General features: G+C 36.5%; 1 long non-coding RNA gene across 2 annotated transcripts; it reads right to left on the reverse strand.

Annotated features, from left to right (window-relative positions):
* Window positions 1-9,589: 9,589 nt before the first annotated feature.
* LOC147911816 (uncharacterized) lies at window positions 9,590-19,974 on the reverse strand. 2 transcript variants are annotated; one of them, XR_015550633.1, is made up of 3 exons: window positions 19,858-19,974; window positions 12,424-16,636; window positions 9,590-10,140 (listed from the first exon to the last, which is right to left on the reverse strand). It is a non-coding gene; the product is annotated as an uncharacterized LOC147911816 (long non-coding RNA). The 2 variants fall into 2 exon arrangements; XR_015550634.1 differs by lacking the exon at window positions 19,858-19,974 and having other exon boundaries at window positions 12,424-12,505; window positions 15,509-16,798.
* Window positions 19,975-72,089: the final 52,115 nt, after the last annotated feature.

Consider the following 72,089-nt stretch of genomic DNA (forward strand, 5'->3'; position numbering starts at 1 on the left):
TACAATATAGTGATCTGACATTTGTATACATTACAAAATGATCACCATGATAAGTCTGGTAACCATCTGTCGCTACACAAAGTTATTACAGTATTATTGACTATATTCTCTATGCTGTACATTACATCCCCATGACTCATTTATTTTATACCTGGAAGTTTGTTCCTCTTAATCCCCTTCACCTATTTTGCCCATCCCCCTGCCCTCCTCCCCTCTGGCAACCACCAGTTTATTCTTTGTATCTTTATGAGTCTGTTTCTGTTTTGTTTTGTTTGTTAATTTGTTTTGTTTTTTAGATTCCACATATAAATGAAATCATAGAGTATTTGCTTTTCTCCATCTGACTTATTTCACTTACCATAATACCCTCTAGGTCCATCCATGTTATTGCAAATGGCAAGATTTCATTCTTTTTAATGGCTGAGTAATATTTCATTGTCGTCTTTATATATTATCTACTAACGGATACTTAGGTTGCTTCCATATCTTGGCTATTGTAAAAAATGCTGCAATGAACATAAGAGTGTATATGTCTTATCAAATTTGTGTTTTCATTTTCTTCAGAGTTACCCAGAAGAGGAATTTCTAGATTCCATGGTAGTTCTATTTTTAATTTTTTGAGGAATCTCCATACTGTTTTCCATAGCACTGCACCAATTTATTGCTTTTGCACAGCAAAAGAAATCATCAACAAAACGAAAAGGCAACCTACTGAATGGGAGAAGATATTTGCAAATGATATATCCGATAAGGGGTTAATATCCAAAATATATAAAGAACTCATACAACTCAATATTAAAAAAAAAAAAATCCTATTTAAAAATGGGCAGAGGACCTGAATAGACATTTTCCCAAAGACATGCAGATGGCCAACAGATACATCAAAAGATGCTCAACATCACTAATCTTCAGAGAAATGCAAATCAAAACTACAATGAAATATCACCTCACATCTGTCAGAATGGCTATTAAAAAGACAACAAATAACAAGTGTTAGTGAGGATGTGGAGAAAAGGGAATCCTCAATTTATATTTTTAAATCAACATCCGTTCTCAATTTTATTTCCCTAACTTTATGTTCAGTGTATTTCTTTAGTATTATTTATTACTTAGTATTCTGTTTATTGCTTTAGTATGTGTACATATACATATATATATACAGAGAGAGAGAGAGAGACAGAGACAGAGAGAGAGACAAAGAGAAATAGAGAAAAAGAGTTTTAATTTTCTGATTACCTAAATATTTTACATGTGTCTTCTTTCTTCCTTAATATCTGATTTTTTCATAATTTTTCTTTTTCTATTTTTTCTTTCATCAGTTATTTCTTTGAGGATACTGAACACAATTATTTTAATATTTATTTATTTTTAATTTTTTGTTTATTGCAGTAAGATTGGTTTATAACAGTGTATAAATTTCAGGTGTACATCATTATACTTCTATTTCTGCATAGATTACATCATGTTCACCACCCAAATACTAATTACAACCCATCACCACACACATGTGCAGAATTATCCCTTTCACTCTCCTCCCTCCCCGCTTCCCCTCTGGTAACCACCAATCCAATCTCTGTCTCTATGTGTTTGTTTATTGTTGTTATTATCTACTACTTAATGAAGGAAATCATACAGTATTTGACCTTCTCGCCCTGACTTATTTCACTTTGCATAATACCCTCAATGTCCATCCATGTTGTCACAAATGGCTGGATTTCATCGTTTCTTATGGCTGAGTAGTATTCCATTGTGTATATATACCACATCTTCTTTATCCATTCGTCCCTTGATGGGCACTTAGGTTGCTTCCAAGTCTTAGCTATTGTAAATAATGCGGCAATGAACACAGGGGTGCATGTATCTTTACGCATTGGTGTTTTCAAGTTCTTTAGATAAATACCCAGCATTGGAATAGCTGGATCATACGGTAGTTCTATCCTTGATTTTTTGAGGAATCTCCATGCTGTTTTCCATAGTGGCTGCACCAGTTTGCACTCCCACCAGCAGTGTATGAGAGTTCCCTTCTCTCCACATCCTCTCCAACACATGTTGTTTCCTGTCTTGTTAATTATAGCCATTCTGACGGGCGTGGGGTGATATCACATTGTAGTTTTGGTTTGCATTTCCCCGATAGTTAATGATTTTGAACATCTTTTCATGTGTCTGTTGGCCATCTGTATATTTTCTTTGGAGAAATGTCTGTTCAGGTCTTTTGCCCATTTTTTAATTGGGTTGGTAGTTTTCTTGTTGTTGAGATGCATGAGTTCTTTATATATTTTGGAGATTAAGCCCTTATCAGATGTATGGTTTGCAAATATCTTCTCCTAATTGTTAGGTTGTCTTTTCGTTTTGTTGATGGTTTCATTTGCTGTGCAGAAGCTTTTTAGTTTGATGTAGTCCCATTTGTTTATTTTTTCTATTGTTTCTCTTGCCCGGTCAGACATGGTGCTTGAAAATATGTTGCTAAGACCGATGTCAAAGAGCGTACTGCCTATGTTTTCTTCTAGAAGTTTCATAGTTTCAGGTCTTACATTCAAGTCTTTAATCCATTTGGAGTTAATTTTTGTGTATGGTGTAAGGTAAGGGTCTACTTTCATTTTTTTGCATGTGGCTATCCAGTTTTCCCAACACCATTTGTTGAAGAGACTGTTTTTTCTCCATTGTATGTTCTTGGCTCCTTTGTCAAAGATTAGCTGTCCATAGATGTGTGGGTTTATTTCTGGGCTTTCGATTCTATTTCATTGATCTGTGTGTGTGTTTTTGTGCCAGTACCATGTTGTTTTGGTTACTATAGCTTTGTAGTATATTTTGAAATCAGGGCGTGTGATACCTCCAGCTTTTGAACACACTTATTTTAAAGTCTTCAGATTATTCTCCTATTGTAGTGTGACGTGGAATGAAATCATCCTCTGATTTTTTATTTTTTATCTGCCTTTCTTAATTTAGATATTTTTCATCCTTTTAAGCCTAGATTTTCATACTAATTTTAATTAACAACTCTCTTTCCTTTTCTTACCATCTCTCCTAACCCTCTTCTTGTCTAGAGGCCTTGGAGTTGCCTCCACCTGGTACTCCTAACCCAAGACTATACATGGAGAACTGCTGATCCAGGGACCAATCCAGCAGGTGTTTTGGCTAATCTACTGATCATGAATTTATGCCTGTGTCCACCTGTTCCTCTAGGAACCAAACTTCATATAAGCATTATAACTCCTGGCAGTGTCCGGAAATAACTTAGTTCAACATCCATTCATGAGTAGGGATAACCTTCCTAACCTTTGGTCTTAGGCAGTGAGCCTGGCTCTGGACTCACACCTTGAGTGGAGGACTTGTAGCCTACTTTAACCCGTAGGAGATGATCGCTCAGCTACCTCTGCCTTCATCTGGGCCAGGAGACTAGCAATTAAGCACAATTAGCCCTGTTCTTCACTCTGTATATTTCTGGTTCATAAAGATGTTTATCTTATTTTTTGTACTGTTTTATTTTTATTATTATATTTTCATTTCCATTGGTATGTTTTGGAGCAGACAGAAAACTTATTCATCGAAGTGCCAGAGTATCTTCTCAAGACATTTATTATTTAATATCATTTAAAAATTTACATTTCTGATACAGCAAAGATTAGTTTATTAGATTTAGCCTGTCACTAATCCCTGTCATAGCTGTAGGAAAATACATGAACCAGAAAGATCCACTTAGCATCTTGGTGTGTTTCTTCTGTGAGGGGTCATAAGGAATTGGGGGAAGTATGTAGGATGTGGGAAAAAGACAATCAAATGGGATTAATTAAGGTCATAAAAGAACTTCAAAATTAGGGTAATGAGAGCCAAGGATCTATCTGCTTAACCCTATGCAAGGAACCAAAAATTCTTAAGTGTTTTAGATGACATTAGCAGGCCCTAATCTAAAGCTTCTGCGCTCTGATGATGAACTCTGAAACTGATTCTTTTGATATTCCCGTTCAATATTTCCTGCTGATGTGTTACCTTGGCTAAGACAGCTGTGCTTTCTGTGCTTCATTTTATATTTATGGAATACCAGATTATCACTCATTATGAGATTCATAGCAATACTTTGAGTAGTACCTAATAAAAGTCATTATAAATTCAATCATCTATGAATGTTGATTTAGATCACCAGTGGCAACACTGTAACTTAGTACCAGAAATTCACGTGCAAGTGCTTGCCACTGCAAAGCAGAAAGCCTTCCATTTTGTGTATATATAATAGCAAAATCAAATTTATTCTAATGAAGATAATTTAAGAAGTCTATTCTTATAGATGAATAGATAACTGATAGAGTCATTTGGAAGCTAAATTTCAACTCAAACTACTCAATTCACCTATGTTCAACATTGAAACCTGAAAATACTACATTAATAACATATAATAATTTCTCATAACTAACCATTTTAAGCTGAGTCATACAAAATTACTAGGAGAGACAGAAAAACTTAAGTGACTCTGAAAACTAAAAAAATCTTCAGCCATCCATTCAGCAAAAAGTTATCGATCACATCTTAAATGGAAGACATTGAAAACTAGCTCCTATGTTGTATAAAATTAATAAGATATCCTTTTACTCAATAAAATGATTATATACTAGTATAGGTGAGACATTGTGACAGGCACTGTTAATTTTCTCCAAATATAGATTACATCCATTGTATTTAGAAATAAAACTCGAATTCTTAGCTGGGCATCTCATCCCCAAGAATCAAAACTGCATTTCTGAGTCTCCTTTGAGGCAAGGGTGCCCACATTAATGAGTTTTGGCCAATGACACAAACTAAGTGTCTTAGGAGCCATCGAGAGAGTGAATGTAAATAGAAGCAACATGCTCTCTCTTTATTTCTTTTTCATTCTTGTTTTCTGGAATGCAGATATGATGGCTAGAGCTGAAGCAACTATCCTAAACAATACTATGGAAGACACAGACTAAAGATTGTTGGAGAATGATATTGAATGAGGCCATTTTTCTGATGCTGTGGAGTCACGTAATAGACCTGGACTATCTTTCTCTAAACTGCTTTTATGTGGTGAGAAATAGGATCTCATATTGTTTAAGCCACTTTAATTTTGAGTTTTCTGTCCTGTGCATGCAATCTCAATCCTAAATGAAACAGATATGTAAACAACTATACAGTGAAATGCCATCAATTCAGTAACAGAGGAATAAACTTCCATAGGTGCTCACAAAGGAAAGATGGTAGGTATTATGGACTACTTCCCTTCCCAGGCATCAAAAATTTTTTACATGTTCTAACAATTTTGAGCTTTCAATCAAAAATAATAAATCACACAAGGAAACAAGGCACCATGAGTAAAACCAACATCAGAAATAGATCGAGAAAGAACCTAAATATTAATGTCAGAAACATAATATAAAATAACTGTGTGTAAAATAATTCAAGAAATGAAACAAAGAATTAAAACATACGAGTAAAGCACAAGTGATAATAAAGACCAACAGATGTGGAAAATATTCATAGAAAACTTCTTAGAAATGAAGGTATGAGAGAGGAAATTTAAAACTATGTACAAGAATCCCAGCTTCCATTAATGGCATAGAACTTTAGTTATACTAACCCTCCAAAAGACAAAAATTATAAAATATAGACAAAAAGACCAAAAACAATTTTATACCACTATTTGAATACAGTGGGAAGCAACAAAAAGCAGGCAGAAACTGAAGAGAAACCAACTACTGAAAGACAGGAACTACATTTAGTGATATTTGGATCTTTGCACCATTTTGCCTAAGGGCACTTCCTGAACCATGTGGCATACTGTAGCAGAAAACCTCACTCTTACTGTCTTGAGATGTTAGAGGAAAGGTTTAGTGATGGCAAAATAGCTAGAAAATTAAGATGACACATCCTGGAAAGAAGGGAGATACAGAGGAGTGAGTCCCCAAATCAGTGTGTGGACCCTGCCCAAAACTTAGATAACCACCAAAGGACATATGTGCAGAGAAGGCTCCAAGAGTCCTGGCCAAAACAAGTCTTGAAGACAAATAAACTGAATGGCAATTTTATCTGGTAGCCACCACAGGAGAGACAGACTTAGAGATTTGAGTACAGCCAAGACAATTGTTTGTAAAACAAAAAACATCTCTCTTCCAAGGAACATAGCTGAGTCCACAGTTTTACAATGCATAACCTACCGTGTCCACCATAAAATTAAAAAAAAATTATAAGACATACAACAAAGGAAAAAAATGTGAATTATAGTAAGAAAAAAGTCAATAAAACCAACCATAAGATGATAAAGATGTTGAAATTAGTAGAAAAGGATATTAAAAAGAGTTAACATATGTTCTAGCACTTTAAGGAAATTACAATCATGATATATGAACAGATGGGGAATATCAGCATAAAGTAAAATTGTAAAAATGAACTAAATGGGAATTTTAGAACTGAGTAACTGAAATAAAAAATTTACTGGATGAGCTTAATAGCAGATTAGAGATAGTAAAATAAGGAATCAATAAACTTCAAGATATATCAATAGAAATTACCTAACCTGAAGAATAGAGAGAAAAATATGAACAGAGCCTCAGTGACTTATGGGACAATATTAAGCAACCTAATATATGTGTTTTGTAGTCCCAGAAAGAAAGGAGAAAGAGACAGAGACAGAAAATATTTGAAGAAAATATTGCCAAAACTTTTCCAAAAAAGAAAATTTGCATATCGTTACAGAAAACTTACATGTCAACTTAGAGATTTTAAAAGCTCAATGCATATAGACACAAAGAAAAGATCATACTCAAAATATTTAAATAGAAAGGTAATAGAAGATCTTAAAGGTATCCAGAAGAAAAAATAATAAAAAGAACAGTTGAATTCCCAGCAGATACAGTGGAGGTTAATGAAAATATAATGACATCTATGACATCTTTCAAATGCTGGAAAAACAAGTTATGAAAGAGAATCCTATATCCAGTGATAATATCTTTCAGAAATGAAGGAGAAATGAAGATATTTTCATGTAAACGAAAATTGATTTTGTCACAAGGAGTCATAAGCTACAAAAAACACCAAAGGACATTCTATATGATAATGGAAAACGACACCAGAAGGAAATGTGAATCTACAGGAAAAAAAGTAAGGCACACTCAAAATTATAAACATGAAAATAAATATAGATGCCAGCATGAAAGACATGGAGAAACCTTAAATGCATATTACTAAGTGAAAGAAGCTAGTCTAAAAAGGCTACATACTATATGCTTACAAATATATGCCATTCTGGAAAAGGCAAAACTATGGAGAGAGTAAAACATCAGTGATTGCCAAGGTTAGGGGGTGGGGATGAATAGGTAGAGAACAGGGGATTTTTAGGGCAGTGAAACTATTCTATATAATACTATAATTGTGGATACACGTCATTATACATTTGTCAAATACTATAGAATGTACAAAACCAACAGTGAACCTTAATGTAAATTATGGACTTTGGGTGATTAATGATGTGTCAATACAGGTTCATTAATTGTAACAAATGTATTATTTTGATGCAGGATGTTAACGATAGGAGAGGCTATGCATGTGTAGAGGTAGAGGATATATGGAAACTCTCTGTACTTTCTGCTCAATTCTGCTAAGAATATAAAACTGGTCTAAAAATAATGTCTGTTAAAAGAAATTTGAACCTAAGAGAAATTAGAACATATGTCCACACAAAAACTTGTACGTGAATGTTTATAGCAGCATTATTCATAATAGCCAAAAAGTGGAAGCAATCCAAATGGCTATCAATGAGCAAATGGATAAACAAAATGTAGAATCCATACAATGGAATATTAGTCAGCCATAAAAAGAATTGAAGTACTGATATATGCTACATATGAATGAACCTGAAAAACACTATTTTAGGTGAAAGATGTCAGTCACAAAAGACCACATAATATATTATTTTGTTGATATGAAAGTCCAGAATAGAGAGACCTATAGAGACAGAAAGCGGATCGGGAGTGTTTAAGGCTTTGAGCATGGGATGAGGAAAAAGGGGATTGTTAGTTAAAGAGTTTAGGGTTTCTTTTTGAGGTGATAAAAATCTTCTAAAATTGACTCTGTGGTGGTGGTTGCACATAATCTGTGAAAATACTAAAAATCATTGAATTTTACACTTAAATGGAGGAATTGCATGATATGTGAATTATATCTCAATAAGGCTATTAAAAATAAAATGAGGTACATTTACACGCATATTAGAATGGCTAAAATATATTAAAAAAGAAAAATTTCTGACACTATAAAGCGCTGGTAAGGATGTAAAGCAATTGGAATTTTCATCCATTTTTGTGGAAAACGCAAAATATTACAGCCACTTTGGGAGCTTGGCAATCTCCTATAAAGTCAAACATTTACTTATCATGTGAGTCAGAAATCCCATTCGTAAGTATTTATCCAAGAGAAATGAAAGTACAAGCCCACATAAACCTGTACAGAAATGTTTATAGTTGCTTTATTTACAATGCAAACATTGGGACATTATCCAAATGTCCATCAACTTGTTAATGGATAAACAAATTGTGTACATCCATACAATCAATAACCAATCAGAAAGTTTCCATGCAACAGCAAGAATCTCAAATGCAATATGCTAAGTGAAAGATGCCAAACTAGAAAGCTATATACTTTATGGTTCTATTTATATGACATTCTGGAAAAGTCAAAAACTATAGGGTAAGAATATAGATCGATGGTTGTCAGACGTTGGGAGTGGGGGAAGGTGATTGACTCCAAAACACAAGAAAGAACTTTTTGGTGTGCCGGCCAAGTTTTATATTTTTATGTTGGCTGTGATTATATGGATGTCTGTATTTTTAAAAATCATGGAACTGTGCCACTAAAATGATGAATTTTAATGTATGTAAATTTTACCTTAATAAACCTAACTTTAAAAAATTAAAATAAAATAAAAATAATTTTAAAAGTTTTATTGTACCAAGACCAGATTTAGTCAAGGCATGAAGGGAAAGTTCAACAGGAAGGTTCAATATAAGGTAATCTATTAACATAATTCATCAAATATGATTTTGATAGAAGCTTGAAATGCAATTTGTAAAATTGAAAATTTAATCGCCATTCATAAAAGCATTTAAAGGAGAAATTGGAGATAATTTCTCAAAATCATTAACAAATTTCAAAGTAGAAAGAAAGTAAATCTTTAGTATTAAACTCAACAGAGCCAATGTGGAAGAAACGACAAAACTTGGAGTCACATAAAATGAGACAATTAATGGAAGACAGAATTTTCCTGAAGGAGATGGCATTATAATGCACCTATGGAACTTTTTCCAAAATTAACATGTTAATGTTAAGAAAACAGACACTTTTTTTTGGCTTTTCAAAATAATTCTAAATGTTTCAGTGGAGAAATACATACGTAAGACTTGCCAAAGACTTAAAAAAATACTGAGTGGAGACTTGCACTATACGATATTAAAGTATGTAAAAAATAATAATTTAAACAGTCTGCTGATGGCATGAGACTCGAAAAAGAAAAATCTATGAAACAAATAAAAATTTATAAACTTACCAAAGTTAGTTCATTCAATAGTATCTTTTTAAGTCAGTGGAGAAAAAATATTTAAGTATTTGTAAAAATACAATTATGCATTTTGTTTCATATCAATTCATAAGTATTCATTTCAGATACATATAAAAGTATAAGTGAAAGAGACAAACCACAAAATATAACATTGTATAAGTTTCAGGTGTACATCATTATACTTCTATTTCTGCATAGATTACATCATGTTCACCACCCAAATACTAATTACGACCCATCACCACACACATGTGCCGAATTATCCCTTTCGCCCTCCTCCCTCCCCTCTTCCTCTCTGGTAACCACCAATCCAATCTCTGTCTCTATGTGTTTGTTTATTGTTGTTATTATCTACTACTAAATGAAGGAAATCATACGGTATTTGACCTTCTCCCTCTTACTTATTTCACTTTGCATAATACCCTCAATGTCCATCCATGTTGTCACAAATGGCTGGATTTCATCGTTTCTTATGGCTGAGTAGTATTCCATTGTGTATATATACCACATCTTCTTTATCCATTTGTCCCTTGATGGGCACTTAGGTTGCTTCCAAATCTTGGCTATTGTGAATAACGCTGCAATGAACACAGGGGTGCATGTATCTTTATGCATTGGTGTTTTCAAGTTATTTGGATAAATACCCAGCAGTGGAATAAAACCAATGTTACTCCAATAAACAAAAAATTAAAAAAATAATAATAATAAAAAAAAGAAAAAAAGAAAAAAAAAGCTATGCTAACATTAAAGATTTTATACTAAAAACCATAAACTCAAATTTAAAGGAAAATAATAAGCTTGGAGAGGTATTTATCCCGTATATGGTACACTAAAAGTTACTATCTTTAATACTAAATATATATTAAACATATTAAAAATTGGAATATTCCTCATCTCATACTACACCTAAGCCCCCTCAAAATAAATTATGGACATAAAAGGCAATTTTAGGCAAGAAGAAAAGGTTGAAAGGAAAGAAAGGAAAAATAGAAAAACAAATAGCCAATAAATATAAAATAAATTTTCAACCAAAGAAATGCAAAATGAATGTTTAATATCATCGCAATTATTGTTGTTGTTCATTATTTAAATTGAGAAAGTTAAAATAAAACATAATGTATTTGCTCTGATATAGGCATGTTCCTACATTGCTGGCAAGAATGCAAATTTTTTCAAACTTATAAAAGAGAATTTGGCAACATGGATTATTAAGCCTTAAAAATGAATATTTCCTTTATTCTAGTTATTCCATTACTAAGAATTTATGCAAGGTAAGTATTATAAATGTGTACATATTCACTGCAACATTATGTGTGACATGAAATATATTATAAGAATTAAAAATTACTGTCCTCAGTAATATTTGATAATATTGGAAATTTTCAAGTTGTATTAATGAGAAAATCAAGTTACAAAGAGTATGTGGAGTTGACGCTAAACTCATTTTGAAAATGTCAGCTATCAAGCTATTCTCTTTCAACACACAATAACAGAATATACCCCCTAATGTTAACTGTGGTTATCTCTATGTAGCAGGATTAAAGGTGTTTGAGCATTGCAGAAAGAGTAAGTAGAATGTACGTGGAAGTCAATGAGATATAAACAAAAGGATTGCAAAGCATTTGGGAGAGCTTCAGCTAAAGGTAGTGAGTGGTAGACTTTGCCACACAGTTTTGTTAATTCCCTAACAGCTCCTAGCATCCTAAGAAGAGAAGGTGAGAACTCAGTGACCCAAGTTTGTGGATTGGCATGACTGTAATCGTGAAAGGTCAAAAGTCTGGCCCATTCCAGGAACCACACAAGGATATCAATTAAAACATTAAATTTGTTTTTACAGGCTGGGTAGGGAAGTCAATGAGATCAGAAACTGTTCTAATAGATGTGGAAAATACCGTGAGATCAAGAGATAAAAGATCACAATGAGGGTATACATCAGAGTGAGGCTGGGGGATGAAATAAGTAATATAATAATAATATAATATTATGGGTGAAAGAGTTTTTAAAAAATTTTTTGCTTTACAATTTTAAAATTTCATTTTGAAATAATTTCAGACTTCACAAATGTTGCAAAAATAATAAAAATAATTCTTGTGTACCTTTTATCCAGATTTTGCAAATGTTAATATCTTACACAATCAAAGTACAATTGTCAAAGTCACAAAAATAGCACTGATACAATTTTATTATCTAAACTGAAGATATTATGCAAATACCACCAATTTTCCTGCTAATGTCTCCTTTCTTGGCCAGGATCCATTCCAGGATCATGTGTTGCATTAATTGCCAGGTTAACTAGTCTTTTTATTTTATTTTTTATTTATTTAATTTTTAAAAAAATTTTTATTGTGGTAACATTGGTTTATAACATAGTATACATTTCAGGCGTACATCATTATACTTCTCTTTCTGCATAGATTACATCATGTTCTCAAGTTCACCACCCAAAGACTAATTACAATCCATTACCACACACATGTGCCTAATTAGCCCTTTCCCCCTCCTCTCTCCTCCTTCCCCTCTGGTAACCACCAATCCAATCTCTGACTCTGTATTTGTTTGTAAGAGTGGATGAATTTGAACGATAACAATGTACAAGTGCCAGTGGGTGACTGAAGTGGAAAGGTGGTGAAATCATATTGGAGAGGATCACAAAAGTTCAGAATACCATTCATTCAATAAGTTCTTTTTTAGCTCTTAAATATGTGCCAGGCATATAATTATGTGCTGGATGTTGGCAATGGTAGGGGAAATATGTCATAGCCTCTGCCCTCAAAAAGCTCTGAATCTCACTCAGATACAAGTACATTTTATGATTCTGACCAAAGAAAAAACCCAAAGAAATTAACAGGTTTATAATTTACCTTGAAATTCCTCCAATTATTATCAACCATGCCAAAAACTGTCTTGCCAAGTTGTATGTTTTACACTTCCCTTGCCGCATTGCTGGAATTTAACAAAGGTTAGTTGATGATGAGTAGCATCACTCCCTAAAGATCGAGATCACACATTCACTACCACTCCCAAGTATAAAGAAAGTAGAAACATGAATCAACTTCCTTCTTCATATGTGATTTCATATAGAGAACATTTAATGTTATATATCACCATGGGCTGTCATGATAATAGTTAAACTACTTTTGCGCTTCCAAATAAATGTCTGCATTCCATATTAAATAATAGCTAATGGAAGGTTGAAATGTTTCATCCCTGAAAGAAAGTGAATTACTGATAGTATTCTATGGCTTCCCACTGCCTATAGGATAAAAAAGTTTGCTTAGTTTAACACTCAAGCCTTTTTACAATCTGATTTTGACCTTCAAGTCATTCTCCAATTTCTATCCTTCATGAAAACCTTCATCCATTTCAATCAAACACTGATGCACAACATATCCTGTATGCTGTCTCTTCCATTTGTACTATTCATTCCAAATTCAAAAGCTTCTTCCCTCCTTATTACTAAAAGTGTACCCATCCTTTGTTTCACTCATGTAATAATTGCTCAATACATGTTTCTTGACTAATTCTCTGGACTATCTGCTAGATTTTAAAGTGGAGGAAACAAAACCTTGAGAACATCACTCAAAGAACACTGTCCTTAAACTATCAACAATAAGAAGGTGGTTATCAAACAATGCAAATGAGGAAGACCCTGGGGATCTTTCCAAGTATTCATATTTATAAGGTATGCTGATTATTTCTGCATAACAAGCACTTTCTTATAGAAGCTATGAGAATAAATAGGATATAAATGTCTCTTAAAATACATATTGCACAGTGTTCCCAAGAGTTCATTATCCTGAGTATTTCATATTATAAAATTAGAATACAAATAGCAGTTCTGGGATGTAAAACATTGATAACAAATCTTAAAAAGTACAAGCATTATTATACAGGCACGCTCATAGAAACACCAAAAATAATGATTGCTGCATATAAAGATTAGTCCTAAAATTAGAGAGGAGTGACTAGGCTCCATTATACAGAAAGACTGAATAAAGCATTATTAAGTGAAAAAATAGTTACTCAAGCAAGTGACATAGTTTTCTTTAAAAACAAATAATCAAGTTATGATTCCAGTCCACTTTCAAATATCAGCCAATGTATATTTTCAAGCCACTTTGAATGGTTTAGGGTGGAGCCTTACACTACAGTATTGCTAGTCTACTTACCAACTCAGGGTAAGTAATGAGGCTCTCACTGTCAGTGCACCATCATCGCAGAAGGTGGTGGCATGCTCTTATGAAATACTTAAATACTGGTTCCACCCTAAGTCAACCATAAGACACAGGAATATGCTATCTGATCCTCTCTACTCCTACTCTCAATTTCCCAAGACTCTGGCTACACTATATGCTGCAAAAAATCATTTCTATTTCAAGTCTTTCTCCCTCCACAAACTTCCTTTCTGGAGTTCTCAACTGTTAGAGTTCAGGCAGACAGACTGGTACAAATAAAACCCATAAGATAATTTTTCTCCTTAATATTTTCTATCATTTCTTCTTGGAACTCACTGCAACAGAGGCCATCTTGTGCCTTTTCTGTGAATGGCAAATATGGGAATGAATTCTCTGTGAAGAAAATTAGTAGTGGAGACTTGGTGTTTAAAAACAATGAGCTGCTATTGAATTATGAACCAGTGTCTTTAAAATCTGCATGCGGGGCCAGCCCAGTGGCATAGTGGTTAAGTTTGGCATGCTCTGCTTCGTCGGCCCAGAGTGTGCAAGTTCAGATCCCAGGCGCAGACCTACACCACTCATCAAGCCATGCTGTGACAGTGACCCATATACAAAATAAGGGAAGATTGGCACAGATGTTAGCTCAGGGCCAATTTTCCTCACTGAAGAATAAAATCTGCATGCAATTTCAGTGTTCCAACTTATTCAAAGACTTACCTGAAGGACAGAGAAGCAAAAGGGACAGACGAGTTGAGAGCATTCAATCGTTGTGCTATAAATATTTCTATTAATTGTGCCTCTGAATTATTTGGCATTCTAATTTTCCAAAGCAACATTTCAAGAATTTACTATATTCTGAACTTTCCATCATGTTAAAAGGGAAAAGTAGTAACATGGATAATAAAACAAGTGTTTGACAGTAAAATGTAAATTTTTTTGCCTCAATTAGGACATAACCGGATCTGCCTCTTTCTGGAAGTTTATGCCTCAACTCAACATCATACCAATTTATATAAAGCTTCTGTAGGCAAATGATTAGCAAAACTAAGAGGCAGAGAAGGCTACTCAGTGGTTGCCTCCTCTTCCTCTCCCTTCTCATTTAGTGTGCATTTTCTCTGTCAAACTACAACTCTTGCTCTCAATCTCCAATATTGATCCCAATCCCAATTCTGACTTTTGTTTCCTACCAACCGCAGCTAAGATGCTTGCTCTAATTGCCATATCCAAGGGCCTCTTGATTACCCTCAGAGAATCTGAAAACCAACATATTTTAAAATCCAATAGTAGAATAATAGTCTAAAGGAGGAAAGATTTTGGAAGAAGAAATTCTACCCAGAAATCTCTTGTATCTATTCTGGCTGTATCAAGCATTGCGTAAAGAAAAAGCCATGATTACAATACAAGACACATAAGTACCCAATAAATACTTATTGATTTGTACTGCGTTACAATTACAATGCCAAGCACCAGAATGTATATGTCACCTAGCTTTTTGTAACCATAAATATCCTAAGCACTTAATGGTCTGTCTGAGTAAAATATTTGCAGTTTGTTTTTCCTCCACCAGGAGCAGATAGCAATGTGTACTGCATTGCAGGATAATATCTCTAGACCGAAGTCCAGCCTGTGGTCAGTGGAAATGTCAACCTTGGACTTAATGAATCCCAAGCACAGCATTAACTCACTGGAATAGAAAAGGAGAGAATACGATTTTAAGGCTTCATTTGAATTGCATAAAGGGGAAGAAAGTCACCACTTCTATGCTACTTACCATGCAATATCCAACAGGGTATTGAAACTCCAGTTTTCACCACTGACCAATCCTGACCTGGGAATTGCATTACCTTCATGAAGAAAGGCACTAAAGCAAGATTTGATGGGTTTTTCCTGGTTGTTTATGATTCTACTTAATATCACCATGAAAAGAAACCCTAATGATGACTCCTCATACCATTTATCTCTTCACTGTCTTCACAGCCAGAAAAAAAATTATTTTCTTTGGCAGAAGGAGACTTATAGGTGATGAAGGACTCCTAATACTGAGAGCTAGGTCAATTCACCCAATAGTCAATTGATACTACACCTGATACTCTTTTAGCTTTTCCAATATAGAAAGAATGTCTCTTACATCCATGAATGAGTATGCAAAACAAGGCCAATATGGTCAGCCAAGTACATAGTAGTTCTCACAGTGAGAGGAAGCCCAGTAGTGAAACATGAGATTTCTTCCTGAGTTGGATACTGATAAGAAAATCATCATAAACTAGCAGAACAATAGTATTTATTCTTACTAGGGATGATGGGAAGAATCACACATTTAGAAGTTTATTATACAAATTTAATATCTTACCACAAGTGATAGGAATCACCTTTTATTCAGTATTTCTAGTCATCACACACACTGTACCTCAATAAATGTGTTATCTTCTCATCTCTAGTTTTTCCCTAAGGTTATAGAAAAAAAAGTACCTTGAGAGATAACCTGCAGGAGTCACGTTTGGCACAAGTAAGATTTTAGTATTCATCTAATTAACATATTATCTCAATTCATTATAGTAACAACAAGAGATTATGTTATGTCTTGATATCTTATTTTGCCTTTGTTGAAGCACTTGTTTACTGTAGCCCTGGTCATCATCTCAATATTTATCTAGGCTTCACCTACACTTGTGGTGAGCTGGAACTGGGAGTTGGAAACCTAAAAACAAGTATGGGAGACTGTGGCAGGTTGGTGCCCCCTCTCCTTGAGGAGACTAGAATGAGGTGCTTTAGGTCAACCATGTGCTGCGTGGAAGTGGTTTGAGCTACCCTGAAGGGTTCATTTGCTTGTGCATAGGAAAGGGAGTGTAACTTCACCATACTGCAGAGACTGCTGGTTACTCATCAGCTCTTTCAGTTTCTGGAAAAGAAATGGAACTGAGTTAGAATCCTTCAGCCACTGTATGGAAATGCCAGAGTGCACATTTGCATTTCTTTTTAGCTAAGATTTCTCAAATAAGCCATTTGCTGTCTGAGGAAGGTAAAATAAAGAGAGACCTACTCATTTTCTCCTACCCTCCCTTTTCTCATTTCCTCTCTATTCAAGTAGGGAATATGTTTTGACTTGCAGAGAAATAAGGAGGGTGTTTAAATTGTGTCCTCAGGCTACATGCAAAGAGAAAGAATATAATCTAAGCAGGTGTAGTGCTAGGGGAAGAGGTGAGGAGGAAAGCTATTCAACCCCAGAACAGTATTCTATGTGGGGAAAGAAAAAGGGCAACAGAAATAGCTTCAGCATACCAGCCAGTTCCCAAGTCAAAGGCAGACAACACTGAGAAATGAGGACACATGGTATAAAGAACTGTTCTCCGTCACTCTGAACTTTGTCAGCACTTGAATATCTCGTCAGGAGAGTCGGAGTACTCACGTTGCATCAAATATATACTCTTGCACAGGAGTGCTAGACTCGTTGCAGAGAGAGGTAGATGAGTGGGAAGAATTGCAGCTGAGCGAAGATTGTGAAAGTGGCCTTTGTACCCTTCCATTTAGCTGTCAAGTTTGGAAAAGGCCTGGGAGGAAACTGGGAAATCTCCCACTGTGCTTCTCAGAAGAGGAAGCAAGCTAGTTCTGGGAATATTCCTAATGAGGAAAAAAACTCTAGAGCATCTTAACTGAACTCCTGACATATACATGTGCCTATAAATCCTGCTTATAGTTATGGCCATCCTACAATATTGCAAATACACTTTTCCAGCCTATCGAGCCCCTGCCCCTCATCCTCCACCAATATAAAAATCTCTAATGCTATAAAATCATGTAAACAGTGTAAAAGTTGTTTAGCATTGTTGATATAGCCTCACAGAAAGGATCCCATAATCTTGTTTTGTGGTCTATGAATGTTTAAAACCCAAAAAGTCTGAGGTCTATGGAAGGAGACGAAACGCCGTCTAAAGATACTATTTCTCTAGTAGTGCCAGGGTGTATCTAAATAAGACCTCACTCAAATAAGCTTATTTTACCTAGGGTGGCACAGGCTTTAAACAAATCCATGTTTTCTCAAAAGCTTTTTCATTAGAGTAGATAATGGGACACAGATCTTGAAAGGCTTTGTTACCAAACACTGTAATAGGGGACTGATTTTCTGACTTATACATATCAGGCAATGGCAACTGGACACCAACCTAGTAAATCTCTTGAATGCATAATGTTAAGGATTCTGCAATGTTTCAGTTTATTACACAGTTCTAGCTCAGCTGGAAAGACACAGTAGTCTTTAGGAACTGGCATTAGAGGGAAGAGATAGTACAATTTGTGTGTGGGGTGCGTGGGAAAGACAATAATTTGGAGGAGGGAAACATATGCTGATAATGACTTTATAATTATTTCTGTAAATGACAACTAAATAGATTATGAATCATTATAAAAGTAGTATTAGCATTTACCATGAATCAGTCTACCTTAGGAAAAATGGTGGATTCCCTTTTCTGCATACTTTTTCTACCTCAGCGACACCCTCGCACCTCTGGAACCACACAGTGTCTACAGCTTAACTATTCAATTTAGAATTTATCTTTAGGTAATGGAAAGTGCAGTGGACTGTGAAGCAGGAAATTCTGGTCCAGCCTCTGCCACCAACTAACTGGGAAATTTGAGCAAGAACTCCCCACTGCTCTGTCCTCTGTTTCTTACTATAGAAAATGAGAAGTCTAGATTAGATGAATCACGAATATGCCTTCTACTATCCAAATTCTATGATTTCCAAATATTGTTCTCACACTGCTTCATGCATACCAAATAATCTCAGGGTTAAAAGAGACCTTAATAGTCTAGTCCACATACCCACTCAATATTTGAAACACTACAAAATAACACTGATGTCTAATGACCATTCAGCCTTCATAGAAAGACTTCAGTGTTCAGAAACTCACTGTCTTTTGTGGTGCCTCATTCCATCTGTTTATATAGTTGTGAGTTGCTTAATGATGTGGATATGTTCTGAGAAATGCGTGGTTAGGCAATTTCCTCATTGTGCGCACATCACAGATTGTACTTACACAAATCTAGATATGCCATCTACGTTATATGGTAGTAATCTTATGGGACCACTGTCATATATGCGGTCCATCGTTGGCCGAAATGTCATTATGAGACACATGACTGTACTTCAGACTATAGCAAAGTTCTTAAAATACATGAAAATTAAGTATTTCTGTTCAATGAAAGAGATCATGGGTAGTGTTAATGAACAGATAACTGATTGGAAAAAGATATTCAAGTGCCTAAAACTTAAAATGGATAATATCCAATATAGAATAAACTACTGAAATTCAAGGAAACTATAGAAATTACAATAGAAAACTGAGCAAATTATTCAAATAGGAGGTTTACTAGTGAGGAAATCCAAATATTAACAAATAATTGAAGAGATGATCTAACTGATTAATAATTAGAGAAGTGGATCTTAAAACAGTGAGCTCTCAGTGGACATCCATTACACTGACCAAAGTTTAGAGTAGTGAATAAGCTGCCACATGTTGGCAGGGATTTGAGGCTAGATCATGCCTCTGGACGACTCAAGGGACAAATGAAGTCCTTGCCCATTTTTGAATAGCCAAAAAAATAAGAATGGTTTTTACATTATTGATGGATGATAAACAAAAAAAAAGAACTAGAAGAATATGTAATGAAGACTTTATGTGGCCTACAAAGTCTAAAATGCTTACTATCTGGCCCTTTACAGAAAAAGTTTGCTGACCCCTGGGCTCCAGGATCTGTCATGCACTGTTAGTGGAAGAAGCCATTCTAGAAAGCAATATGGAACTATTTAGTCAAACTAAGTGTACATACACTGTGTAACCCAGGATACATACCCTCACAAAAGTACAAACGGGTACGTGTCCAAGGCTATTTACTGCAATGTTGTTTATGGTGGCAAGAGTTGAAGGTGATTGAGATATTCATCACTGGGGTATCACATAGGTAAAATGTAGTGGAGGTACATTACAGAGATTATGTAACATAAAGAAATGACAAAATAGATATACATGCAGAAAATTAGATAGAACTTAAAAAACATCTCAATTGAAAATGTAAACTAGAGAGAGAAGCCAAGATGGCAGTGTAGGCAGACTCTGAACTCACCTCTTCCCACGGACACAGCCAATTTACAACTACTCTTGGAAAAATTACCCCTGAGAGAGAACTGAAAACTGGATACCAGGACCTCCTGCAACAAACAACAATCGTAATTGAGGTGGAAAAGCCAGAAATTCCCTTCTGGAGAGAAAAAAAAAACACCACCTTCACAAACCGCAGCGCTTCACGGCTGCCCAGGAGCAGCCCAAAGGTACACAGCCCTCCCTGAGCCTGGTAGCACCCCCGCTGTGGGCATTTTTTGGACCCAACACAATTGAGACGAGTGGCCTAATATCTGACTTTGCTTGCTACTAAAACATTGAGGAGTACCCCCAGAAAATCTGGTTCACAAAGAAATTAAAACTGGTTCTTAAAGGGCCCACCCACAAACTCACCCGTTTCAGAAAGCAACCTAAAATCAACAGAAAGAAAGGTACACAGCCCTTTGGGGAAAAGAGACGCACCTGATAGGCTCTGAGTGCATCTCGCTGAGAGGTGAGACCTCTCCAGGGACGGGGACATTGGCGGTGGCCATTGTGGTGGCCTGGTGTGGGCGTGCTGACACAGACGCTGGCAGAAGCCATTGGAGTTCTCCCTGGGGTCTGCTAGCCCAGGGTCTGCCCCACCCACTAGAGCACTGATTTAATCCAGCTCTGTCAGGGCAAGCAGCCCACCTTAGGGACTGGCTCCACCCAACAACAAGCCCTCAGGCAACTTGTGGGCCTGCTAGGGGAGCTGCCTGGATTCTGCACATCCTGGTGATTGGGTCTGCCTCTGTAAGGCAGAGTGTGTGCAGGGAGTGGGTGGAGAGTGTGGGGCAGTGTTGGAGAGTGTGGGGCTCCCGCCTTGAAGAGACTGGGGTCCACTTCAGGAGGTCGGGGTGTGTGCACGGGGCAGGGCTGTGTTGACTGTGTGTGGACCTGTAGGCTGTGGGGCTTGTCAGCTTCAGAAGACTTGTGTTTCTCAAAGAGTGACATAGGGGGTTGGCCCCACATTCCAAAGCCTGAAACAACTGGGTGTTCCTGAGCCTGAGGCCAGCCCCACCAGGCTGCAATCCTCAGAGAGTTGACAAGGGACCTAAAGGCTAGAGGCTTATAGCAATTGTAAGCCCCTGAGCCTAACAACCTGCCACGCTGGGGGCCTACTCACTTAATAGAAATACAACAACAGGAATGCGCTATTAGACCTTGCAGCCAACTGTACTGGGACACCCCACACCTGATAAAAGACTGAAGGGCCCACAACAACTAGATGCAGATCAGCATTACAACAGCTAACCAGGGGCATAACTCAGCCTCCCTGGGCGCCTACGGGAAGAACAACCCCACCACAAAAGAAGGACACACGTAGCCCACACAGGGGTCACTCCTAGAACATTTGCAACTGGAGAGGAGAGGGAAGCACACTGCAAGGCCTCCTAAGGCATCAAATATATAAGGTCACCTCTCCGAGACCAGGAGATGTAGCCGACCTATCTAATACATAGACACAAGCACAGGGAAAGAGGCAAAATGAGGAGGCAAAGGAATACGTTCCAAGTAAGGGAACAGGACAAAACACCAGAAAAGGAACTAAGCGAAACAGAAATGAGCAACCTACCTGACAGAGAGTTCAAACTAAGAGTGTTAAGGATGCTCAGTGATCTTGGGAGAAGAATGGATGAACTCAGTGAGAATGTCAACAAAGAAATGGAAGATATAAAAAAGAACCAATCAGAAATGAAGAATACAACACTGGAAATGAAAAATTAACTAGAGGGACTCAAAAGCAGAGTACAGGATACAGAAGAACGGAATTTCGAGCTGGAGAAAAGACTGGAAGAAATCACCTAAGCTGAACAGATAAAAGAAAAAAGAATTAAAAAGAGTGAGGACAGTCTAAGGGCCCTCTGGGACAACATCAAGCGCACTAACATCCGTGTTATAGGTGTCCCAGAAGGAGAAGAGTGAGACAAAGGTGCAAAGAATCTATTTGAAGAAATAGTTGCTGAAAACTTCCCTAACCTAAGGAAGGAAACAGACATCCAGGTACAGGAAGCACAGAGAGCACCAAAAAATAGAAACGCAAAGAGGCCCACATCAAGACACATCATAATTAAAATGTCCCAAATTAAAGATAAAGAGAGAATCCTAAAAGCCACAAGAGAAAGACAAGTTACATACAAAGGAAACCCCATAAGGCTATCAGCTGACTTGTCAGCAGAAACCTTACAGGCTTAAAGAGAGTGGCACGATATATTTAAAGTGCTAAAAGGAAAAAACCTACAGCCAAGAATACCCTACCCAGCAAGGTTATCATTCAAAATGGAAGGAGAGAGAAAAAGTTTCCCAGACAAGCAAAAATTAAAAGAGTTTGTCACCAAGAAACCAGTAATACAAAAAATGCTAAGGGGACTTATTTAAGGGGAAGAGAGAAGACTACAAATAGGAAAAGTTATCTATTTCCATGATAAGAGGGTAATGGATACAAATGCACAAAAAAGAGGTTAGATATGGTATCAAAAACATAAAATGCGGGAAGAGGGGAGTTAACGAGCAGAGCTTTCAGAAAGAGATCAAATTAAAGAGACTATCAACTTAGTATAGGCTTCTATATACGTATGTTACTATATATGAACCCCATGGTAATCACAAACCAGAAACCTATAATAAACACACAAAAAACGAAGAGAAAAGAACCCAAACATAATACTAAAGAAAGACATCAAACAACAAGGGAAGAGAGCAAGAGAAGAAGAAAGGAGCAGAGAAGAACTACTAAAACACCAAGAAAAAAACTTAAAAAATGGCAGTAAGTACATACTTATCAATAGCTACTTTAAACATTAATGGACTAAATGCTCCAATTAAAAGGCATAGGGTGGCTAACTAGATAAAAAAACAAGACCCATATATATGCTGCATACAAGAGACACATTTCAGACCTAAAGACACTCACAAACTGAGAGCAAAGGGATGGAAAAAGATACTGCATGTTAGTGGCAATGAAAAGAAAGCTGGGGTAGCAATATTCATATCAGACAAAATAGACTTTAAATCAAAAACTGTAAAAAGAGGCAAAGAAGGGCACTACATAATGATCAAGGGAACAATCCAGCAAGAGGACATAACACTTGTAAATATCTATGCACCCAACACAGGAGCACCTAAATATATAAAGCAATTATCAACGGACATAAAAAGAGAAATAGACAGTAACACAATAATAGTAGGGGACTTTAACACTCCACTTACACCAACGGATAGATCATCCAAACAGAAGATCAATAAGGAAACATTGGCCTTAAATGACACACTAGAAGATATGGAACTAGTAGATATATACAGAACATTCCATCCAAAAATTGAAGAATACACATTCTTTTCAAATGCACATGGAACATTCTCCAGGATTGATCACATATTAGGCCACAAAACAAGTCTACATAAATTTAAGAAGATTGAAATAATATCAAGCATCTTTTCTGCCCACAACGGTATGAAAGTAGAAATCAACTATAGGAAGAAAATCAGAAAAGCCACAAATATGTGGACATTAAAGACAATGCTACTGAGCAACGATTGGGTCAATGAAGAAATCAAAGGAGAAATCAAAAAATATATGGAGACAAATGAAAATGAAACCACAAGATGCCAGAATTTATGGGATACAGCAAAAGCGGTTCTAAGAAGGAAGTTTATAGCAATACAGGCCTATCTCAACAAACAAGAAAAATCTCAAATTAACAATCTAACAATGCACCTAAAGGAACTGGAAAAAGAAGAACAAACAAAGCCTAAAATCAGTAGAAGAAGGGAAATAATAAAAATAAGAGCAGAATTAATGAAATAGAGACAAAAAAATAGAAAAATTAATAAAACGAAGAGCTGGTTCTTTGAAAAGATAAACAAAATTGACAAACCTTTAGCTAGACTCACCAAGAAAAAAAGAGAGAAGGCTCAAATAAGTAAAATCAGAAATGAAAGAGGAGAATTACAATGCACACCAACGCACACCTCAGAAATACAAAAGATTATGAGAGAATACTATGAAAGGCTATGTGCCAAACAATTTGACAATCTGGAAGAAATGGATAAATTCTTAGAATCATACAACCTTCCAAAACTGGACCAAGAAGAAATAGAGAATTTGAATAGACCAATCACCAGTAAGGAGATCGAAACAGTAATCACAAACCTCCCCCAAAATAAAAGTCCAGGACCAGACGGCTTCCCTGGTGAATTCTACCAAACATTCCAAGAAGACTTAATACCTATCCTTCTCAAACTCTTCCAAAAAATTGAGGAGGGGGGGAAGCTCCCTAACTTATTCTATGAAGCTGACATTACCCTGATACCAAAACCAGACAAGGACTACACAAAAAAAGAAAATTACAGGCCAATATCACTGATGAACATCAATGCAAAAATCCTCAACAAAATTCTAGCAAATCACATACAACAATACATTACAAAGATTATACACCATGATCAAGTGGGATTTATTTCAGGGATGCAGGGATGGTTCAACATTCGCAAATCAATCAACTTGATACACCACATTAATAAAATGAAGAATAAAAAATCACATGATTATCTCAATAGATGCAGAGAAAGCATTTGACAAGATACAGCATCCATTTATGATAAAAACTCTGAATAAAATGGGTATAGAAGGAAAGTACCTCAACATAATAAAGGCCATATATGAGAAACCCACGGCTAATATCATCCTCAATGGTGAAAAACTGAAAGCTATCCCTCTAAGAACAGAAACCAGACAAGGATGCCCACTCTCACCACTCCTATTTAACATAGTATTTGAAGTCCTAGGCAGAGCAATCAGTCAAGAAAAGAAATAAAATGGATCCAAATTGGAAAGGAAGAAGTGAAACTGTCACTATTTGCAGATGACATGATTTTATATATAGAAAACCCTAAAGAATCCACCAAAAAATTTTAGAAGTAATAAATGAATACGGTAAAGTTGCAGGATACAGAATCAACATACAAAAATCAGTTGCATTTCTATACACTAACAATGAAGTAGGAGAAAGAGAAATTAAGAATACAATCCCATTTACAATTGCAACAAAAAGAATAAAATGCCTAGGAATAAACTTAACCAAAGAGGTGAAAGATCTGTACACCGAAAACTATAAAACATTTCTGAAAGAAATTGAAGAAGACACAAAGAAATGGAAAGATATTCCGTGCTCTTGGATTGGAAGAATTAACATAGTTAAGATGTCCGTACTTCCTAAAGCCATCTATAGATTCAATGCAATCCCTATCAAAGTTCCAACATTTTTCACAGAAATAGAACAAAGAATCCTAAAATTTATATGGAACAACAAAAGACACCGAATAGGTAAAGGAATCCTGAGAAAAAAGAACAAAGCCAGAGTTATCACACTCTCTGATTTCAAAATATACTATAAAGCTATAGTAACCAAAACAGCATGGTACTGGCACAAAAACAGATGCACTGATCAATGGAATAAAATCAAAAGCCCAGAAATAAACCCACACATCTATAGACAGCTAATCTTCAACTAAGGATCCAAGAACATACAATGGAGAAAGGAAAGTCTCTTCAACAAATGGTGTTGGGAATACTGGACAGCCACACGCAAAAAAATGAAAATAGACCATTACCTTACACCATACACAAAAATTAACTCAAAATGGATTAAAGACTTGAATGTAAGACCTGAAACAATGAAACTTCTAGAAGAAAACATAGGCAATACGCTGTTTGACATCGGTCTTAGCAACATATTTTCAAGCACCATGTCTGACCAGGCAAGAGAAACAATAGAAAAAATAAACAAATGGGACTACCTCAAACTAAAAATCTTCTGCACAGCAAAGGAAACCATTAACAAAATGAAAAGACAACCTAACAATTGGGAGAAGATATTTGCAAACCATACTTCTGATAAGGGGTTAATCTCAAAAATATATAAAGAAGTCATGCATTGCAACAACAAAAAAAACTAACAACCCAATTAAAAAATGGGCAAAATGTCTGAACAAACATTTATCAAGAAGATATGCAGATGGCCAATAGGTACATGAAAAGATGTTCCGCATCATTAATTATCAGGGAAATGCAAATCAAAACTGCAAGTAGATATCACCTCATGCCCATCAGAATGGCTATAATTAACAAGACAGGAAACAACAAGTGTTGGAGAGGATGTGGAGAGAAGGGAACTCTCATACACTGCTGGTGGGAGTGCAAACTTGTGCAGCCACTATGGAAAACAGTATGGATACTCCTCAAAAAATTAAGGATAGAACTACCATATGATCCAGCTATTCCACTGTTGGGTATTTATCCAAAGAACGTGAAAACACCAATGTGTAAAGATCCATGCACCCCTCTGTTCATTGCAGCATTATTCACAATAGCCAAGACATGGAAGCAACCTAAGTGTCCATCAAGGGACGAATGGCTAAAGAAGATGTGGTGTTTATACACAATGGAATACTACTCAGCCATAAGAAATGATGAAATCCATCCATTTGTGACAACATAGATGGACACTGAGGGTATTATGCAAAGTGAAATAAGTCAGAGGGAGAAGATCAAATGCCATAAGATCTCACTCATTAAGTAGTAGATAATAACAATAAACAAACATATAGAGACAGAGATTGGATTGGTGGTTACCAGAGGGAAAGGGGGGAGGGAGGAGGGCGAAGGGGATAATTAGGCACATGGGTGTCGTGATGTATTGTAATTAGTATTTGGGTGGTGAACATGAAACATGATGTAATCCATGCAGAAATAGAAGTATAATGATGTACACCTGAAATTTATACAATGTTATAAACCAATGTTACCACAATACACACACACACACACAAACAGAAAATGTAAAATAAATAGAATGAAATCTATATTACAATACCATTTATGTAAACTAAAAATACACAAGCACAAAACAACAATGCATATTTTACAAGTAGACTTACACATTAAAATATTAGAATGATTGCCTGAGGGAATGAGAAATGGAAATACATAAAAACAAACAAACAAGTTGGGCCTTACAAGTAGCAATGATATGTGTGTGCCATCAACTGAGGGGTATGATTAACTCAACCCTCCACAACAGAGATGCAGCAAGAAAAAAAATGTTCTTAAAATAAAATGAATTCTTTCTCTATATAATTCTACCCACTCTTGGGTGCCAGTTATATCCTCTATCATGCAAAATAAGTACAAAATTTCTTCCACACGTGCCAATGACAACTCTCACCCTCTAAGGCCCTCTTTTTTTTTTTTTTTATCGTATGCACACTTCTAGCATCTAGATGAATTTTCTTAGTGTGACAACCAGAAATGAACATATTATTCCATGGATAGGCTAACAATAATGTAGTAGAATGAAACTATTGATTCCATTCCAGACACTATAATTCTCTCAAAGAGGCCTGCCCTGGAATTAGAGATAGGAGCCATATGTTCTAACTCTTCCCTACCTTGCATCACACTTAACATTGCACTAGACATACAGCAGTAACCTTGTAAATGTAGATTGGTTCATTGATTGTATACAAGAATACAGCTCTCCAGTGCATAAAAATAAATAAAAAATCAGCACAGGCTTAGTTTCTTGTACTAATGTGTCCTGGACATACAACTAATAAATCTATCATAATTTCAAGTGATAAATTTTAACAAACAGTGGAAAACTAAAATTTCCTATAAGTAGTTGGATAGCTTCAAAGCTTTAGTCAATGAACTTTACGTTAATGGGGTCATGTGTACAGTGTTTATAAGATAAACTGAATCAACTATTTTCTGATGGGTTGGGGTTTGACATTCAGTGTCAGTGAATGTCATGTTTATATGAAAGAATATATATGGTTGATTCACTTCTTTGGGTTGTGGAAATAGCTATGTCGTTCTGCTAATGGCTCAATTATATATCATTTCTCTGACTTCTAACTCCAAATCCATCTAAAATGGTGGAGTTAACTATGATTGATAATCACAGAACTGAGTCTAAATGTGGATTAACAAAACCTTTTAAAAAAACATCATTTTAATCTCTAAAGTCAATGAAGTATCTGTGCCAAAGAATAATATCTCGGCAGGTTATGGCTTTCTATTATGTGCTGCTAATGCAGAATTATATGAATATTTTTAGGAAATTTGAATGAAGGAAAAGCAGAGAACTCAACGAAATTCAAGGTCTTATTGGACTTGTTTTAGAGGTATTGTTTTTATTCTCATCAGTGCATCCCATAGTAGAAAAATGTTTCACCTCTTTCCAATCCAAAACTCACCGAAACATATCATAAGCTTTCATGAACTTCTCTCTCCAAAATTGAAAGTTTACTTATGAGACCTAACATATATATTTCAGGTTCTGAAGGTGAATGTACCATGACTTCTTGCTGTATATCTGCCTGGAAACTTTCCATCCCAGAAACTAAGCATGCTTGGATAAGGCTCATTTGCATATCTGCAAGTCAACAGGACCACAAAGAGCTTTCACAATGAACGGAAAAATACCAAAGTATAACAGAAACAGATGTGACTCTCCAAATTTCAAGAAGTCCCATGAGCATCTGGAGACAATCCACCTTGTTGTCTCTTAATTGCCAGTAGGTTTATCACAACTTCCACAGTTTGATTTTTAAGCAGGCTGAACTATAAAATGTTGTTGTACTTAGCTCACTAATGTGTGTAAGGCAAGTTGGAAAATTATAATTCATTTTCTAAAGACTCAGGAAGACAGGAAGTCAGGAAAGGGACTCATTCACTTTTCTGAGATACTCTTTGGGCCTTGGTTAGAAGTCAAGAAACTAAACTGCCATTCACTTCTGATTGTAAAATATGATTGTATTACATTTATGCAATTTTCATTTCTCTCATACATAAAGCCTGAAGAAGAAGGAAGCAGTTAACTTGGGGAAATTATCTGCTTTTATTTAGGTCTGAATTATAAAACTGGCTACATGCAAAACTGTGATAAGCAAACTTAAAGTTGTAATAGAAATTTGATTTGAATGCCAATAAGCCTAGTATTACACATTACAGAATACTTCTTAGGCAAGGACACATTGGGGAAATCAATTTTTTCTTTCCGACTATGCTCATCAAAACTATAGGTCTTAATTTTATTCAAGGTGTACTCAGTATCTATGACTTTACGGAACAGTCTAGAGAATAACTTTCTCAGCAACAGTTGGTTGCCTACTAAATATCCACTTCCCTCTCTTTTTTCTTGCAAAGACACAATTTATTTTACATGTCCACTCTTGCCTCACATGACTCAAAGGCTTAAGATCCTATTCTCAGTGTCAGGCATAAATCTTGATCAATCTAAGCCAATTGTTGTGATCCTATTCTCATTGCCAGTGTTTGGTTTAAGGGTAATCGTGAATTGTGACCAATGAGACATGAGTGAAGATTTGTTGGGGGCTTCCGAGAAATATTTTCTCACTCCTCAGAAGACACCAACGGCCTGGCCCTCTTTATGCCTCTGGATATTGTTCATATCTTCATGAGATACATGGAACTGCTGCAGCCATCTTGTGAATACAAGTAAAATCATCATTACTATGAAGCTGACAATGAGTTCAGAAAAGTAGAAAAACAGAATGACTCATGTACCTGATCATTTAAACTTTATTCTTTCTAGACTCTTAAGAAATACCATTTGTAAAAATATACCACAATTACTCTGTCCTGTTCATCTAAAAGTTCTCAGGGATAATTAATTATAGAACGTTCACTTTTCCCATTTACATTTAAAATAAGCTAATGGTTAAACAGGGGATTGAATGCATGTGTTTATCTCTGCTCCCACCTGAAACTCCTAAATAATGCTAAAAAATAATATTAATAGTGATGATAATAATACCAGTTGACATTTTTTGATCAGGCACTTTGTTCCAAACACTGTTCTAAGTACTTTACCATGCACTAATTCCTATAAGTGCATATATTATCCCTATTTTTCAAAAAGAAAATAAATTAAAAGAAACAGAGACATACAAGTTAAGTAAATTGTCTATGATCTCTCCGTTGGTAATAAGGTACCACAAGGATTCAGACCCAGAGACTTCAGTTATAGAACCTGTGCCCTTAAACACTATGAGGAATAAAAAAGCATAAACCCACAAGGACAAAGGAAACATAAGAGGAGACAAAAGTGGATGAGAAATATCAGCACACTTTTGAAAAACAGAAAATGAATGGAGTGTTGACTATACAAAGCTGAGAAAACAAATGTCTAAATGCCTGCAGAAGGGGGTGCTAGTGAGAAGCAAACCAACATGACCCATGGAGCTTGAGAAAGGCTCAGGAGTTTGAGACACCTCAAAACACGGTGGGGGAGGAGGTAGAGAGCAAAGAAGAGGAGAATTATTTAAAAAACTGTATAAAATGAAGTTAGACTTCCAGGGCTCCTCCTTCACCTAAAGAAAGGCTCCAGACTCTGTAATATCAAGCAAAGTGGCAAGTAGAAAAAAGAAACCTTTTCTTAAAAAACAATGGGATTAAGTGCAAGTTTTTGTACTGAACATTGAGATGTCCAGACACTTTTTGGCTCCTCAAACACAAGCAAACAGGCAAGAACTAAAAGTATTCATCTCCGAAGAATCAGTGCCTCCCTGGTGGTGGAAAACTTCATATGTTAAGAACTTCATAGATATATAAATTGAGAGCATCCCCCCATATCCACATCTCAGGGAAGATCACCAGTTAACTAACAGAAGAATAAACAGCTTTTAAATAGCTTTTTAGTTTCACTGTTAAATATAAATTGACAGCTCTTTTGTCACTCTAAAATACTAGTGGAGAGCCAAGGATGACAGACATTTGAGGAAAACAACCAGTGTGAAACACAGGCCAAAATGAACAAACAGAAAAATGAAACAAAGAGAGACAGAGACAATGCAAGAAAGCATTAGAAATTCAAAAAAAAAAACTCTAATTAACACCTTAAAGAGATAGAAGATTTAGCATCCATGAAATAAAGACAGGATGCTACATAAAAAGAGGAATAAGCGAACAAGAAAAATATCTTGGAAATTAAATAATATCCAAACTTTTAAAAAATTCATCAAAAGGGATGAAAGGAAAAGTTGAAGACATATACAGAAGATAGAACAAAAAATCAGAGATATAGTAATAATTAGAATGATAATAGCAAATTCTATATAGCTCTTATAATGTGTCAGGCACTGTTCTGAGCACTTCACGTGTATTAATCATTTTCTCTTCACAACTAACAATAAGATAGACATTATTAATTTTTCATATGAAGAAAATGAGTCACAGAGAAGATAAATGACTTGTCCAAGGTCAAAACCCAGTCAATAGTGGAGCTAGATTTAGAACTCAGGCGGTCTAGCTCCAGAGAAAATCCTTGTATAACCACTACACTGCTTCCTTAGAGAAAAGGAAAGAAAAGGTAAAGAGATAATTATACAAAAATTATAAGATCAATCCAAGAAGTCTGACAAGTTCTAGCAAGAAAGAATAGAAAATAGGAAGGAAAGAAAAGTATCAAAGAACTACTCCAAAAATATTTCCCCTACCTAAATGACATGGTTGCTGATTAAAAGGGCTTAACATATGTCTCTCTCTCCACCATCAAATGAATGAAAAGAGGCCTAGACCAGGACACATCTTCACTGAATTTCAGCAGACTGTGGATAAAGATAGAATCCTAAAAGCTCCCAGAAATAAAACAAGTCACATACAAAAAAGAGGAAAATCAGAATTACTTTGGACCACTCAACTGCCACAGTGTGAACTAAAAGATTTTGAAGCAGTCATGACAAGTGGAAAATGATTTTATTATAATTCTATACCCAGAAAATCTATCAATCAAGTATGAATGTAGAATAAATATTGTTTCAAACATGCAATGTGTCAAAAATATTTACCTCCTGTGTACCCTATCTCAGAAAATCACCAAGAACGTGTTTCAACCAAACAAAGGACTAACAGAAGAAAAAGGAAACAATATGGAAAATAGTACTAGGAGGGGTATTTTGATTCTTTTGAAGAACTAAAGGATGTGAGTTTCCAGAATGAAAAAAGTCCCTTTTCAAATAGTGATAGGTACATATTGATACAATACAAAATTATGATGCAATTTCTTTTGGAGATATGGAACAAAAAACAGGGGAGTTATTTCAAAAATTGCGTTAGAAGAAATTAGACTTCCAGGGTCCCTAATATCATCCTGAAATTCATTGAATATGTTGATGCTTAGCTCATAATCTTTCTTTGCATATCAGATCTTGCTACAATTCGGGGTGATTGTAACATAGCACCTTAATTGATTGCCCACCCTTCCACCCCAGTGATCTTCACCTGTACTCTGTTCACATACCCAAATCTATGACCATCCTCTTGACTTTATCTTCACTCAAAACTGCTACACCTTTGAAAATTTTAGCTCTATTATCCCACTCTCTAACTACAATTATTCTTCCAGCAATCTCACTCTCATAGCATTTACTCTTTGACTTTATTGATGTCATGAGCATCTTAACGTCTCTATTTTATGCCAATTTATTAACTTTCTTGGCCTCACTCTCTTCCTTTTACAAACTAGATCATGTTGTCAATTGCATTAAATTAATAAATTAGTATTTCATCAGCAATTTCAATTCTCTTGCCTTCTTATGTTTCTTCCCCACAAAATCACCAATCTTGGACAAATTCTGAAATTTGCCTTCTCCACACTTACACATGCATGAGTGAGGGATACTGGAGAAAACAATTCAACTGCTAGGTTTCCAGTATCAAGCAGGTCCTATGCATTGGTTCTAACCCAATTTACTTGTCACTGACCAGCTCCAGAGATGGCCAAAGTCTTCAATTTCAATGGTCAGTTCTGAACTTCTGTTTTACTGGACCTATTAGTATTATTTGACACTATTTATCACTCCCTCCTTCTCAAAACACTTTCCTCAGTACCCACTCCTGGGATATGACCTTCTATTTTTGTTTTTCTGCTGAGGAAGATTTGATTCTTCCTGAGCTAACATCTGTTGCCGATCTTCCTCTATTTTGTATGTGAGCTGCCGTCACAAGATGGCCACTGATGAGTAGTGTAGGTCTGTGCCCAGGAACCGAACCTGGGCCACCAAAGCAGAGCACACTGAACTTAATTAACCACTAGGCCACCGGGCTGGCCTGGGATACTTCCTTCTTTATTGGCCACATCATCTCATTTTTCTTTGATATTTCTTCTCCTTCCAGACCTCTAAAGGCAAAGAGCTAAGGCTCAGTCTTTCATATTCTTCTCTTTTCTATCCAAACACACTACTTAAGTGGACTCATCCAATTCCACAACTATAAAAAACAACTGTAGATTGATCACCTTCAAATTTACATTTCCAGCCTAACCTCTCTAAAAGCCTAACCTCTCTGAAATCAAGATACATATATTCAATTTCCAACTCAATATTACTATCTCAAACTGATAATGATTTCTAGCGTTTGCCAACCTGCTCTTACTATATGCTGCCTGCTCTCTATACATGGCAACTCCATTTTCCTGGTTGTTCAGACCAAACTTTCTTGGAGTCACACTTGACTGTCCTCTTTCTCTGATACACCACATCCAATCCTTCAGTATATCCTGTCAGAAATTGCTTCAAATATATTCAGAAGCTAATTACTTCTCATTACCTCTACTGCTACCACCCTGGGATGAGTCACCATCATCTCTTGCATTAATCACTTCAACTACTTCAGACATGCTTTTCCTGATTCTAGCCTTTCCCCATGGTCTATTTTCTCTATTGCAGACAAAATGATCTTTAAAAAAAAAAGTCAGATCATATCACTCCTCCATTCAAATATTACTAATGACTACATGTCTCACTCATAGTAATTGACACAGCATTATACAATCTGACCCTAGGCTACTTCTTTGTTCTCACTCACTCTACTTCAACTACACTGGTTCCTTCCTTTCCTCAAACTAACAAGAACATCCATCTCTCAGCAATTTGCTCTAACTTGTGCCTAGAATGATCCCTCCCCCACATACCACGACCTCTACATATTAGCATGGCCTGCTTCCTCATCTCCTTTAAAACTTTGCTAAAATTCCACTTTATTAGAAAGGTTTTCCACACACACTCCTTATAAATTAGCATCCCCATCTATCTTTATCGCCTTACCTTGATTTTCTTTATGAAACTATTCCTTGCCTGACAATTTTTTTTATATTGTGTCCCCCTCCCTCAACAATGTATGTCCCAAGAGGCCATGGACTTCATCTGCTTTGTTCATTGCTATATTAGCAGAGCCCAGAACAGTACCTGTCAACACTTTTTCTAATATTTGCCATTATCAAAACCCTCTACCAACTCTAATCTCTAATCTTACAAATGTTTTTTCCTCTAATATTATATGCATTTTCTCACCTCTTTGTCTCTGCTCATACCATTACACTATGACATATGTCCCTATAATTATACCTTAGGATCACCAATTGGCTACTCTAAATTGTCATGGTTTGAGTCATTGTTTTGATTCATAACTTGACTTCTGTACAGCCTTTGACCATGTTGACTCCTCCCTCCATTTTGAAATGCTTCACTTGATATTCACAGCATCAGAATCTTCTGTTTCTCTTTATGCCTATCATGATTGCTCCTTCCTCATCTTTTTAATATCTTTTTTTTTTTTCTGTTCATCGATTAAATGTTACTTTCCAACAGGGTTTTCCTATGGATTCATTCTGTTTTTCCCCTTTAATCTAGACATTCTGCATAGGTAATCTTGCCTATTACCATGGTTTTAACCACCATTCATATTCAGATAACTCCTATGATATATATGTCCAGAATTCAGTGCACTTCTGGTTACTAATGCCAGTCAATTACTGGAGAGTCTGATTTAGATCAGCCCGTCCTACATGTAAGTGTTTAGTACTCATGGATTCGTCTTTAGTGATTGGCTTATGTCATCCCAAGATATATGCTAATAACTGAAAAGCAATGAACAATCACCATTAATTTTGCTCCTTGACAGAGAAAATTGCTTGATTTTATCTACGTTATCTGTGAAGCTTGAGTGCTCTCCTAAGGATAAGCTTGAGTCTAGAATAGAGCATGTGGCTCAGATAGCTATGGTTATCTTAATGAGGTCCTCCAGAAATCACATCCACACTTATTTTTTGGTAGCAATGTCATGCATAGTCTACAGTAGGGTCAGACAATTTAGCCCACATCAACATCTTTACCAAATGACAATTCATCATTTTCAAGCTATGTTGTTTGAAAACTGTGCTTATAGGCTGATGTCTGAAGCTAAAGAAAAGGTAGGAATATATCAGATAGTGGGAAGGTACAGTTTGAAAGACTCTTAGTCACATAAAGTTGGATCACTACTCTCAAAGGGCTGCAAAACTTTAAAATTACAGGTAGAACAAGGAAATTGGTATTTGTCTCACCTCTATACTGAAGTAGATTAAAGGACTTTCTAGTTCTGCTTTGGAGTTGACGTATACAGTTCTGGTCTTGAGATCTTCTGTTTTACTTTGAAGCTCTATCCTAGTTGGTATTATAGAGATTTACTTTAGTGTCCTGAGCTGTATGTCTTTAAAATAAGGAGCTACTATTAGGTGGTAACCAGGGCTGCACACCACAAGGATCAAGTACTTATCAGGATGCTGCCAGAAATACATGGCACAGATTTCTCATGATCATTCTTTGGTTCTGAAGAAAGTCATGATACTTCTCTTTCACCCGATTTCTGATTGAAGCAATTGTTGAAAATATAAAAATAAGAAAGGAGGGGAAGGAAATTTTAAAAATATTGAAATTAGGATAATAGTAAAAAACTATAAGGAGGTAGTAAAGCATAATATTTAAGAGCCAGGATCTCAAATAAGAAAAACCTGGATTCAAACCTTACCATTACCATTTGCTGGCTGTGAGACTTTGTCAAATTAAATCAAATTCTCTGAATCTCAGTTTTCTAATCTATAAAAGCAAAGTTAAAAACTACTTATTTGGTTGTTGTAAATATTAAATGAGATATAGGCTGTAAAGCACCATCCAGTACCTAAAACATAGTGAGTGAACAAAAAATATTATCTAAGTATAATTATTAATTATTAGTATAATTATTAGATGCTACAGAAAAAAATCCCTGGCTTTATACTCCTAAATTCTAAAAAATCGATTTGGACCTTCCTACAGCAGTTTTTAGTATTAAGTAATTTAATATAATGTAGGTATCTGTTTCTTCCTCTCACATGGGTGAGTGCCAAATGTATTTATAAGGAATTTTAACCTTTTAGATGGTCCCAAAACTAGGTCACTGAGGAAGGCTATGTAGTAGGCCCCAAGGGGTTTTTAAAAGAGATATTTAGAAGCCCTTACTTTAAATGTCTTTACTCCATCACTGCCTCAAGTCGAGTGTTTTCTTTGTTGTTGCTCACAGTGATTTATGCTGAGGTAAAACAGTAATGTGTCTGCTGAGAGGTTGGTTTACATGGCCCAGGCTATTCTTAAGTTTACTTATCATCTGCTAATGAAACATAACTCAATCCAAAAGGCCATTGCTGTCAAATAAAGCATCTTGCTCCCTGAGATGAGAAATTAAACCGATAAATAAAATTTACCTCCAATTTTGTATAGAAACCGTACAACACTGGTCTGCCAAATAAAACACAAATCTCCTTATTTTTCAAGAAAGAAACAAAGAGCTACAGCAAATTGTTAGGGTATGTGTTACAGCACAAAAATCCAACATTTTCCTTGGAAATGACTAAGAGTGAGCAAAGTGCTGATATCTTTTTTTTTAATCCCTTACTTTGTAAGGCAACAAGATTTCTCATGGTCACCTTCCATCTTTGAAAGTCTATGCTAACTCGTCTCCTATACTATAAAGAAAAGGTTTAACATTCTTTTTTCATCTTCCTGCCAGGCGCTCTGCAATGGGGCTTAGGCTTGATCCAAGGGGAAAGCAGACTCTTTCTCAGCATGACCTATAAATTCAGTCTTGGGTAGAAAAATTCTAGAAGTTGTAAAATGGAAATGCCACTGCACAGTATAGCAAGCAGTGTGATGAGGCATCAGGTAATTTAAAAGCCCTAGCTCTATTCTTCTTGATACAGTGCCAGGCAACACAGTAGTATCTCAATAAATATATATTGAATGAAGGACTCTTTGGTATGATATTAGGGATAACAATAACCTTTTTTCTAACTAATTTGTCTAAAAATATTACCCTCTCTTACCTATCATAGACTGAGATATGTCCTTGTTGCTCTGTGGATGAGGAAACTCCCTTTAATAGACGCTTACTCAAGAAGTTTGAAATGACTCTCTAACAGTCTCTAGATGATTCCTCAAGCACAAATGCTGATGTTATGTAATTATATGATACCTGTTATAATCAAGGTGCTTGAAAGAATGAGAAGAAATTAATCCATTAAACAGGTGCCTTGCCAAGTCCTGTTGCTCTTTATCTCTAGCCACATAAAACCAAATCAAGGTGTCAGCTTTCAATTTTAATATGACAGCATCTGGTGAGGTTGCCACAATATATATATGCCCTTTTAATTTCTGGTCAAATTATATATATTTAATTATTCTGTGAAACATCAGCTACAACTTCCTGTTCAAAAGTTAGTAATACTCAATTAGAAGAATTTGATGAGAAAATATTATTTCAACAGAATGCATTGGACTTTCTGAAGTTGTAAGAACCTGTAAAAACCATGCTACTCTAGCCACCGTAACACCACCCAAGGTCTTAACATAAACACTCTTAAATTCTTCCTCATATCTTACTGAGTAGGATGTCTAAACCTACTTAAAGCATCGGCCTTCATTGTCTTATTGTTTTTGTGTTCTCGCCTCAACTACGTGTGTGTGTGTGTGTGTGTGTGTGTGTGTATAGCAAAGGGATCTCCTTTTATTTTCCCAAAAACAAATGGTAGAAAAGGAAATCTTTTAAATGGAAATCTAGCTAGGATTCCACTAGAACCACAAGGCCCAAGAATGTTATCATTGTTCTTTTCATTTCACTTCCACCATTACCCACAGGATTTTATTGATCTCTTTGTTTAGTGTTGCTGTTTTGTGGTGGTATGTGGCAGTAAGGAGGTGGTAGGAGGATATTGTATAGTGCTGGTCTTTCTTTTCTCCTTAGTATAGCACAGAGGTTCTGATACTTGGTTTATGTGGGAATTTTCATTTCTAAACTTTTCCAGGTGATTAGGATGATTAACCAGGCCTTAGAAAGAATGGAATAGAATATTAGGTAAGAGCATGGATTTGGAAGCTACATAGATTTGCATCCAAAACCTGACTACCTGTTACCAGCCTGTGATCTTAGGTAAGTTACCTAACCACCGTAAGCCTCAGGAAGATGATGTTTACCTTGCAGTGTTACTTGAGGAATAAATGCAAATATACATTTAAAATATGCAGTATTTAATATATGCAAACATATACAGTCCATTATCTAACAATAGTGAGCAATCTAGAAATGGTATCTATTTGTAGGTTTAACCAACAAACCTCAGAATGTCCAGAAGAAAATAACACGTTAAATCTTCTGACATACACAACCCTTGATTATAGTAGTGCTTCCCCTAATTCTCTTTCTTTACTTCCCCTCTCAACATACACAACCACTCAATGACCACCAAGATAATTTTTCACCTTGAGCGAAGCTCTATCAATGTGATTTAGAACCTCATCAGTGCACTTCAGTATCTTACACCATAAGACTTGGTGCAAGTCTCACATTATTCTTGTCAAAAGGAAAGATTCATTTTTATTATTTCAGAGATGTCACATATCACTAGAGTAACCCATAAAAGAAATCACTCTTAGGAAATGCAATTTCTGTTGAGAGTCTGGACCAAGAAGACTGCAGCAAGGTCCCAACATACATCTGACTCTCAGGGAATCATTATCATATAGAGCAAAAGCTGGTCCTTCACTTTATTTTTAAAAGACTGACCACTTGCTGAAATTATCAAGCAAGAGACACCTGTTGCCTACCACCAGGAGTAGCAGTCCCAGGATGTCAACTCACTGCATGGTTTGCAGGTGTCAGGGTCACCAAGAAAGGCACGATTTACACAGGTACTGGATGGAGCAACACTTCCCTCACACAGAGAAGAGACAGAGGAAGACCAGGTTCAATAGTGAGCGTTGGTCCCCTGTGGTCAGTGAGTCTCACCCTTAGCCACAGGGAGATGGTTTATATGTACTCCTCTTCTGCTGCAAGGGAAGGACCCCATTCCCTCCCCTTGGGGGCAACAGATATAGCAGTGGGCTTGGCCAGGTGCCATATGACACAGACACTTAAGTAGAGCAAAGAAGTTCATATCAAGCCCGGAACAGGGAACAGGAAAAGATGTTTCCAAGATATTCCCAAACAAAGAGATATGCTCAGAACTGGTTAAGATAAAGGGCTCTTTATCTCTTTGCATGGAAATGTTCTAAGCCCAAGGAACATTCTTCTGCAGCCATGCACCGGTCAAAAGACTACAAACAAATAACTGCCTTTCCTAACAGGAATGTATCTGTAAATTTTCTATATATACTTATCAAGTACTCCATCTCATATGTTTCCTCTTTTGTGATAATGAACTGAATACTCTAAATCTTTGATTAGCCAGAAGGCTTTAAAAATGTATTATACTTAACTAAGGATTGAGATAACATGACTCTTTCGTAATTGAAAATTTCGCAATATCTTCCTGATTCTAAACTCTTTCGCTCTTGTCTCAAAGAAAGGGAAAAACGTCTCTCTCTTCCTTGAAAAGGCTAACCTCTTCTCCAATGTTCAGTATCCTGTCCCAACACTATCTTCTCTGATAACTTGCATCATCAGTTATCCATTTTTCTCTCCTATATCTTTAATTTTTGCTCTCCATGCAACCTTGTCCTCTGCCTACAAGTACTTTCAAGCAGCTCAAGTCTTTGCTATCCTAACAAAAACCAACTTCCCTTAAGCTTACTTCCTTCTATTTCTCCCCTTCCAGTTTTCCTTCTTTCCAAAGAAGCTCTTTCTCACTAACTACACTTCAGAACCATTTACTAACATCTTTTTTTTTTTTTTTTTTAATTTTTTGTTTATTGCAGTAACATTGGTTTATAACATTGTAAAAATTTCAGGTGTACATCATTGTACTTCTATTTCTGCATGGACTACATCATGTTCACCACCAAAATACTAATTACAACCCATCACCACGCACATGTACCGAATTATCCCTTTCACCCTCCTCCCTCCCCCCTTCCCCTCTGGTAACCACCAATCCAATCTCTGTCCCTATGTGTTTGTTTATTGTTGTTATTATCTACTACTTAATGAAGGAAATCATACGGTATTTGACCTTCTCCCTCTGACTTATTTCACTTTGCATTATACCCTCAATGTCCATCCATGTTGTCACAAATGGCTGGATTTCATCGTTTCTTATGGCTGAGTAGTATTCCATTGTGTATATATACCACAGCTTCTTTATCCATTCGTCCCTTGATGGGCACTTAGGTTGCTTACAAGTCTTGGCTATCGTGAATAAGGCTGCAATGAACACAGGGGTGCATGTACCTTTGCAAATTGGTGTTTTCAAGTTCTTTGGATAAATACCCAACAGTGGAATAGCTGGATCATATGGTAGTTCTATCGTTGATTTTTTGAGGAATCTCCATACTGTTTTCCATAGTGGCTGCACCAGTTTGCACTCCCACCAGCAGTGTATGAGAGTTCCCTTCTCTCCACAACCTCTCCAACACATGTTGTTTCCTGTCTTGTTAATTATAGACATTCTGACAGGCGTGAGGTGATATCTCATTGTAGTTTTGATTTGCATTTCCCTGATAGTTAGTGATTTTGAACATCTTTTCATGTGTCTGTTGGCCATCTGTATATCTTCTTTGGAGAAATGTCTGTTCAGGTCTTTTGCCCATTTTTTAATTGGGTTGGTAGTTTTTTTGTTGTTGAGATGCATGAGTTCTTTATATATTTTGGAGATTAAGCCCTTATCAGATGTATGGTTTGCAAATATCTTCTCCCAATTGTTAGGTTGTCTTTTCGTTTTGTTGATGGTTTCCTTTGCTGTGAAGAAGCTTTTTAGTTTGATGTAGTCCCATTTGTTTATTTTTTCTATTGTTTCTCTTGCCTGGTCAGATGTGGTGTTTGAAAAGATGTTGCTAAGACTGATGTGGAAGAGCGTACTGCCTATGTTTTCTTCTAGAAGTTTCACAGTTTCAGGTCTTACATTCAAGTCTTTAATCCATTTGGAGTTAATTTTTGTGTATGGTGTAAGGTAAGGGTCTACTTTCATTTTTGCATATGGCTATCCAGTTTTCCCAACACCATTTGTTGAAGAGACTTTCTTTTCCCCATTGTATGTTCTTGGCTCCTTTGTCGAAGATTAGCTGTCCATAGATGTGTGGGTTTATTTCTGGGCTTTCGATTCTATTCCATTGATCTGTGTGTCTGTTTTTGTGCCAGTACCATGCTGTTTTGGTTACTATAGCTTTGTAGTATATTTTGAAATCAGGGAGTGTGATACCTCCAGCTTTGTTCTTTTTTCTCAGGATTCCTTTAGCTATTCGGGGTCTTTTGTTGTTCCATATAAATTTTAGGATTCTTTGTTCTATTTCTGTGAAAAATGTTGTTGGAACTTTGATAGGGATTGCATTGAATCTATAGATGGCTTTAGGAAGTATGGACATCTTAACTATGTTAATTCTTCCAATCCAAGAGCACGGAATATCTTTCCATTTCTTTGTGTCCTCTTCAATTTCTTTCAGCAATGTTTTATAGTTTTCGGTGTACAGATCTTTCACCTCTTTGGTTAAGTTTATTCCTAGGTATTTTATTCTTTTTGTTGCAATTGTAAATGGGATGGTATTCTTAATTTCTCTTTCTGCTACTTTGTTGTTAGTGTATAGGAATGCAACTGATTTTTGTATGTTGATTTTGTATCCTGCAACTTTACCATAGTCGTTTATTACTTCTAAAAGTTTTCTGGTGGATTCTTTAGGGTTTTCTATATATAAAATCATGTCATCTGCAAATAGTGACAGTTTCCCTTCTTCCTTTCCAATTTGGATCCCTTTTATTTCTTTCTCTTGCCTGATTGCTCTGGCTAGGACTTCCAATACTATGTTAAATAGGAGTGGTGACAGTGGGCATCCTTGTCTGGTTCCTGTTCTTAGAGGGATAGCTTTCAGTTTTTCACCATTGAGGATGATATTAGCTGTGGGTTTCTCATATATGGTCTTTATTATGTTGAGGTACTTTCCTTCTATACCCATTTTATTCAGAGTTTTTATCATAAATGGATGCTGTATCTTGTCAAATGCTTTCTCTGCATCTATTGAGATGATCATGTGATTTTTATTCTTCATTTTATTAATGTGGTGTATTACGTTGATTGATTTGCGAATGTTAAACCATCCCTGCATACCTGGAATAAATCCCACTTGATCATGGTGTATAATCTTTTTAACGTATTGTTGTATGCGATTTGCTAGTATTTTGTTGAGGATTTTTGCATTGATGTTCATCAGTGATATTGGCCTGTAATTTTCTTTTTTTGTGTTGTCCTTGTCTGGTTTTGGTATCAGGGTAATGTCAGCTTCGTAGAATGAGTTAGGGAGCTTCCCCCCCTCCTCAAATGTTTGGAAGAGTTTGAGAAGGATAGGTATTAACTCTTCTTTGAATGTTTGGTAGAATTCACCAGGGAAGCCATCTGGTCCTGGACTTTTATTTTTGGGGAGGTTTTTGATTACTGTTTCGATCTCCTTACTGGTGATTGGTCTATTCAAATTCTCTACTTCTTCTTGATCCAGTTTTGGAAGGTTGTATGATTCTAAGAATTTATCCATTTCTTCCAGATTGTCGAATTGGTTGGCATATAGTTTTTCATAGTATTCTCTTATAATCTTTTGTATTTCTGAGGTGTCTGTTGTAACCTCTCCTCTTTCATTTCTGATTTTACTTATTTGTGCCTTCTCTCTTTTTTCTTGGTGAGTCTAGCTAAAGGTTTGTCAATTTTGTTTATCTTTTCAAAGAACCAGCTCTTGGTTTTATTAATTTTTCTATTGTTTTTTGGTCTCTATTTCATTTATTTCTGCTCTGATTTTTATTATTTCCCTTCTTCTACTGATTTTGGGCTTTGTTTGTTCTTCTTTTTCCAGTTCCTTTAGGTGCATTGTTAGATTGTTTATTTGAGATTTTTCTTGTATGTTGAGATAGGCCTGTATTGCTATAAACTTCCCTCTTAGAACCGCTTTTGCTGTATCCCATAAATTCTGGCATGTCGTATTTTCATTTTCATTTGTCTCCAGGTATTTTTTGATTTCTTCTTTGATTTCTTCGTTAACCCAATCGTTGTTCAGTAGCATTTTGTTTAATCTCCATGTATTTGTGGCTTTTCTGATTTTCTTCCTATAGTTGATTTCTAGTTTCATACCGTTGTGGTCAGAAAAGATGGTTGGTATTATTTCAATCTTCTTAAATTTATGGAGACTTGTTTTGTGGCCTAATATGTGATCAACCCTGGAGAATGTTCCATGTGCATTTGAAAAGAACGTGTATTCTTCGGTTTTTGGATGGAATGCTCTGTATATATCTACTAGGTCCATCTGTTCTAGTGTGTCGTTTAAGGCCAATGTTTCCTTATTGATCTTCTGTTTGGATGATCTATCCGTTGGTGTAAGTGGAGTGTTAAAGTCCCCTACTATTATTGTGTTACTGTCTATTTCTGTTTTTATGTCTGTTAATAATTGCTTTATATATTTAGGTGCACCTACATTGGAGTGCGTAGATATTTACAAGTGTTATATCCTCTTGTTGGATTGTTCCCTTGATCATTATGTAATGCCCTTCTTTGTCTCGTGTTACAGTTTTTGTTTTAAAGTCTATTTTGTCTGATATGAGTACTGCTACCCCTGCTTTCTTTTCATTGCCATTTGCGTGGAGTATCTTTTTCCATCCCTTCACTTTCAGTTTGTGAGTGTCTTTAGGTCTGAAGTGTGTCTCTTGTATGCAGCATATATATGGGTCTTGTTTTTTTATCCAGTCAGCCACCCTATGCCTTTTAATTGGAGCATTTAGTCCATTGACGTTTAAAGTAGCTATTGATAAGTATGTACTTACTGCCATTTTTTAACTTTTTTTTTTTTTTTTTTCCCTCAGTGTTTTAGTAGTCCTTCTCTGTTCCTTACTTCTTCTATACAGAATTGATGGTCACTTTAGTTTGACCTCTGTCTGAAAGCTGTACTCTTTAACTACCCTCCTCCCTCCTTTTGTTTTTGATATCATATCCAACTTCTTTTTTGTGCATTTGTATCCATTACGTTCTAATCGTGGAAATAGATAATTTTTCCTATTTGTGGTCTTCTCTTTTCCCCTTAAATCAGTCCCTTTAACATTTCTTGTAACACTGGTTTCTTGGTGACAAACTCCTTTAATTTTTGCTTGTCTGGGAAATTTTTGATCTCTCCTTCCATTTTGAACGATAACCTTGCTGGGTAGAGTATTCTTGGCTGTAAGTTTTTTCCTTTTAGCACTTTAAATATATCGTGCCATTCTCTTCTAGCCTGTAAGGTTTCTGCTGAGAAGTCAGCTGATAGCCTTATGGGGTTTCCTTTGTATGTAACTTGACATTCTCTTGTGGCTTTTAGGATTCTCTCTTTATCTTTAATTCTGGACATTTTGATTATGATGTGTCTTGGTGTGGGCCTCTTTGGGTTTATCTTGTTTGGGGCTCTCTGTGCCTCCTGTACCTGGATGTCTGTTTCCTTCCTTAGGTTAGGGAAGTTTTCATCTATTATTTCTTGAAATAGATTCTCTGCCCCCTTGTCTCGCTCTTCTCCTTCCGGGACACCTATAACACGGATGTTAGTGCGCTTGATGTTGTCCCAGAGGTCCCTTAGACTGTCCTCACTCTTTTTAATTCTTTTCTCTTTTACCTGTTCACCTTGGGTAATTTCTTCTAGTCTTTCTTCCAGCTCACAGATCCGTTCTTCTGTATCCTCTACTCTGCTTTTGAGTCCCTCTAATGAATTTTTCATTTCCAGTATTGTATTCTTCATTTCTGATTGGTTCTTTTTATATCTTCCATTTCTTTGTTGACATTCTCACTGAGTTCATCTATTCTTCTCCCCAGATCAGTGAGCATCCTTAACACTCTTAGTTTGAACTCTCTGTCAGGTAGGTTGCTCATTTCTGTTTCACTTAGTTCCTTTTCTGGGGTTTTGTCCTGTTCCCTTACTTGGAATGTATTCTTTGCCTCCTCATTTTGCCTCTTTCCCTGTGCTTGTGTCTATGTATTAGGTAGGTCAGCTACGTCTCCTGCTCTTGGATAGGTGACCTTATGTAAGTGATGGCTTAGGAGGCTTCCAGTGTGCTTCCCTCAGTTCTCAATGTTCCAGGGGTGGCCCCTATGTGGGCTACGTGTGTGCTTCTATTGTGGCCTGTTAGCTCTCCCTATAGGCGCCCAGGAGGCTGAGTTATGCTCCTGGCCAGCTGTTGTAATGCTCAGCTGCTTGTAGTTGTTGTGGGCCCTTCAGTCTCTTTATCAGGTGTGAGGAGCCCCAGCACAGTTGGCTGCAAGTTCTAATACCACATCTGTGTTGCAGTATTTCTTTTAAGTGAGTAGGCCCCCAGCGTGGCAGGTTGTTAGGCTCAGGGCCTTAGAATTGCTGTAAACCTCTAGCCTATTAGGTCTCTTGTCAGCTCTCTGAGGATTGCAGCTGGGTGGGGCTGGCCTCAGGCACAGGAGCACCCAATTGTTTCAGGCTTTGGAAGGTGGGGCAAACCTCCTATGTGGGTCTTTGAGAAGCACAAGTCTTCTGCAGCTGACAAGCCCTGCCGCCCACAGGTCCACACACACAGTCAACACAGTCCTGCCCCGTGTGAGCGCCCGACCTCCCCAAGCGGACCCAGTCTCTCCACGGCGGGAGCCCCACACACTCCGCCACCACCCCACACTCTCCACCCGCTCCTTGTGCACACCCTGCCCCGCTCAAGTCAGCTCAGTTGCCAGGCTGCAGAAAATCCAGTCACCAATCTATACAGGCCCACACGTTGCCTGAGGGTTTGTTGTTAGGTGGGGCCAGTCTCTAGGGTGGGCTGCCTGCCCTGGCTGAGCTGGATTAAATCGGTGCTCTAGCGGGTGGAGCAGACCCTGGGCTAGCAGGTCTCAGGGAAAACTCCAATGGCGTCTGTGTCAGCACGCTCACACCAGGCCACAACAATGGCCGCCGCCAATGTCCCAGTCCCTGGAGAGGTCTCACCCCTCACCGAGATGCACTCAGGGCCTATTAGGTGAGTCTCTTGTTACCAAAGCAGTGTGCACCTTTCTTTCTGGTGATTTTAGGATGCTTTCTGGAACGGGTGAGTTTGTGCGCGGGCCCTTTAAGAGCCAGTTTTAGTTTCTTTGTGAACCGGGTTTTCTGGTGGTGCTACCCAATGCTTTAGTAGCAGCAAAGTCAGATATTATGCCGCTGGTCTCGATTGTGCTGGGTCCACACAATGCCCACAGCGGGGGCGCTCCCGGCTCAGGGCCCCGCGCCTCCAGGGAGGTTGCGTACCTGTGAGCTGCTCCCGGCGGCCATGAAGCTGGCGGCTTGTGAAGGCGGCGTTTTTCCTCTCCGGAAGGGAGTCTCTGCCTCTTCCACCCCAGTTAGGATTGTCCGTTGTTGCAGGAGTTCCTCTTATCCAGTTTTCAGCTCTGTCTCAGGGGTAATTTTTCCACGAGTAGTTGTAAATTGGCTGTGTCCATGGGAGGAGGTGAGTTCAGAGTCTGCCTACGCCGCCATCTTGACTCCCTCTCCCCCCATTTACTAACATCTTGATGCCACTCCAATGAAACAACTCTCTTATAGGTCATTAATAGCCATTATTAATAGTCTGCTATAGTTTCTCCTTGTATCCTTCTCCTCTTTAAGCTCTGTGGCACTCCTATCTCCTGTTTCTCCTCTTACTTTTATTTTTTTTCTCAATCTCTTTATCTTTAACTGGATCCTTTTTACTCTACTTCTATTCTTTAAATTTAAGCATCTCTAAATTTTCTGTTGTTGCTTAGTTCTGTGTTCTGCTTTGTCCATACTCTCTTTCTGATAACATGATCTACTTCTAGAATTTCAATATCATCCTAGCTTTGGTGACTCCCAAATCTGTACCTACAGCCCCAATCTTGCTCCTAAATTCCACAATTTAATTGACAAGCGATTGCTTTGTAAGTCCACATGGTTTTTCCACTGGCTAAAACACCACATGTCCAATCCAGCATCATTTTTCTTCATTCCTTCACCTGCTCCTCAACTGTGTTTCCTAACTCAGATCATGGCAATAGCATCAACCTAGTTTTTCTAGACTCAGAATCAACTTCAACTCCTCCCTCAGCCATCAAGTCTTATTTACTCTACCTCCAAAATAACTGGTATCTATCTTGTTGTCTTTGCTTAAGGTAATGGAGTTATGTTAATAGAGGTATAACATTGCCATCTACAACATTCTTCTAGCTAGAAACTTATTCTGTTTAATTTTTATCTCTCTCATACTCCACTTTTAGTTACTATATGCTACTAATTCTATATCTGAAGTATTTTCAACTTCATCACTTTCTTTCCATTCATGCATTGTCACCTCTCATCTAGACTATTGCCAGATTCTCTTGACACTGCCTTTAAGCCATCCTGTACTCTGTCCCCAGAGATATCTGTGGAGCCTCACAAATAGTAGGGAAATGAGGATAATATTTCTAGATATATGAAACCAATGTATTTTAATTTCTGATATTACTAGTTTTAAGTTTTACCACTTTTTGAATCAGTAGATGTTATAGCTTTGGGGGTAGAGCAGAGAGAGCATTTGACAATGAGGTTACTAATTAGTTCTTGATTTCAAATTAAGTCCTTTTGTTTGTATCCTTGAGTTACACAGTGAGAAAACCAGTCTCAGAAGCCAGATTTTGTTGAAAAAGAGTTGTGTACGTGTGTGTTTCCGTGTATATATGTGTGTGTTTCTACATTCCAAATGCTTCTCTTTAAAAATATCATGAGCAAAGCATAGCATTATAAACTCCTTGTTTTATCACAAATCATAAAACAGAGAGGATACAAAGTAGATTTCCTGTAACTGGAGTGGAAATAAAAATTTGAATAATAGGCAGATAATAGAGATATTCACAGGTTATAAGATTAGGGTTAAGATGTTGCCTAATTTCCTGAGAAAACATGCAGTGCATTCATGCCCCAGTACTCAGCCACGGGAAGTAGAAAATCATGTGAGAAACTCCAGATAGGTTTTGGGGGAAGATAAAATCAGAATGGGGTTATTCACTGCTTCCAATTTGGAACAGTGGAAAAAGACCACATTGTAGCATGCTCTGCCTCAACATAAGACAGCCTTAGTAGAGAATAAATGGAGGCATGGCATAATTAGGCAAGGTTTTCCAGTTTCCCACAGCCAGCAACATGACATACAGGAAATCCAGAAGTCCCCACAAATCTTAGAGAAGGGTTGCAGAAAACTTGAAATAGCCGAAGGTCTGGGGTCTGGCCAAAGAGGTTGCATAGTGTAGACACCTCGTGAATGGAAGCATTGGCAAGTAACACTTCAGCAGACACCATCAAAGACTTACTAGTGACCAGGCAAGATAAGGAGCATGTTGGTAGAGGCCAAAGAGGACCCAGAGCACAACATGCGAATTGAGAGAAGAGGATATCCCTTGAAAGAGCAATATACACCTTGAATTGGCTGGATACTTATATAAAATAGATTGTTCTATAAATTAGAAGAGTTTAAATCATTTTTAACTTACAAGTTCATATTCTTTTCTTCCATCAGTAGATATGGGGGCTTGAGATCAAGATACATTCAGAAATATAAAATCAAGGAAATTTCAATTTTTCGAAAATCTGAGTTGTGCTAGGTAGATTTTTACCTTATTCCATGGGCTTCCCAGGCCCTCTAAGATCTGGTCCCAACGTTTCTTTCTATCTTTAAGATACTATTTTCCTTCACATATTTTTAAGCTCTAGCCAAATCAAATTACTCACCATGAAATTTTACTCCTCCAATGACTTTACTTATGCTGTTTTCTCAATCTCAAATGCTCTCTCTGCTTCCTCCACCCAAGAAAATATGATTCACTCTTCAAAGCCCAACTTACTTATCACCTCTTCCACAAAGCCTTCCCAATTTCCCCAGCCCTGACCCCCACTGGAAGTAAGTGCTCCTTCTTCTACCATCCCAACAGCATTTTGTATTTCTGTGATTGAAAGAATTCCACACGCATTTGTTGAACTCACTGAATCTTCTCTGCTTTAGCATGCTTAGTAATATTTCATTTATGACTGAAGCTTACAAAAGGCTTCAAAGTTATTCTTGATATCAGTGATCACAATACAATATAGCTATTGAAAATGTGGAGAATCTTTCTGACTCATTCTTGGAGGTATGTCACTAAATGAATGGTGTTTTAACACATACCTGATGTGTTTTTTTTTCCCAATTTTATTGAGATATAATTGAGAAATAAAATTGTAAGATATTTAAAGGGTATAATGTGATGATTTGACATATACTTATACATTGTGAAAGGATTTTCCCCATCAAGTTAATTAATACCTTCATCACCTCACATATTTACTTTTTTTAATATTTGATGTTTTAAAGTCACTTTCTCCTGTAAATGACAGATCTTTTTAGAGTTACCCAAGTCATTTCTCTTGAGGAGATATTTTGGGATCTATTATCAAACCCCCCAAAGAATTAAACATGGTGTTTATAAAGATGAAAAATGTACTGTACCTTGTTACACCACAGGAAAGCTACATTTGAGGGTATGAAAGTTCACTGGGAGACCAGAAAACATTCGATAGGTCTACATGCTGCTTTGGCTTAGATTTAATTGCTTGGGCCCAGTCAAAGGGTATTGAGTTAATTTAAGTGAGCTAATCCCTGTAAAAGTCGCATGATTCCATAATTGCCACTAGAGGGCTCAGTGGGAGCACTGGTACTGGCTATCCTGGAAAGGTGCTGGGAGACAGCCATAAGCAATATTCGGGAAGGGAGACATTTGTGCTGACAAGCATCCTGTAGACTCAATCAATGGATATAAGACACTGGCATCTGTACATGGAGAAAAGCAACCTCAGAAATGAGAACCATCATTCTATGAAGACATATATTGAGCCAGACACATCAGGAGTTATCTTAGAGTAGAAAGACCTTGTGACATTGAGAACAACCAATGGACGGGACATCTGGAGTATTAGGAGATATCAACAATATAAAGCACTGGGCTAAGGAAAGTCTATCTGGAGGCCACCAGGTCTTCTTACCCTCCAAAGTGAGTCACCCTATGGGGTAAAGGGATCAGTCATTCACCTTGTTTTTTGTACCCTGAGGAGGAGGGTATAAAATTATATGATGGGCTTCCTGTCACTGAAGTCCCTTAAATTTTACAGCTATGCAATATTAACTTCTTTTTTTCTCTTGGTTTTGAAATCAATACTTTTCCTGGTCAGGGTGAATAGAAGGTGTTTTAGACTACGATTTTGGGAATTTAAGATCAAGTCAATCTAGCTACTGATTTCACTCTAACTTTGTACACTGATTCTGTTGCCTTATTTTCAAATCCCTGTTTTTTCCTTCAACTCCTGGGTTCCAATTTTTACTTTTTGCCAATTACCCTGGGAATAATGCCTTTTCTTGCTTGGATCCAACCTTAAAATCTTGTTCCCTGCTACCTCTTTCTGGATATTTCCAGCACTGTCTTTACCATCTTCTTTATGGGCTGCTGTTTGTAACTGTGGGATTGTGATCATAATGGCCTGCCACTCCCTAAAGTTTTTCTAAGTGTCCAGATCTACCTCTTCCTTTCTTTGTAGTGTTCTCTTACCTAACAAATCCCTAGTTATCATTAATTATTACTAGTTATTCAGAACAGCTCCATTAGGTAGAAAGAATAATGATCCTTTACTGTGTGGATCCACGACCTTATTTAGCAAGATAGCCTGATCATCCAAATCTTCAAAATTGGGTAGGGTAGTGCTAAAGAAAAAATTATTCATAACACTTGTTAAAAATGGTAAGATGGACTTTATTCAAGGGGGGCTACTATAATGGGGTTTTTGTAGTAGAGGAGAGAGATTGAGCTCAACTCCTACAAAGACAAGTAGGGATTTATAGTCAAGGAGCAGGGGGAGAGTCAGGGGATGGAAAATTACTAAGAGGAACCTCAAGATTAGGAAGATTCTGGTTAATCTGATCTGATAGGATTTTTGCTGAAGGTAAGTCAGATGATAAGTTAGGGGATGAGGAATTTGATCAGATAGCAATGTTGGGGAATTTTCACTAAATTGACCCAGCAGGATTCTTGCTAAAACTGGATTAAATAGGTCAAGAACAGAGTTCAAGAGTGAGGAAGAGGACTCAGAGGAGCCTGACTAAACTTTGTTTAAAGGAAAGAGTCTTTCAAACACTGTATGATCTCACTCATATGTGGAATATAAACCAACACATGGACAGAGAAAACTGGACCGTGGTTACCAGGGGCAGTGGGGGTGGGGGTGGGCACAAGGGGTGAAGGGAGTCATATACATGGTGATGGACAAACAAAAATGTACAACCCAAAATTTCACAATGTTAGAAACCATTAAAACATCAATAAATTAAAAAAAAAAAAAAAAAAAAAAAGGAAAGAGTCTTTGTCGGTAGCCAAACCGGGGAGAGACATTCTGAACTACAAATTCAGAATTTGTGTTCTCTGGATCCAGAGAGTATGTGGCCCAGGAAGATCTTTACACTAGTGTGGGAGATCAAGATTTGGCCACCCTGAAATATATCTCTTTACCTTGATTGTTTTCTCTGAGGGACATTTGACCTCCCCCACTAACTGCCTAAAGAATTTGACATGGTGGCTCCTTCCTGGAACAGAACTTCTATCATGATGGCTGTAAAGATAATGTAGAATAGAGGTTACAATAGGAAAGGCACCAAGCCTCTTTTATCAAAAACTCTGTCTCTCCCTGACCACATTATCTATAGATGACCCTGAAAAGAATTGTCTTCCTGCCCTCTGAAGTCTCAGGCCACTACCCGCCCCCAACACGCTCCTCGCCTTTAGCTGCAATACTTAAGCAAGCAGCTTAGACAGTGGGACAAGTTGCTCATTTCTGAGTTTCTCCCATGTATACATGTTATTAAACTTGGTATTATTTTCTCCTGCTAACCTGTCTTGTTAATTATTTGGCCAGCCATAAGAACCTTAAGGAAAAGGGCAGAGGGAGATTCTCCCTCTTCCCCCGACACTAGCCTCTGCTTTTCTTTCTTACAACCAAGAATCTCTGGAACCTGTCAGGGCAGTGTAAAGCAAGGTTTAACAAAATAGACCTATTTCATCAGCATAATTATGTAATATTCAACAAGTCTAAAATAGTTCTAAAAGAAATTCACAAAATTGTTTTTTATTTTTGTGTATTTGTGGTTAGCATAGTAGTTTTCTACCAACTCTATCTGGCTTTCCTTATCTGTCTCCAACTTGACAAAGTCAAAATCGTTCTTCTGAAAACAAAAACTTAATTAATCTTGTTTGCTCCTTCACATATTTTCTAATTTAAGTGAGCCTTGGGCCAGAGAAAGAACTCAAACTTTTCTCAGAGAACAAGTCAGAAAATATAATGCTGCTAAATTTCTGCAACAAAAAAAAGGGCTACAGGCTCTCTGAAGTGACACTTGAAAGTTTATAAAACAATTGAGCATCTCCTCTCCTACTCCCACCACCCTACCACCAACAGAATCTCAATAGAGTGATTATAAATGTAAATTTTGCCAGTGGCTAAATCCCTTAGAGACTAATCCCCATCTGTAAAACCTGTTAAACGAATCTGTGAATTTAACTGATTCCAAACAACCACCCTGGGGAAATAATAATGTGTACATATTTCTAGAATATAAGTATTCATTCAGTAAACATTTATTGAGGGGTATAATGTGTCAGACACTGTTCTAGGCACTATGGATACATAGACAAAAGGCATATTGCCTACCCTCAAGGAACTAACTGTTTAGTGAAGGGACAGCCAAATAAAGATCAAAATACAATGTAGTTAGATCTAGAATCAAACCATTCACCATGAAGGAGCCCCTCTACCTCAGTCTTGGGAATGGACAGCAGTATTGTATAGTTTTTAAGAACCTTTTAGTCAAATACATCTGGGTTCAAATATCAGCTCTATCATTTGTCTAGCATTGTGTCTTTAGGCAAATTATTCATCACTCTAAGCCTCAGTTTCTTTATCTGTGAAATGGGGATAATAACAATTCCCAATTCACTAATGCATACTCAACACTAGAGGAAACAGTAAGTGCTCAGTTAATGTTAGCTATTATTACCACATTATTAAACTGGGAAAGGCTTTACAGAAGAGGTGACACTTAAACTGAGTGGAGCAAGATTTATCAACATCATCACTATTGATATTTTAGGCCAGATGATTCCTTGTGGTTGGGGGCTGTTCTATCCTTTGAAGAATGTTTAGCAGCATCCCTGGCCTCTCTTTACACACTAAATGCCTGTGATTCTATTTAGAAGAATGGATTTTAGGGAGGGTAAAACTGCAAGGAGAAAAGTCAGTTATTAGGAAACATCTTTGATTTGTCTTTTCCTTATCTCCTACATCAGCAACTCCTGTCGGCTCCAACTCTAAAAGATATCTGAAATCTAACTACTTCTCACCATTCCAGTTGCTATTATCCTAGTCATCTCTCACCTGGACTCCTGGATTACCTTCTTATCTGATCTCCCCATGTTTATACTTGCTTCTCTATAGTCTATTTTATACACAAAAGCCAAAATTAAATCAGATTACAAGTTTTCTTTGATTTGTATTTCCATTAAACCTAGACTAGAAATCCAAGCTCAGTAGCATAGCCCAAAAGGGCCTACATGATCTTATCCCTGCCTCCCTCTAACTTCATCTCCTATCACTCTTCTCAGTTAAGCTTCTGTCATGGTGACCCTTTTGCTATTTGTGAAATCATTAAGTTTATCTGTCTTTCAGGGTTACACTTGCTGTTTCTTTCTAGAAGGGTCTTCCTCCATTCACTTGTCTGGCTCCTTGTCATCATTCAGATCTCCATTCAAATGGCATTTCCTCATAAAGGCCTTTCCTGGCTACTCTGTCTAAAACACACACACACATGCACACCCAATCCTGATTCCCTTATCTTGTTTTACTTTCTTAATAACACTTGTCACTGTTTGAAATTATATTATTTATTCATTTGTTTTTTGTCCTTCAGTAGAAAGCAAGTCTCATGAGAACAGGGATTGGTCTATTTTTCTCATTACTGTATCACCAGCACTTAGACCCATGCCTGGCACATAGTAGGCACTCAATAAACATTTATTGAATAAATGTGTTCATAATCTAGAAATGAAGTGATGCATGACAGAACTAAGGCAGTAGCAGCGGGTAAAAAAGGAGCTATATTAATGTGGTGGAAGAAACAGGACTTGGTGACTAATTGGATAGGAGTTGTACCTAAGAGAGAAAAATTAGGGATAACTCCAAGATTTTTGTCTTTGGCGAATGGGTGAATGGTAGTAGGTAATAACAAGCAAGGGAACATATGAAGAGGAAAAGATTTGGAGTGAAAGTTTGAAGACACTGAATTCAATATGCTTACTACAGCTATGTAGATGTATCTGATAGGTAACTGGATATAAATTCTGGAGATAAGGTAAAATTTTCATACTGAAAGTAAATATAGGGGAATCATACATTTACTGTGATAGATGAAGCTATGGTGGTTGATGAGATCACACAAAGAAAGTGGATAAAGTAAAAGAAGAATAAAACCCAAGTCTACAGACATGGCACGTGGGAAAGCTAACATTTAAGATTTGTATAAGTGGGAGGGGATCCCACAGAAGAGATAAAAAATGAAACATTCAGAAAGGCAGGAAAGTTTGACCTCAAAGAATTCAAGGGAGAAATGTTTCAAGGAGGCAGTAGTTATCAATGTTAACTGTTATAGAGAAAATGTCCCTTGAATATAGCAATGAAGAAGCCACTAGAAAGCTAGGCAAGAGCAGTATCAGTGGAGTTTGGGAGATATATTTCAAAGTGAAGTAATTGAAAAAATAACGAGAGATGAAAAATGAATATAAGTGTAGACTACACTTCTTAGAAGCTTGCATTCCAAGGGAAGAAGGGACAGAATAATAGAATTGAGATGTTTCCTTTTGTTCAAATGAAAGCAGCTTGAACACATGTATATGCTAAAAGAAACCAGAATGGAAAGGGAGAAATCACCTTTAGTGAATATCAAAATATATCAGAAGAGGGGAGGTCCCTGAAAGAGAGGGAAGGACTGGAATCCAGAACAGAGGCGGATGAATTAGCTGTGAAAAAGTGCTCTATCTAGGACAAAATGGAAAGTTTTGAGGATGGGCATGGGTGCAGATCGTGTCGATCAATGTTGAAAGAAGTAGAAAGTTGAGAGAGATCCCAAGCCATGGCTAGGAATACTAGAAGAAATAGGAGACAATTATAGCCAACATTTATTGATTCCTTACACTTACTGTGTCATGAACACTTTCTCCATGAAGTAGGAGACAGCTGAAAAGAGAAAGGGAGGCAGTGGAGAAAGGAGTTGAGGACAATGGTGAAAATGTGAAATAGCTTTTGTGGGAAATAGGGACAAATTTCTCCTATATTTCAGAGATATACTGGAGGTATATTTTGCTAACATCTTTACCTATTTTCTCTTTTAAAAAATCTGGAAACATAAACAGAAATAGGCACTGGCTCTTCCACTAATTATAGTCCTTGGGCAGGTCAATTAAAATCTTCTGAGTCTTGGATTCCCTGCTCTGTAGAATGAAGGGTTTAGACTTGCTGATCTAACTATAAGGTTCTTTACAGTTCTGACATTCTATGACTTTGGTTCTGTTGTCTCTAAACCAGAGGCCATTTATAAGACAGAGGGATTGATCTTATTTTGCTTCAATTGTGAGACACACTGGGACCACAGCAGCAAGCCAGTAGTGGAGAGGAAGAAGCAAAAAACAGACTGTAGGGCTGGTGTTTGTGAGGAAATAGCGGTTGGGGTGAGAAGTATGTTAAAGTTGTTACACAAAGGGGCAAAGAAATCTTGGGTTTAACCTGTATTAGTGATACCTAAGGATTATCTGACATAGTGGTTGTGGTATGGCAGCACTGATTTCAAAGTAGCAGTGATGTTTGGAGTCAGATAGATTGCCATATAATGGTTCTAAGTTTAGAACATGGTACTAGCCTTAAACTAGGAACACAGAATGCTTGATGCAGTCTCTAGAAGGAAGAAGTTAGCCAAGGAGACAGTGATTCACAATAGGACTCTAATTCCAACAAGAGGATTTATAGATCAAATTGGAAAACCAACACAGTATCCAAGGCATACAGATTTCACAAACTTGCTCAGTGGGCAGGTGGCGGCTCAGGTTTTCTTAGACAAGGTATACCGGATTTCAAGCTGCAACACCAGTGTCACCCCCTACTTGTTCAGGAGATGAAACTCTGAATGTACAACCTGTCTTAGTGAGGACTGGCTCATCTTTGTATTTAAGAATCTCCACAGTTTCCAGTCTATCTTTCCAGTTTTATTTGTTCCTGCTCACCGAAGTGAACCCCACGCTGCATTCAGGCAGATGTATTCACTGCACATTGAGTGCTTCCACCTCTGCCTGCATAATTGCTCATAAAATTAATTACATTTGGAATGCTCACCACCATCTTTTCCATCTATCTGAAATCTACTCATCCTTCAATGCCCTATGCAATGCCATCTACTCTCTCTATAACTCACCATCCGAGATGATTCTATATATCTATACTCTTACAGTGATTATTACCTGCATCAAATGGATATTAAAAAGAGGATTTTACCTTGAAATTATTTTTTCTACCTAGTTCATCTTTCAACTTTTTAGCACCTAAATTTGTGCTATGAATAGAGTAGACACGCAGTGTTTGATAAATTAATGCAAATATTTACATACACACTCAGAAGAGCCAGCAGATTAAAAAAAATCATTGTCAATGACACGTAAATTTTGTGGCAAATCTTGTGTGTCTCTTTTCTCAAACTTTCAAAGTTTATTTCATCAACTTGGAAGGCCCTCAAATGAATCATCCAGAAGAGTAGTAGAAGGGAGAGCACAGCTACGGGATGAAAGTGTAAGAAGCACTTTCCTCAACTGTGTATATATACATGCTTAATACTTTGCTAGAAAATATGCCCTAGAAAATGACTTGAATGTCCTATAATGCAAATAAAAGGCAAAAGAAGATAACAGTAAAAAAAAAGGATTTGAAAGAATAAATCATGAGGGTTGAGGGTTAAATAATGAACTAATTTCATACAGACTAAAATTACTAAATTCTCATCCACTTGGAGGATGCTTGTTCAGTGGAGTTAAATAAAGAATACACATTTGAAGAATGACCTGAGCAGGACCAATATCTTTAGAGTTCCTGTCGCCATCCCCAAATTCCATTTTGAACTTTTAGATATTGATGTGTATCTGACATTTTAACTTTGTCATAAAGTTGTAAAAAAATGAGCCAATATTTAAAAGGGTTATATGAAAAATGAATGGTGCTATGGTTTATAAATCTAAAACAGGACAAATGCCACCACATTCCAGAAAATGACCCTTTTATATTCGTGTTATTTCGTCTTCCAAAATGCTATCCAAAGTGGTAAAAGAAGGATCACAAATGGGAATTGGAATCAATCCCCAAGGAGAATGTAATTAATAGCTCTGAGAGATAACTGCTTCATTTAAAAACTTACCTCTGGGCCGGCCCCATGGCTTAGCAGTTAAATGCACGCGCTCCGCTACTGGCGGCCCGGGTTCGGATCCCAGGCGCGCATCGACGCACCGCTTCTCTGGCCATGCTGAGGCCGTGTCCCACATACAGCAACTAGAAGGATGTGCAACTATGACATACAACTATCCACTGGGGCTTTGGGGAAAAAAAAGGAGGAGGATTGGCCATAGATGTTAGCTCAGAGCCGGTCTTCCTCAGCAAAATAGAGGATTAGCACGGATGTTAGCTCAGGGCTGATCTTCCTCACAAAATAAATAAATAAATAATAAAAAAATAAACACTTATCTCTGATAGGGCTTTATTTCAAGATGATTGTAATTCTATTTAGCTATAATATTAAATGGAATGTGAACAACTGTCAAATTCTGAAACTTCCTCCATCATCAAAGAAAGTTAAAATTGGAAGTCAGTTTCCACATGCTGAGTGGTCAACTCTTATAACTTCAGGACAACATTGATTCAATAGGAAATATCATTTGTCGTATGAAATATCAAAATACTTTCAGACTTACAATGCTCGAATTGTATTTTGGCGAATGCTGCCAGAAAGTAAAACCATTAACTTTTGCAACTGACTCTTGATGGGAAAAAAAAAAAGCAAATCCTTATCAGATACCTTTATTATATTGGGCAATCAGAACAAACTCCCAGTGGTTTAGAGTTTAGGGCAGGGTTTAGCATTTCTAGAGTAGAGTTACATAAATAGAGTAGGTTTGGGGAACAATTTATAAACTAAATGATACCGATGGAAGCCATAGAAATGTAAAAAAAAAAAAAAACAGTTCTGAAAAACTACTGCACTGGAGAATTTCTTTTCAAAAGAATGTTCTTTTTTAAATTACATTAGCATTCATATTTTTATCATGGCTATTAGCAAATGAAAATTCTTATAGGTTGATAATAGATAACAGTAGGTCCAGGTATCAACAGAAATGGTTAGATGACTCACAAAAGGCACCATTAGCATGGTGACTTTACTACGGCTTAGGATCTGACCCTTGTCATACTAGGAGAGTCAGATTTACATGAAAATTACGTTTATAAAGTAGACTGTCAATATATTTACCACAATAGACAATCCTTTTTTATTTTTATTTTTTTTTTACATACAATGGATTATTTATTTATTTATTTTTTTTTTTTGTGAGGGAGATCAGCCCTGATCTAACATCCGTGCTAATCCTCCTCTTTTTGCTGAGGAAGACCGGCTCTGAGCTAACATCTATTGCCAATCCTCCTCCTTTTTCTCCCCAAAGCCCCAGTAGATAGTTGTATGTCATAGTTGCACATCCTTCTAGTTGCTGTATGTGGGACGCAGCCTCAGCATGGCCAGAGAAGCGGTGCGTCAGTGCGTGCCCGGGATCCGAACCTGGGCTGCCAGTAGCGGAGCGCACGCACTTAACCGCTAAGCCATGGGGCCGGCCCTAGACAATCCTTTTTAATTGCTGTAATACTTGTGTCTCTATCCAGGTACCCCTTCCTGGTATTTCAGAAATCCTAGGAAATTAAACAAGTAATTAGAGGGTTGCTTGGTGAACATGGAATCACAACCAAGGAAGTGCATATGATTGAGGAGTATTTTATATAGGCCACAATGAAGCCTAGTATATCATCCCTGCTCCAATACAGAATTAATTTCTCTAGTGACTAGAAACTTTACATTCTGCAAATTCAGTTTCTGGACAATGCAAACTTATTGGCTCTTTAGGCTCCCTGACTATGCTCTAGACCAGTATTACTCTAACTCTCGACAAGACCTCTTAGGTAGGTCAACATATCCAGAGGTGAATATATTCTCACTTCTTGAGAAAACAAGCAAACAAACAAACTCAGTGATAACAAGGAATTAGAAAGAAATAAAATAACATTAAAATCATGACAAAAGAAGAAAATAATTAATAAATATAATACTAATGGTAATTCTACAATCTTTTTTAATTAAATAAGAATAATAGCAATTGAACCCCATTACCAAAACGAGAAAGCATTGATGATACAGAGAAACAAAGCATCCTTTCTAAAAATTTTTAGGATTCCACTGAAGGCTTTACACAATTGCCAAGCATTTCATAACAGCCATGTAATGTTATTATTTTTATGTACCTCTAAGAAGTACTTCTTAGTGAAATACTGAATTAAAATAATCAGTAAATCTAGTACCACGCTAATTTGTCTAGGTATTCTAAAGGTAACGATATTATTGATTTCTAGAAATGCATACTGTAGATATACATAAAAATAAAGCATATGAAATTGCATAATATTAATCTACAAAAACCGGAAAAAAAAAAGATTTCATTATGTATTAGCTCTTGGCCCATCAGGAACCCCAGGAAGCCAAACAGAGGGTTGTCAACCACTTTTTAGAATAACTTGTCTAGGCGAATTCTTGCCCTTTTGTATACACAGTCTTTTTCCAAACAGTATATAATAAAGTTGATTCGTTTTCTGTTGCCTAAATTATAGCCACACTCAAGTTCTGGGTTCTTGGAATTGTTCTTAGATTATCTTAACAGGAGTTTTGGGAACTTCTCTATTGCTTCAATCATACATGTATAATATTGTGATTTACCATCTACCAGATGAGTATTCACATTAATTATGTGTGAGTTCTACTGAGCTATCAAAGGTCATCATTATTTCCAAGTCATTGGCAAATAAATAGTACTTTGTTATTACCATCAGGTAAAATAATAAATATATGTTTGCATTTCAGAAATATATTTTAATTTTTGCAAGTTGTTTTAAATTTTTTATCCAAGAGCCAGATTAGAAAATATTTTCATGTGTTCATAGTTTTAGTCAAAGCAAGACATCTTTCTTAAATAGCTACCATTGACATAAATATAAACAGAGGTCTATCTAATGAACATGCTCACCGTTCTTCTCCGTTCTAGTTATTAGGCTGCTAAAAATATACATCATGATTATACATACAATTATTTCAAAGGAAGAGATCTCAAATTCTATAATGAAAAATAAAAGGGAAATACCATGTTGTAAAAAAATTATAGGTGATTTTTTTGGTAAGCATGTCTATTTTATAAACTGAGGTTTACCTGTAGAATCATGTATTTCAAACCAGATTATGCTTAGTCTTAGAGAGTTCCTTGAATTATGCTAGGCGCTATATGATGCCACAGGACAAACTTAACAACCTTTTTTCTGAAGAATTGTTTTTATTTATTTTAACCCATTGGAAACATTTCATATGTAAACAAGCATAACTATATCGAGGAGTAGAATGCAAAACATGCTCACATTTTTCAAGAAAAAATAGTGAGACCTCTGTGCTTTCAGAAGTGGCTTCTGGATATACCATAAGTACCCTGGGAATATGGTGGTCTAGTGGTTAAGATTCAGTACTTGCACTGCCCAGCAACTCGGGTTCATTTCCTGGTCAGGGAACCACATCACCCGTCTGTCTGTTGGTTGTCATACTGTGGCAGCTGCGTGTTGCTGTGATGGTGAAAGCTATGCCACTGATATTTCAAATACCAGCAGGGTCACCCAGGGTGGACCAGTTTCAACATAGCTTCCAGACTAAAACAGACTAGGAAGAAGGACCTGGCCACCCACTTCTGAAAAAATCATCCATGAAAACCCTATGGATAGCAGCAGAGCATCATCTGATACAGCGCCGGAAGGTGAGAGGATGGCACAAAAGGACCAGGTAGGGTTCTGCTCTGCTGTACACAGGGTCGCTAGGAATTGGAATAAACTTGACAGCACTAACAAACCCAAACCCTGGGTATAGTATCTTAGGGTCACTATCCTTGAATTGGGGGGAGGGATTCAGTAGATAGAGTACCAGCGAATCCTACTACTGTTTTGGAGTCCAGCACTATGTGCAATTAGATGGCACTTTAACACCACACTTGATTAATTTCCAAGAGGACATGATGTCTTTTGTTCATTTTTATTTTGCACTGTTAAATCCATTATTAGATAATGTACTATTTATCTTCGTATCTCCTGCAGTATCTAGCTCCTGTTTGCACTTGGTAGATACTCAGAAAATATTTGTTGACTATAAATTATTGAGTGTACTAATAACCTTCAGCTCATTTTTACAAATAAAAATCTTTGTAGGCACATCTTCTCTCATGCAGGCTAATTTGTGACCTCAGTGTCCTTCATGTTGACATCATTCCCATAGTACTGCACTAACTCTGCAAAATGCTCCATGACAATTTGCGTAATGTACTGTGCTCATCATCAAACTAAAATACCAGATGTTCCAAGGAAACTGAAAAGAGCTTTTAAATCTAGTGTATTTTTTGGTACTTTTCTGTGCTTTATTCTCCATTCTACTTCTTCCAGTGTTTATTATGTTATTGATCAGAAGTACAGAATCGTCCTTTAATTTATTGCATAATTAATAATGGTTTTAAAGAATTTCATTGCAAACTCTGCACACAACTAAACAAAACACGTCAGGCCACACTCATGCTGAGCACATAGGAGAGAAAGAAATTCTTCACCTGTCGTTTCCTAACAAAGAGAAAATAAGCTCTTGAAAAATAAAATAATGTGCTTCTAACAATATGACAGAATTGGGATACAGTCCTTTAATGAAAATGCACCTTCAAAATGCTCACAAAACTTCAGGTAAACAACATTTATGTCTTGGGTTTTCAAGAGGAGAAAAATCTTTCAAAGATCAAAAAAGGATTGGAAACAAAGGGAAAATATAGGAAATGCAATTGGCTCAAATTTCAAATTGATATGTGCACTCCACCAGGTCCATTTGCCTGTCTCAAAGGCACCTTAAACAATATATCAAAAACTGAACTCATAAACTTTTTCCACCAAATTGCATCCTTTTCCAGTGTTTCTTATCTCAGTGAATGGCATCATCATATGTCCAGTTCTACAAGAAGGAAATATAAGAAGCAACCTCGACACCAGATTCTCCCTCTTCACCTATACCTAATATATGACCAGGTCTCCTTGATTTTATCTCCTAAATATCTTTAAAATCTATCCACTTTTATCCATCACCACTTCTACCACAATAGCTTAAGTTATCTAACATACCATCATCTCCTTTCAGGATTACAGCAATAGCCAAATAAATACTTTCCCTGTATCCATTCTCTGTACGTCACTCCATCAATCTCTATCCCGCAGCCAGAGGAATCATTTTTTTTTTTAAGGAAGATTGGCCCTGAGCTAACATCTGCCAATCCTCCTCTTTTTGCTGAGGAAGACTGGCCATGGGCTAACATCCATGCCCATCTTCCTCCACTTATTTTTTTTATATGGGACGCCACCACAGCATGGCTTGACAAGCAGTGCGTCGGTGCGTGCCTGGGATCCAAACTGGCTTTTGGTTTTTTGTTTGTTTTGTTTATAGCTTACCTTATCATAATGATTTTTCTATTCTTAAAAAAATATAAATAAAATGTATTGAGGTGTAATATACAAAAAAATAGACCATTTTAAGTGTACAGTTCAAGGAGTTTCAATAAATAATACCCATGTAACCACTACCACAATCAAAATATAGAACATTTCTTTGACTCTAAAAGTATCCCTTGTACTCTTCCCACCAACTCCAGCCAAAGACAACCAGTTATCTGCCTTCTGTCTTTCTGGATTAGTTTTGCCTGCTTTAGAATTTCTTATAAATGAAATTATAAAGTAAGTAATGTCTTGTGTGAGACCTCTTCTACTCAGTATAATGTTTTTATACATATACAGGTTGTCATGTGTATCAGTGGCTTGTTCCTTTTTGTGAGTAGTATAGTATTTTATAAATATAGGACAATTTGTGTAGCCATTCATCTAGTGACGAACATTTGGATTAAGTCCAGTTTTGAACTATTAAGAATAAAGTTTCTATAAATATTTGTTAAAATATTTTTGTGTGAATATATGTTTTAATTTCTCTGAGCAAATAAAAAGAGCTGAATTGCCAGGTAACATGATAACTGCATGTTTATTTTTGTAAGAAATTGCCAGATAATTTTCCAAAGTAATGGTACCATTTTACATATCCATCATCAGTGTATGAAGGTTCTAGTTGATCCACACCTTCACCAACACTTGGTATTGTAAGTCTTTTAATTTTACTTATTCTACTGGATGCATTCTGGTATCACAATGTGATTTTAACTTGCATTTCCCTGATAGCTAATAATGCAGAGCATATTTTCATGTGCTTTCTGAGCATTTGTATATCTTCTTTGATGAAGTGTTGGTTCGAATCTTCTGCCCATTTTTTAATTGTTTTTTTTCCTCTTCTTATTATCAAGTTGTAAAAGTTCCTTATAAATTCTAAATATAAGTACTTTGTCAGACATATGTTTTGCTATAAGTCGTTGACTGGCCTTTTCATTTTCTTAATGCTATGTTTCAAAGAACAGAAATTTAAAAATTTTATAAAGGCCAATGTGTCAATTATTTTCTATGGTTTATACTTTTTGCATCCTATATAAAGGTTATAAGAAAGCTTTGCCTAACACAAAGTCACAAATATTTCTCCTATATTTTCTTCTATAAGGTTTATAGTTTTAAATTTTATCTAAGGTCTATGATCTAATTTAAGTTATTGAGTAGGAATGAGGTACATCTAGTTCTTCGTGTGCACACTCAGTTCTTGCAACAGCTTCCTTTATCCGTTTCTTATAGAATTACCTTAACACCTTTCAAAAATGAATTGGCCATTTATGTGTGGGACTATTTATTGACTCTTCTGTTCTAATGATCTATATGTCTATTCTTATATCAATACCACATTGTCTTCTATACTGTAGCCTTATAGTAAGTCTTTATAGCTCAATAAATGGCAAGTAAATCCAAATTGTTTTCAAAATTGTTTTCGAAACTCTAGGTCCTTTGCCTTTCCATAAGATTTTAAAGGCAGCAGGTCAATTTATATCCCCCCTCATCAAAAAAAAAGTCTGCTTCGATTTTGACTGATTTGTTTGAATCTATAGATCAATTTGAGAAGCATTATTACCCAGCTTTATTGAGTTTTCTGATCTAATAAACTTATATATATCTCATCATTTATCGAAATCTTTCATTTATTTTATTAATGCTTTGTAATTTTCACTGTACAGGTCTTTTCCATATTCTGTTGAATTCATCCCTCTTCTATGTTTTTCAGGCTACTATAAATGTATTCTTTAATTTATATTTTCCAATTTTTTCCTGTTAGTTTAGATAAGTATAATTTAGTTTTTATAGATTTTTATCCTTGAACTATGTTAAATTCACTTTTTGTATGAGTAATTAAAAAAAATCTTTAGGATTTTCTATGTACATGATTATGACATCCATAAATAAATAGAGACATTTTTCCCTTCCTTTCCAAAATCTATGCCTTTTATTTCTTATTCTTTCTTTGATTCACTGGCTAGGACCTACACTGAACTGGTGAATAGAAGCAGTGTGACCAAACATTATCACGTTATTCCTGATCTTAGGTTAGGTTCAATAGTTGACTATTAATTGTGAGGATAGCTGTAGGTTTTGTTGTTTTATTTTTGTTTTTTGCTGAGGAAGATTTGTGTTGAGCTAACATCTGTTGCCAATCTTTGTCATTTTGCTGAGGAATATTTACCATGAGCTAACATCTGTGGCCAATCTTCCTCTATTTTGTATGTGAGCCACCACCACAGCATGGCCACTGACGAGTGGTGTAGGTCCATGCCCAGGAACCGAACCCAGGCCTCCAAAGCGGAGCACACCAAACTTAATCACTAGGCCACCAGGGCTGGCCCTATAGGTTTTTGTTTTATAGATCTCCTTTTTCATTTGTAAGAAGTTCTCTTCCTAGTTCTCTGTTCCTAGTTTGCTGAGTATTTTGATTGAGTGATGACTATTGTCAAATACTTTTTCTCCTTTATTCAATAAATACAGTGAATTGCATTGATTGATTTTTTCCCCAGCTTTATTGAGATGTTATTGACATACAACATATGTAAATTTAAGGTATACAATGTGATGATTTGATACAGATATATATTGCAAAATGATTACTACAATAGGTTAGTTAACATCTCCATCTCTTCATATAATTACTATTTTATTTTTGTGGTGATAACATTTAAAATCTATTCATTTAACAACTTGCAAGTATACAATACAGTATCATTAATTATAGTCACCATGCTGTACATTAGATTCACAGAATTTATTCATCTTATTGTTGGAAGTTTGTACTCTTTGACCAACATCTCCCCGCCTTCCCCATCCTTCCAGCTCCTGGTAACCAGGATTCTACTCTCTGTTTCTGTGATTTTTTAGATTCCACATATAAGTGAAAACATACACTATTTGTTTCTCTGACTTATTTCACTTAGCATAATGTCCTCAAGGTCCATCAATTTTGTTGCAAGAAGCCAGGATTTCTATCTCGTATGTGGCTGAATAATATTCTATTTTGTGTGTATATATATGTATCACACTTTCTTGAACACTGATTTTTTATGTGTGTGTTTGTGAGGAAGATCGGCCCTGAGCTAACACCTGCCAATGCTCCTCTTTTTGCTGAGGAAGACTGGCCCTGGGCCAACATCCATGCCCATCTTCCTCCACTTTACATGGGATGCTGCCACAGCAAGGCCCAACAAGCAGCGTGTCAGTGTGCACCCAGGATCCGAACCGGTGAACCCTGGGCCACTGCAGTGCCACCACTTAACCACTTGCACCACCAGGCTGGCCCCACAATGATTGATATTTGAAAGTTAAAACAATCTTTCATTTATGAGAAAAAAATACACTTGACTATAATATACCATTTTTCATGTGTTGCCAGATTCAATTTGCTAATCATTTGTTAAGAATTTTGTGCCAATAATCATGAGATTTATTACAGTTTTCTGTATATGTAATTTTCTTCTCTTGTATCTCCAGTATCTGGGACTGGAGATATCTTTTTTTGAGAAACTCTTTAATTTCCAATTCAATTTCTTTGATGGTTAAAGGGATATTCAGATTATGTTTTTTATTGGGTAAGATTTGGTTGTTTATAGATTTCATGGACTTTGTCCATTTCTTGTAAGTTGTTGAATTTATTAATCTAAAGTTGCTTGTAGTATTCCCTTATTACCCTTTGAATGGCAACAGAATCTCCCCACTTGTATGTGATATTGTAAACATTTAGGGCTATTATTTCTATCTCTGCACTATTAGTTTAGATAATTATAATTTAATTTTTATAGATTTTTAGCCCCAACCCACATATTTTATTTGTTTTATTTTCATTTACATTCAGTTCTGTGTATGCTTTTAAGACTTCATTTGATATTTCATCTTTGATCCATGCATTATTTAAATATGTATTGTTTAATTTGCAAGTATTGAATGGTTTTCTATTGACTTTCTGTTATTGATTTCTAGTTTGATCCAATTTTGGTCAGTGAACATACTCTATATGATTTCGATTCTTTTAAATTTGTTAGAGTTTGTTTTATGCCTTAGGGTATGGTCTGTTTTGGTGAATGTCCCGTGAGTACTTGAAAAAAAATGAGTATTCTGCTGTTGTTGGGTAGAGTGTTGTATACATGTCATTTAGATCTTTTTGGTTGATTGCTTTGTTCAGGTCATCGATATTCTGTCTTATTTTCTTTCTAGTCATTTTATTAGTTACTGAGACTGGGATTTTAAAGTCCTTAATTGTAATTTTGGATCGGTTTATGTTTCTTTTCAGCTCCATCAGTTTTTGCTTCACGTAAATTGAAGCTCTGTTGTTTGGTTCATATATATTTAGGATCAGTATGTCTTGCTGGAAGACTGATACTTTTATCATGATGTAAAGTCCCTATTTGAGATGTCATCATCATGGTGGTGTGAGAGGATCCCTTTGTGTTCCCCTTCAATCTACAGTGAGTAAAACATCCATAACCCAACGAAGGCTACATTGCACAACACACCAGGACACAGAACAGAGCCACACATCGATACTTACGAAGGTGAGTGGATTGAAGCACATAAAAGAGGCAAAATGAGGGAACAGCAGAGGCAGTACCCTGGACCCTGGACCCTGGACCCCAGCTGCGGCAGCTGAGCCAGCTGCACCCAGCCCCAGAGAACCCAGTGGGCAGTAGCAGAGGTATACATGCAACTCTGACCAGAGAGCCACGACAGCACTTGTGGCCATGGGGAATGTAGCAGCATCAAAGGTGCAGCCCTATTATCCCAAGACCCCAGCCACAGCTCAGAGTCTGGTAGCAGCAGCAGAGGCATGCACATGACTCTGACGTCCCAACTGCAGTAGCACATGTGGCCACAAAGTAAAGGGCAACAGCAGAGGTGGTGCCCCGCAAACCTGGCTCTCTCCTCACCTTCCCCCTCCCACCAGCATGGCAGTGGAGCCTCCAACACAGGTGATCTCAGATGTGGCAGAAGCATCAGCCATCTCTGTGCCCTCAGTGGCAGAGCCAGTGATTGCAGCAACACAAGCAACAGCAAGGCATCAGAGACCCCGAAGGGCATAAGCAGTGATGAATAGAGGCAGTGGAGGGTGGAACATGCAGATCCTCAAATATAGCCAGAGGCAGCTTAAGTAAGAGAAACTAAAAACTAGCACTATAGTGCCACCTACTGAAAAACAAAAGAAAGGCTTCTAATCTCCAATTGGCTGAAAAGTTTGAATCAAAACAAAGCTATACCTAAAAAAGAAAAGTGTGTGCTACAACAAGTACATCAGCAAAGGAATAACTCAGCAAGCACCATGAAAACCCGTGATAACACAGCATCACAAAAAGAAAATAACAATTCTCCAGGAACCAAATATAAAGTCAAGGAATATTGTGATCTAATTGATATAGAATGCTATATAGCTTTCATAAAGAAACTAAGTGAGCTACAAAAACTCAGAAAGGCAGTTCAATGAGCTCAGGAATAAAATCAATGAACAGAAGGAATACTTTACCAAAGTAATTTAAACTCTAAAACAGAACCAAACAGAAATTCTGGAGCTGAGGAACTCAATAAATGATATGAAGAAGGCATTAGAAAGCACTGGAAATAGAGCAGACCATATGGAAGAGAGAATTAGCAAGCTCAAAGATAGAAACCTAAGAATGATGCAGGTAGAAAAGGAGAGAGAACTAAGATTTTTTAAAAAAACATAGAAAACCTATGAGCATTATTCAACTCCATTAGAAAGGGCAACATAAGGATAATGGATATCCCAGAAGGATAAGAGAAAGAGAAGGGAGCAGAGAGTTTATTTAAAGAAACAATAGCTGAGAATTTCCCAAACTTGGAGAAGGAACTGGATATACAAATCCATGAAGCTAATAGAATACCCAATTATCTCAATGCAAAAAGACCTTCTCCAAGACAAATGATAGTAAACTGTCAAAAGTCAATGACAAAGAAAGAATATTAAAGACAGCCAGGGGAACAACAACAACCACAAAGACCCAACAACATACAAGGGAACCTTCATTAGGGTATCAGCAGATTTCTCAGTAGAAACTCTACAGACCAGGAGAGAGTGGAATGATATATTCAAAATATTGAAAGATAAAAACTGTCAGCCAAGAAGACTCTATCCAGCAAAGTTATCTTTCAGAAATGAAGGAGAAATAGAAGCTTTCCCAAACAAACAAAAGCTGAGGGAGTTCATCACCACTAGACTTGTCCTACAAGAAATGTAGAGGAGTTCTTCTACTGAAAACAAAAGGCAAAGGTTTACAAAGCTTTGAGCAAGATAATAAATAGACAGACAGAAATAGAAAATTGCAATTCTATATCAGAATAGGTTAGCAAGCACTTGATTATAACATGAAGGTTAAAGGGAAAAGAAGCATGAAAATAACTATAACCAATAAAATTTGGTAATAAACTCACAATACCAAAAGTGAAAATTTGTGACAATAAAAACATAGAAGGGAAAGAGAAAAAGGATAGAACCTGCACAGGCAAACAAAGATAAGACGCTATCAGCAGAAAAAAGACTACTTATCTATGAGACCTTTTATGTAAACCTCATGGTAACCACAAAACAAAAATTTAAAGCAGAGACAGGAAATAGAAAATGAAGAGAAAACTGAGAAAAACATCACAGAAAATGACCCAACTGAAATGGTAGACAGAAATACAAGGAAAAAGAAACAAAGGAAATATAGAGCAACCAGAAAATAAAAGACAAAATGGCAGTATTAAGTCTTCATATATCAATAATCACCCTAAATGTAAGTAGATCGAATTCACCAATCAAAAGATACAGTGGTGAGATGGATTAAAAAACAAGACCCAATAACATGCTGTCTCCAGGAGACCCATCTTAGCTCTAAGGACAAACATAAGTTCAAAGTGAAGTGATGGAAGATGATACACTAAGCTAGTGGTAACCAAAAGAAAGTGGATGTAGTCATCCTTATATCAGACAAAATAGACTTTAAGCCAAAAAAGATAACAAGAGACAAAGATGTACATATATAATGATAAAGGGGACAATTCATCAAGAAAGCATAACATTTACTAATATATATGCTCCTAACATACGAGCACCAAAATATATAAAGCTGCTATTAATGTATCTAAAAGGAGAAATTGGCAGCAACACAATAATAGTAGGATACATTAATACCCCACTTATAGCAATGGATAAATCATCCAGATAGAAAGTCAACAAGGAAACCTCAACCTTAAATGAAACATTAGACCAGATGGACGTTATATAAATATATAAAACATTCCATCCAAAAGCAGAATACACTTCTTCTCCAGTGCCCATGGAACATTCTCAAAGATAGACAATATATTGAGAAACAAAACAAGTCTCAATAAATTTAAGAAAATTGAAATCATATCAAGTATCTTTTCTGATCATAATGGTATGAGACTAGAAATCAACTACAAGAAGAAAGCTGGACAAGTCACAAATATGTGGAGACTAAACAACATGCTACTGAACAACTATTGGATCAACAAAAAAAATCAAAGGAGAAATCAAAAAATATCTGAAGACAAATGAAAATGAAAAGAAAACATACCAAAGTCTCTGGGATGCAGCAAAAGTGGTACTGAGATGGAAGTTTATAGCAATACAGGCCTACCTTAAGAAACAAGAAAAATCTCAAATAAACACTATACCTAAAGGAACTAGAAAAAGAAGAATAAACGAAGCCCAAAGTCAGTAGAAGGATGGAAATAATAAAAATCAGAGCAGAAATGAATGAAATGGAGACTAAAAAGATAATAGAAAAGATGAATAAAACAAAGAGCTGGGTCTTTGAAAAGATACACAAAACTGACAAATCTTTAGCTAGACACTAAGAAAAAGAGAGATAAGACTCAAATAAATAAAATCAAAGACAAAACAGGAGAAATTTCAATGGATACCACAGAAATACAAAGGACTATAAGAGAATACTATAAAAGGCTATACACCAACAAATTGGATAAACCTGAAGAAATGGATAAATTCTTAGAGTCATACAACTTTCCAAAACTGAGTCAAGAAGAAATAGAAAATCTGAATAGACTGATCACTAGTAAGGAAATTAAAACAGCAATCAAAAAACCTCCCAAAAAACAAAAGTCCAGGACCAGACAGCTTCTCTAGTGAATTCTATCAAATATTCAAAGTAGATTTAATACCTATCCTCTCAAACTCTTCCAAAAAATTGAAGAGAATGGGATGCTTCCTAATTCATTTTATGAGGCCAACATTAATTACCCTGATACCAAAACCAGACAAGGATAAGACACACAAAAAATATTCTAGGCCAATATTGCAGATGAACATACATCCAAAAATCCTCAAAAGAATATTAGCAAATTGAATACAACAATACATTAAAAGGATCATACCACATGACCAAGTGGAATGTATTTCAGGGATCCAAGGATGGTTCAGCATCTTCAAATCAATCAATGTGATACACCGTATTAACCAAATGAGGAAAGAAAATCACATGATCATCTCAATAGATGCAGAGAAAGCATTTGACAAGATTTAGCATCCATTTATGATAAAAACTCTCAATAAAATGGGTATACAAGGAAAGTACCTCAACATAATAAATGCCATATATGACAAACCCACTGCTAACATCATACTCAATGGTGAAAAACCAAAAGCTATTCCTCTAAGAAGAGGAAGATGACATGGATACCCACTCTCACCACTCTTATTCAACATAGTATTGGAAATCCTAGCCAGAGCAATTAGGCAAGAAAAAGAAATAAAATATATTCAAATTAGAAAGGAAGAAATAAAACTGTCCCTATTTGTGAATTACATGACTTTACACATATAGAACCCTAAAGAATCCACCAAAAAACTATTAGAAATAATGAATGAACAGGGTAAAGTTGAAGGGTACAAAATCAACATACAAAATTCAGTTGCATTTCTATACAAAAACAATGAGCTAGCAAAAAGAGAAATCAAGAAAACTATTC

This window comes from Ceratotherium simum, chromosome X, assembly GCF_057802395.1.
Source record: "Ceratotherium simum simum isolate JZ-2026a chromosome X, ASM5780239v1, whole genome shotgun sequence".
In the NCBI taxonomy this organism is placed as follows: domain Eukaryota; kingdom Metazoa; phylum Chordata; class Mammalia; order Perissodactyla; family Rhinocerotidae; genus Ceratotherium; species Ceratotherium simum.